Source organism: Pezoporus occidentalis, unplaced genomic scaffold (assembly GCF_034315485.1).
Source record: "Pezoporus occidentalis ecotype Australia unplaced genomic scaffold, CSIRO_AGI_Poc_V1 ctg4, whole genome shotgun sequence".
Taxonomy (NCBI): Eukaryota; Metazoa; Chordata; class Aves; order Psittaciformes; family Psittacidae; genus Pezoporus; species Pezoporus occidentalis.
In genome coordinates, this window is record NW_026915724.1 from 8,735,214 (window position 1) to 8,807,302 (window position 72,089).

General features: G+C 41.1%; 3 protein-coding genes and 1 long non-coding RNA gene across 5 annotated transcripts in view; 3 read left to right on the forward strand and 1 right to left on the reverse strand.

Moving 5' to 3' along the window:
• Window positions 1-4,440: 4,440 nt before the first annotated feature.
• Window positions 4,441-9,191, forward strand: PENK (proenkephalin). 2 transcript variants are annotated; one of them, XM_062633351.1, is made up of 3 exons: window positions 4,441-4,774; window positions 5,252-5,394; window positions 8,211-9,191. In XM_062633351.1, the coding sequence occupies exons 2-3, from the start codon at window positions 5,257-5,259 to the stop codon at window positions 8,874-8,876; spliced, it is 804 nt and encodes a 267-aa protein (XP_062489335.1). In that variant the 5' UTR covers window positions 4,441-4,774; window positions 5,252-5,256; the 3' UTR covers window positions 8,877-9,191. The 2 variants fall into 2 exon arrangements, with proteins under 2 accessions (XP_062489335.1, XP_062489336.1); XM_062633352.1 differs by lacking the exon at window positions 4,441-4,774 and adding an exon at window positions 5,051-5,183.
• Window positions 9,192-17,609: 8,418 nt separating this feature from the next.
• Window positions 17,610-25,984, forward strand: LOC134171285 (epidermal retinol dehydrogenase 2-like). The gene is given in 7 exon segments (XM_062633353.1): window positions 17,610-18,360; window positions 18,362-18,640; window positions 20,615-20,746; window positions 22,269-22,368; window positions 23,906-24,050; window positions 24,996-25,118; window positions 25,636-25,984. Coding segments are annotated over 7 exon segments (918 nt in total). The 5' UTR covers window positions 17,610-18,315; the 3' UTR covers window positions 25,730-25,984.
• Window positions 25,985-39,023: 13,039 nt separating this feature from the next.
• LOC134171143 (uncharacterized) lies at window positions 39,024-50,150 on the reverse strand. The gene is made up of 2 exons (XR_009967507.1): window positions 46,933-50,150; window positions 39,024-39,706 (listed from the first exon to the last, which is right to left on the reverse strand). It is a non-coding gene; the product is annotated as an uncharacterized LOC134171143 (long non-coding RNA).
• A 17,043-nt stretch (window positions 50,151-67,193) lies between these two features.
• Window positions 67,194-72,089, forward strand: part of LOC134171287 (epidermal retinol dehydrogenase 2-like) — an 11,493-nt gene continuing 6,597 nt past the window's right edge. Inside the window, exons 1-2 of the mRNA XM_062633354.1 lie at window positions 67,194-67,304; window positions 70,047-70,390. Of these exons, the coding sequence (XP_062489338.1) occupies window positions 70,070-70,390 (321 nt within the window). The 5' untranslated portion in view covers window positions 67,194-67,304; window positions 70,047-70,069. The remainder of the gene's footprint in view (window positions 67,305-70,046; window positions 70,391-72,089) is intronic.

A 72,089-nucleotide genomic window follows, 5' to 3' on the forward strand; every position in this document is an offset into this window, starting at 1 on the left:
GTTCAGGCCAGATCTTTGAGTGCACATAATCATCTGCCTGTGAGAAACAGAGAAGCATGTAATAAGGTGACTCTCCATGTATCTGGACAGAACAGTATAAACTTCTTTGCTTTGTTCTTGTCTGATACAGTCGCAGGTAAACAAATACATCCAAAACTATATTTGTTGCATGATTATACTAAATCACAGAATCACAGAACAGTTTGGGTTGGAAGGGACCTTAAAGCTCATCTAGTTCCAACCCTCCTGGCACAGGCAGGGACAACTTCCACTAGACCAAATTGTTCAAAGCCTCATCCAATCTGCCCTTGAACACCTCCAGGGTGCATTCCAAATGGGTATCACACCATTTCACTCACAGAAAGTAGTGTGAAACCTCTTTCCCCCTTTAGAAAGCTGCATAGCATCAGCTATGAGATGGGGACAGTAGCTGTCAGTGCTCTTCCAGTGAAATCATCTCCTTATCACCACTAAATCAGCACATGGTTATGCCTTCTAAAAAAGGTGTAATTTTTTTCAAGGGCAAAAATATTATTAAGCAGACCCAGCTTTGTCTAAGATGAAAAGTTCAGCATTCCAGTTCTTCGTACAAGCTTGTCTTCAGCAGCTGTGTGCAGAAAAGTGTGCATGACTGGTATCTTTCATATTTCTTCATATCTTAAATGATGCACCTGGATGCATATTAAGGGATATGTAGAGATATGGTAAGCAGTGGAACATCTCTGTCCTATAAAGGTACATTTTGGACAGTGCTATACCAACCATACATTGGATGCATATTACAATTTCCCTCTGCTTACATTATTAGACATAATTTAACAAAGGTATTTTAAAAGTAGCAATGCATACCCTGTTGTCTATAGCTTAACAACACAGGCCTATAAGCTACTTTGATGATAAGTTTGGTATAGGAGAGTTGACCGCCTTCCTTGTCCCAGTTATATAAGTTCCCATTAAAAATTAAGCTTCTTTAGACTAAGCCAAATGAAACCTGACTGTTTGGTCTTAAGAAATGCTGTGACCCTTTGCACTGAAATGAAGAAAATAACATGCTAGTTTACATTCCCTATTTCAATTCTATCAAAAACGCTCTGTGTTGCAAAAAGGGTTGCTTGGGGTGCTAACAGCATGTTTATTTCATATTTCTGTAAATCCATCATCCAGCAGAATGATCTTATAGCAGCTTAATTAGCATGATGAGTATAGTTTGGAAATGAAAGTTGGTCCTTGCAGTAAAAGGTCCTTGCAGTGAAATCTGAGAGAGATTTAGTTTCTAATTCAGCTCCCCCCTTCTGACAAGACTTTGTAAAGTCATTTGAATTGTGCTCTTGATCAGTAAAATGAAGATTTCACCTTGGTTTCACTTTGTTCTGGTTTGAGCCTGGGAGTCTGGACAAGCCATAGGACAACAGCCCTCGGGGATGCAAGCACTACAGTAATACAACCAGGTTTCTTTTGGCTGGTATATTTTGATGACGGATAAAAAGCAATTGGTGTCTGTGGTAACTTTGGATTATATAAATGTCAAAGTTTTTAGTAACACTGGGACATTTTTATTATAATGTTCATAGAGTACAAGTTATCTTTATTGCTGTGAAAAGTGATCTCTATCTTTTTATGCCTCCCTATTTCTTTGTTTCTCAGTCCTCTGTTACTGAGGAAATATTATCCTCCGCTCCTACAGTGAGAAATTTTCCTTATGTAGCTTTTGCTTTGTAGTATTTAATCCAAATTTCAAAAAATCTCTCCTGTTTTCATCTTCTCTCTGCAAACGATACTTGCCCAGTACAAAACTGAACTCAGGCTGGGAATTATAGCACTTTCATCTGCTGACACTGGGAAAAGTGAGCTCTTCAACAAAAAATTTCTTCATTACTCCTTCCTTGTATTGCTACTCATTCTCTGCGAATATTAGCATCTTGCAGGAGGAAGGAGAGGACTCTGAGTAGCAGGCACTGCTACATCTAGTGGGAAAAGCATAAAACAAGAGTCTGGCTGGGCCCTTCTTCCTGCTCCCTGCCCTGCCAGGCCCTGGCGACCTTCATACAAACTCTGTAAGGATGCAGGATGAGGACCAGTGAGAGGAACCAGCCAAGACTCAAATGACAGAGGATATACAGAAGCAACAAACTAGAGATTCAGGGATACCTGTAGCACTTCCAACAGCCTCAGCTGCATTTCCTCTGCCCAGTGGTGGCTGCGCTCATATACCTCTCCTCTCTTATGGTGTCCTTGCACCTCTGCATTTCACACCCAATCTCTTCCCATCTTTTCCTCTTCCCTGGTCCCCACCAACAGCTATAAGTCTTATCCACTATAAAACAGCCCTCCTCATTATTCCTTTTCTACACAGAATTTACATGCCTTTTATTTAGTCCTTTTATATGCTTTGCTCTTACTTCATCCTTCCTTTGTTCCTGTTATAGTTCTGTATCTTATCTGCAGAGATTATCTGCACCTCTGTGCACAGTGGGATTCTGACACTGACTGGGTTTTTGTCATGACCATATTAGACACAGTAAGTGACATTAAACAGAGTTCTGAAGAACACGGCAGACTGAGTAGCTGAGTGAGCAGGCTAAGCACGGACACTCGTGTGTAGAACGATGAAAGCAGGAGCCAGGCAGCCCAGGGACATGAGATGTATGCTGTGGGAGGAGAAATCAGGAGGGTACTGGGCTATCTATCTGTCCCATCACACCATGCTGACTAGTACAGTGCAAGCCAATAAATGATGGCAAAGCGGAGGGTCAGTAGCCAGAGGAGTAATGATGTCCATCACAAAAAGCTCTACTTTTAGAGAGCATCTTTATTACAAAGGAGGTACCGAATGTGTCACCTCTAGAGTTAGTCAGTGCTTCCCTAACCATCTTAGGAACAAACTTCACAGCATTCCTGCTGATTCAGTGGCATAACAATTTGCTCATTGCTACAAATACAGATCCCTCACATGCAAGCCTAAATATACCCACTGGGATGATTTTGAAAATGTCTACCTCTTCTCTTGAGGGTTCACTTACAAAGTTGGCTGATAGTACTACATAAACAGAGAGCCTAATTCTCTTCTCATTTACACTGAATATATAGGCAAGAGCTGTGTCTTTGGCTTGAATGGATGCATCTCTGAAAACACAGGCATTCATTTCAGCATCCGTAACCTGAGTGGGAAAGATGATGTGAAAACTAACAGGCGGCAGTAAACACAATTTTCAGACAATAGTGCTGACTTTGTGTTAGTTTTGAAGGATAAAGACCTGTCTTGTATCTCACGTAACAGACAAGTGTGTGATATTGATGTGCTGCAGCATTAGGAGAGGCTAATATGAGATCTGAGAAGGTATAAATTGCGATGTCTTCCTTTTCCAAGGGAGATAATTATGCATTAATGCCCTAATGAAATTTCAACTGACATACTACATACTGTTCCCATCACTCAGGTCCAGAAATGATGAACACCAAACATAGCAAAGGCAGAGCACATGAAAAGGGCCTATCTCAAGGCAGAAAGTTGAAGAGCACAGCTTGTTCACTTCAGCAAAATGAGGACTAGGGAGAATAATCCCACCTAGAAACAAACCAGGAGGGAGAAAAACACTATGTAAACTGAAAAACAATGCTGAAAGAAGATCAAATAGATACAAACCAGCTAGAAATAATTTGGGGCTGGAAACAGAAGGTGGCTTCTGACAGTTCTGGCATCTTAGCGTGGCTGAGGTAGAGCCCTCTGCAAACAAGAGATGTCAGGGATCAGCATCATTGCTCTACACCAGTTCCCCAGGATGTCAAAATGAGCATAGCAGTGACCTGCCCCAGCTGCTGGGGTTGATAACCTTGCAGAAGTGCTTGGGGTTTTGCCTGTATCTGGTTCCTTCCTGTTTGTGCATTCCTGGTCAGCAAAATTATGAAAAGATGGCAAATATATCCACACTTGTGAAATTCCAGTATTTTCAAACCAAAATGCTGGAACAAACCACCTGGTTTTGTTTTTTTAAAACCAAAACCCTTGGGTTTGTTTTTTTTCAAACCAAAAACCTTGTCTTCTCACTCGCTCTGGTGAAACCTGCTTCACACACACAGTGCTTTACACCCGAGGCAGAGGGAGAGAGGCAGCAGGGACCCTCAGCACCAGCGCTCGGTATTTTGGCAGGGTGAAACGATCAAATCCAAACCCCGCAAAGACAACACCGCGGCCCGACGCTGTGCAGCGCTCCGCAGGGAAACTGCGACCGCCGCCCCGGGGAGCGGGGCTCCGCCGACGGGCTGCCTCCCCACGCTGGGTGCCTCCCCCGTCCCCGGCGTGATTCACGCCGATTTCTCATCCCCGCCCGCCCCCGGGGAAAACTTCCCCGGTAACTTTGCCGGTGCCGGTCCCCCGCTCCCCCCGACGGCAGGGGCACACCCCCTCCATCCTCCATCCCAAGCGCCGTCGGAGGCTCTGACGGTGGGGCAGCAGCGAAGGGGGGGATGTCGTAGGTGCTGCGTCAGCGGGAGCCCGACGGCGATTGGGGGAGGCCGCGCTCTCCTCGCGGTCACTAATTATAAAGTGCCGGAGCCGCCGCCGCCGCCCGCACCTGCTCCCGCTCCGCTCGGCGACCCCCGAGCCGCTCCGCTGTCAGAAGCCGCGGGCTCCGAGTTCCTCGCACCGCGCACCCTCTGAGGTTTCTGCAGAGTCTGTTGGGCCTCGCTATAAATAACAGCGGCTTCGACGCCGAGGCTCCAGCAAGGCGCAGCTCACTCCTGACCAGCGCCCGGGAGCCCCGAGGGGAGCCTGTGTGTGAGTGAACCGCTCAGCCTGCGGGATGGGAGACGGGGAGGGCCGAGGCGGCTCTGCCAGGGCTGGTGCCCGCTGCCGGGGCGGCTACTCGGGGCGCTGCGGTGGGAATCCCTTCCCGGGAGGGGCTGCCTTCCTGTCCGTGGCGGGTCTCTCCCCTGGAGGGTTTACGGGAAGGGCGGGAAAAAGTCTTTCTGGTCGCTTCATCTTTGGGTCGGCTCCGGCTCCGGACATAGGGTCGTCGTCTGCTTACCTTAAGAGCCTGCTTGCCTTAAGCGCCTGCTTACCTCGCAAGCGGAAACCACGCCGGCTCCAAAGAGTGTGCGAGCCACCAGAGTTGCGTGCGAGCCAGGACTTGGGGTTTAAACCGCGGCGGCCGAACAGTTTTGTGCCTCCTTTTGCTGCCCCGAAGGTGGAGGATGCAGTGCCGGGGTGGGAGCGGGGGGAGGCCGCTGCCGGCTGACTTCTCTGTCCTTGCAGCCCCCATGGCGATGCTCCTGAGACTCGGCTGCTCGCTGCTGGCCCTCAGCGCTTGCCTGCTCCCGCGGGCAAGGGCGGACTGCGGCCGCGACTGCGCTGCCTGCGCCTACCGGCTGGGACCCCGCGCAGGCATACACCCCCTGGTAAGCAGGAGCGGGGCCGCGGGGGCCGCCTGCCCCTTCAGACATCTCGGCCGGGCCGGGCCCCGCTCCCCCTTGGGTTAACTTCGTGAGGGAGAAAAAGGGGAACCGGGAAAAGGAGGGAAAATAACAAAAAATAAATAGTGGGGAAGATGACAGGGTCGTTCGGAAGACCCAGGTTTGAAGGCGTGCGGCGGCACAGGGGTCCCTGGAGCGCTGGGGAGAGGGCGGCATAAACCCAGTGCGTCCCGAGGATACCGCATCCCCAGACTGCCCGCTGTCCGTCAGCGAGAGGCGGCTTTCGAGGGGATGGAGGGACACCCCGCGCCAGGCAGCTCGGGGGGAGCAAGGAAAAAGCCAAGTGAAAACGTGAAGGGGAAGGGAAATCCGGGCGAAGAGGGAAAGGAGAGGTCGCTGCCGGGCACTTCAGCACGAGAGGCAAGGACAGGGACCATTCCGAGCTGCCGGCTCCCCGTTAGGGTGAGCACTGTCCCCGCGGGATGGCTGAGGAGATGGAAAGCAGCGGATCTGCCTGAAATCTCACCGAAAGTGAGGTTCAAGTCTGGTTTGTCTAGCAATACCTCCCGCTGCTCTTTCTCTCTGTGCAGTGCTGCACAGCGTTAGGAATATGCCTGTAAAACATCCCTTTGATAATCTCCTACAACAAATCCTGCCAAGAAAACTCCAGAATGCAGAGGGAGGTTTACCTGTAACTTTAATGATACTGAAATTATTTAAAAGTATACTCACAGAGGCAACTCGTGAAAATCTGGGGTCCCTCAGCCCTCCATGAAGAAGGTAGGAACTCAGGCTACTGAGTCCTTTGCCAGCAGCACCTGTGGTTCCTGACCTCAGGTAGATGGATATTGAGGCATCATGCTCTCAACACATTTAAATAATCTGAAAAGTTTTGTTCCTATGATGTCGTAGATTACTTGGGAGCACATAAAAGGAAGGACTGGACCCTATTCTTCTGCAGGATTAGGAATCACTGAGTGCTTGCGCTTATTCCAAAAGCACAAGGATTCACTCTTGACCACAGCAGATTCATAAGGGCAATATTCTTAGGATGGATGGCAAAACAGTTCCCTGTACTTTTTTTGCTTGTATTAGCTTTCAATCAAACCTTAGCTTTAATGTCATCTAGGGGAAAAAAAGTGGTAGTTTGCTCTTTTGGAGGGAGAGGTATGTGATATACTTGTGGATGTCTATATTAATACTCTCTTTTATACACCTTCAGTGTATATTCAGGACAGAATCAAAGTCTCATTCAGTAACAACACTTATTAGCTGAATAGGAAAAGAAGCAATGTGCCATACCTTATGTTCGTTTTACATGTACAGATGATTTTTAGAAGAAAATGTTTCTAGATACTACCATCTAGTAACACAATGACTGAATTTATCACATCATATCTGTAAGATGCAAGATTTATCCCATTGTACCTGGTTATTCACACCTATAAGATAGCATATTCATGTTCATTTGCCAACAGGGATCTATTAAAAATAATTGAAAGGGGGAAAGACCTATTCTTGCTTTGACTGAGAGCAATTTCAAACTCAGGACTAAAGCTGAGATTCCATTCTCTTTATAGCGTAACTGTATCATATAGCAATAAGCATCTAGTGCCAGTTGAGTTACTATGTCACAAAATACATAAATCCCTTTTATTTTCTTATTATAAAAAAGTCATATATAAATTTCTCAGACTGAAATGGGGATGAAGAGACAGGTAAGGAGTTGGTCAGTTAGCTATTAGAGAGAACTGTGCTGGGATTTAATTTCACACTTTTAAAGCATATTGAGATCCTTAGAAAGCATTGTCCATAGGCAGAATAAATGTTTCTCTATTGAAAATATTGCTGATTTCTTCTTTAATTGTTGTGATATGAAAACCATAGCCAAGAAGAAACCCCCCCAGGTTCACCTTTTTTGAAACTGAAGAATGTGGTTTTGTAAGAAGTAACAAGAAGTGACAGAGACAGCAGTAGCTAATATGTGCATTATCATCATTACATGACAGGTTATGAGATATGCACACACATACTGAAAACTTTATGTCTTAGCCTGAAATGTTTTCACTATAGTCAGAAGCAGCACAGTTTAGGACTTTTTCCCCTCTTTCTGGTGGTCACTACTCTGTATGTCAAACTAGCAAAGCCACAATTTTGATCCTGCCTAAGAGAGCCTGTATTTCTGCATTTGTATTGGTACACATTTGAAAGACCTGCTCCATGAAGAGAAACTAATGATAAGACAGAAATTCAGCCTTTAGTGCCATGCAATGTAGTGGAGATAGTGAGCAGTACAGTACAGCTGGCTTCTTTGCAATGACAGTGCCACGTAGCTTCTTTCCTAAAATTTCTGAATGTTACTTTTAATTATTTAGATTTAATACACTTCTACACTTCAATTATGAAGAAAACCACAACTTGTTTTTAGCTTCCCAGTAGTAAATAAAAAGAATAAAGAATCATAACAATGCACCCAAGCATAAGGGAGGCGCAGGAGTTGTATGTGTGGCTTCCTTTGAAAAGGAAACATAGGGGCAGCCTTGACATATAGGACCCACGATCTATCTCATCCAGTGTCCTGTCTCTTAAAGTGGAGACTACCATATCCTTCAGAGAGGGATATGAAGAACTTGAGAACGCACAGGGAGTAAATCAGGTGCTCACAAAGAGCAGCCCTTCCAAGCCACTCACAGAGAGAGGCTTGCTTATGGTCTCGTAAAAACAAGTACCACTAACACAAGGTTGCAGTGAGGTGATTGCTGCTATCAAATCATTCTCAGTAAACCACATCCATTTTTCAGGCATGTACACTAGAATGTGAAGGAAAGTTGCCTTCTGCCAAAGCTTGGGAGACTTGCAAGGAGCTCCTGCAACTGGCAAAGCTGGATCTCTCTGAGGATGGCAACATAGCTCCAGGAGACAAGAAGGAGCTGGATGAGAACCATCTGCTTGCGAAGAAGTATGGAGGCTTCATGAAAAGATATGGGGGGTTCATGAAGAAGATGGATGAGCTCTACCGGGTAGAACCAGAGGATGAAGCTAATGGAGGAGAAATCCTAGCTAAAAGGTATGGAGGGTTTATGAAGAAAGACTCAGATGATGATGCCCTTGCTAATTCCTCCGATCTGCTGAAGGAGCTTCTAGGAACAGGGGATAACCCTGAAGCGGGGCATTACCGAGAGATAAATGAAAATGATGGGGATGTCAGCAAAAGATATGGAGGCTTCATGCGAAGCATAAAGCGCAGCCCTGAGTTGGAAGATGAAGCCAAAGAGCTGCAAAAGAGATACGGTGGCTTCATGAGAAGAGTGGGCAGGCCAGAATGGTGGCTGGATTACCAGAAACGATATGGTGGGTTTCTTAAGCGCTTCGCCGATTCCATTCTCCCTTCAGAAGAAGATGGGGAAACTTATTCCAAAGAGGTCCCAGAGATGGAAAAGAGATATGGTGGATTTATGAGATTTTAATACCTTTCCCTTTATCCTTTTTGTCCTAAATGAGAAAGACTGCCTTATTGGTCATAACTTATTGTAACGTGTTGCTTGTACTGTACAGTTTTTTACTGTCCTTGGTTAATGATGCAACCTGCGATTTGTTGTTTCATGTTTTGTGTTCTTCCAAGTCAAATAACTAATTTTAGTTTTAGTCAAGTTTCAGTCTGTATTGTACTTTCCATGCTAGAACTATTTTGATTACTGTATTCATTTCCTTTAGAGGAAGTACCTCTACAGTAGAGTTGCTTAACTGTATGTACAATAAATTCTTCATCCTAACTGCATAAATTCTGAGAAGTTTTTTGTTTTCTCTCAGTCATGTAATCAAATATCATCTCAAATTTTCTTCAAGCATCAGGGCAATGCCAACCTCTTTTCTGTAATTACAGAATTTGTATTACACACACAACAGCTGAAACACAATTTTGTTTTTAGTTTTCAGTTTCTTAGAGTACTAGAATAATAAACATGCTGTAAAGTGAATATGTGTATTTGCTCTAACTCCTCTAACCAGTTAACAGAATAAATGTTGAAAGCCTAAATATGTAACTCACAGCGTTCACCCAATTCACATGAAAAAAAAATCGTGTGTTTGACTTCAAGCACTAAAAACATTACTCCAATGCACAACACAATGTCACACTTGATTAGTTACATCTTTTCTATCCATCCAAGATAGGATTTCACAGTTGGCCTTAAAGTTGTAAGTGCTAATTCAAAAAGCAGTCAGTTTGTACAAAATAAACTTGACCCAAAACTGCATTAAACCCCCTTTGAAATCCTAATATTACAAAGCACCTGATAAAGAGTTTTCTGTGAAACAGCTTTGTGCTTTATTTCTCAGCTAGTATAAATCACGTTGGTGCTCCTGAAATACAGGAAACTGCTGGTCAGTCTTTTCTGGTTAAGATAAAATTAGTATAAGTAAATCTGAGAACAAAGAAAACCCAACACTATTACATAGTGTAGATCCTTTGGCATTTACATAGGTGTCACTTATATCAAAGGCCAGGCCAATCCCATTGTGCACTTCCTTCCTGCTGAAGGGTTGATAAACCACAAGATATTCCTTTTCCTTCATTAAAAAGCAGGGTGTCTATTTTCCTGCTCTACAGAGTTGATGATACCAGGTTCTGCCTGGTACCAGGCAGAAAATACAGCTGCCTGTAGCAGCTCCATGGCCTTTTCAGGATTCAGTTGTGTTCCCTATCACTTTTCTAGTGAGTGCTTCAGGATGCCACCAGCCACAAGTAACGTCTTCTTCCCATTTTTTCCCCCCATAGCACCTGCTCATCACATCGGCCTCGCTCCTGGAACACAGGACCTCAGTGGTTTTACCCGTAAGGACTTCAGGCTGTGCTCACTAAGCCTAGTCACACATGGGATGCAGGCAATAGTAACAGGTTTGCTTCAAACATACACTCCAGAAAGAACTAAAATGACAATGCAGTTGTATCTTTAATCTTTCAACATTTATTCTCTTCTTTTCCCTAAAACTTACTTCCTTCTAATTTAGTCAGAAAGGTGCCCTTGCCAGCCTTCTAACTAAAACAAGCATTGTTGCACGTGATGATGCAAAAGGTTTACCAGTTGTTGTTACCCATCCTTCACAGTTAATAAAAAAATTTGTGATTTAATGAGGAATAAAACTCCTAAAGTTCTAAAGACCTAGTGTGTATCTAAAGACCTAGTGCGTATCTTGCAGAATGGTTTGATTTACTACACCTCATTTACATCAATTCATGTAGTAATAAAGTACGTGATACAAACATCTAGTTGGGATATATATATGCAGCCCAAAACAGGAGTGAGGACAAGCAAAGTGGAGTCTCTTCCAAGATTGTACAGGCAGGTAGGTGTCAATGTACATGGAAGGGGGATGTGACTTTGATTCTCTAAAAGAAATAACAAAGCTGAATAGTCCTCGTTGCTTCCACTATAATTGAAAACCTCCCCAGACAGACGCTTTCTATCTTAATAATTATAATTCAAAATAAGTGAAATCAGAATAAGATCTAATTTTTTCTGTTGACATGGAATTTCTTATCTTACAACTTTCAGTTATGCCATCACTCACTAAAGTCTTCTAACATTCTCAGTAATTAACATTACTGAGGGGGCTCTCTAACACTAAAGTCTTCTAACGTTCTCAGTAATTAATATTTCAGATGAAATTAGCTCAAAATGTGCCAGTGAATCAAGCAAGGTTTTCTGAAGTCTATTAAATCACAAATCAAAACTAATGTTGAAGGTAGGGTCTACTGGGCTAGGAGATGAAAAAGGGCATCTCATTCTTGGTTCAAGCTGTGGAAGGGTCCTCTAATTTTCCCCTTATAATATATTCCCTAGAAGTGTCACGTCATTGGAAGATTACTGAAACAGCTGTATTGCTTTATATAAACAGAAGGGAGGAAAGCCCAATGTCTAGAAAGAAAATTAATTGCAGGAGTATCCTGAAAGAAGAAATGTAATCCTGAACCAAACCCCATATTCTACATTTCCTTTCCCTGGCTTTTTTAAATGGTAATCAATATTCCAGAGCATTAGCAAATATAGGATCACTGGTATGAATAGTAAGTATAACAAAAACTAAATATGAACAATGAATGCTAGAAGGATCTAGACCAAAAAGATTAATTCCTCTGCATTAGGAACAAAAGAAAGAAAAAGGCTAGTTAGGAACTAATTTGAGGAAGGAAGGGGAAAAAAAGGATTTCCTGAACCAAATGCAGTTCACATATAGGAGCAGATCATGAGAGAGAGAGAAACTGATGAATACAATAATTTCTGAATACCAAACTGCATGCAGCTGGAGCTCTGCCTGAAAACCTAAGTATAAATCTTGGGATAATGAGGAAAGGTCATAGAGCCATTCCCACATCTCAGATATAAACTGAAATATGCAGAGCAGAACTTTGAATTTCCTGGGAGTTTCCTGGTAAATTACTATGTAGTATGATATACAATATATATAAATAACTACAAAATTATTATTACAATAATCAGTATGTACTTATTTTTAAATAATTATAATAATTTACTTTATAGTTGTTTATAACCATATCATAAATACAAGTAATTACAACATTAATGCTGTTAACTGTTTCAGATAATGTTTCCCAAAATAGAATCTTTATAAGAACAGCAACATGTTCTAATTTAATATACTGAAATAAGTATTATTAAACTCTGTTCAACACAGACCCTAAATATGCACTGGCTCATTTTAATTCTGAAGGGAACTTAATTAACAAGAAGCAAAGTTTTCAATGTATTGTGTATAAGGGCCTCTCTGTCATGAAGGATAGTTTTGGAGGCCTACAGATAAGGCAAAGTGACAAATTCATAGCACAATTCTACAGTTTATGTATACATATCAGTGCCACAACCTTCTTCTTCAGCTGGGCTGAAACAAGTAGATTCCTTCCTATGCCAACAGGAGCACCCCAGAATTTGCAACTTAAAAGTCAAATGAATGGTTAAGGTCCCTGAGCCTAGGTTGCTTTGAGAATGAAGAAATTCTGGCCCTGAAACCCACAGTGATGTTCTGAGACAACCCTAAGGAGCATACTATATACTTTTAAAGCACTGAAGAGGGATCTAAAAAGTCACACAGGTAACAGTGTAACTTCCCTATCACAGTCTTTAAACTTTCATGCTTCTCTTCAGTTCTCACCAAGATGGGTAATTCAAGCATCACCAAAAAGATCCTTCTGCCTGACTAAGCTTTGCAGTCTGGTCTCTTTCTCCAAGAGCAGCCACTTTGGCAGTGTTCAGACTTCATCTCTTCTACTTCCTTTGCAGTCCTACCACCTCCCATAGAAATCCCTTCGTCAGCCTCCACTCACAGCCTTGGATGTAATTCATCACCCACAACACTGAGGTTTGCTTTCTGACTCAAATCATGAAAGACAACTGTATACATTTAATTGGGCAACAACTGAGACCTCTAGTTTCAAGTCCCAGCTGTGGAGATGAGGTGTCTGCTTTTAGATTTTCCGCTTTTAATATTTTGATCATAATCCTTTGCTGCCCACAGTATTAAAAATAGTCATACATACCAATGGGACTGCACTAATTACATTAAATCTGTCTCACAATTGTATTTCATAATATCATAACTATATTCTAAGTGTAGACCATCACTCCACCCACCTGATAAGCTATCATTAACATAGCTGTAAGCAATGAACAAGGGTAGCAAAGCCAGCTGTAAATCATTAATCTGAGCATTCAATTACTAATCCTATCAGCCTCATTTAGAGCATTTAAACTGACAGTTGCATATCCAATTAACTGTTGCTATAGAAAACGAAAATGCTTAGAGGTATTTGACAGACAAATCTTTACTGGCCCAGCAGGGATTTAGACTGCATTTGTTTAATTAGATTGTGACTTTACCTCAATTGAGCATTTACTGTAATCCTTGCTGAAACCATGGAATGAAATCTCTCAAGGTTAAACAGTCATCACAAAAGCACATTGCTCTGCTAAACGGTTTGTTAAAAGCACTGCACTGCTTCTTCAAGGAAAAGGCTGGCATATCCTTGCACACAGACTATGCGCAGTAAACCTTTCCATAGCTATCCACGTCTGTAAGTATACAGGGGCATACATGACCTTTCCCTCTTGCTTTTCTGCCGTTACTCCCTTTCTCAGTACAAGTGACTGCAAAAGATCCTACCAACCCTGTATTTCCCTACTAAATTTAAACGTATGCATTGACTTGCACTCCAACTGCAAATCTCTCATCAGACTTCATTTCAATTCCAGTCCATATAAAATTACAGGACACTGAGTTATGAAAACTATTCCTACACTCCTATGAGAATGTGCATCTTAACCCTTAGACTTAATGCCTCTGGAAAATATTCTAAATCACTTATACAGGTAATTGTTTTTCTTTCTCTCTTGAGCAGAAGACAATGGCAGCAGTGGTATAAATAATAGGTGAATTTCTCTCATAAAAGCACTTGAGGCAGATAAGCCACATAAGCCTTTCTTAGAACATGTACACCAGCATTTTTCAGTCATGACCTGCAGTATAAATAGGTTTTATAGTGGGACTTTCACAGTTCTTCGCACTTCCATCTTCATCACTGCAAACAACTGGCTGATAAGGGTAGGAAATGGGGCTGAACTTTCAACTGCACCACATTTCTCCATCCAGAAAAATATTACATAGAAAATATTATGATTATTTTGTGAACACGGCATAGCTGTCATGCTGTGACTGCTGGTGACACAGTCAATGTGACAAAGTCATTCTCAAAAAGTGATTAACTCATTCTTTGCCCATCAGCCAGAAAAATAAAGAAGCTGTCAGCTTCCATCTGAACAGAAGCAGTGGAAACTAGTCAAAGCAAAGACCTTCCATAGGAGTTCATGCATGCTTAAACTTCACTTACCCATCTGCAGATCAACAGGCTCAGGATATGGGAGGTGTTTTACTCCCAGGTATCCATTATACTGAGTTTCTCTGTAGTAACGGAGATAAAAATTACTTAAACAGGTTTCTCAGGCTAGATTAAGAGGTTCAGAAGTAATAGCTTCCCCTCTGAATTCCTCAGAGATCCCTTAGATTCAAGAAGTTTCACCATCACTGCATAAAATGAATCTGTTCACAGCGTCACTACTGTTCACAATGCATAGTGCCTTCAAATGCCTTTTAAACATACCAGTCTTCACTGTCCCAGCACCAGTCCTTGTGGGCCCTCAAAAGGCTAAAGTCACTGGTGAGGTCTGGCCAAGAAAGATGGCAGCATGCTGATGCGTCTAGTCTGCCTTTTTCTATGTAAATGTGAATACCATCATCATTCAGTTTTCTCAATATCTTAGTGAAAGGAGCAATTAAATCACTAACTAAGCTTAACCTGAGGTAAAATGAATGGGTGTAGCAGTAGGTAAAGAGAAATGCTTAGAGAAAATAATTTTCTGAATAATATTCTTCACTACTGAGGACACTTTCTCCTCCAAATCCTGCACAGCTTTGAGATCTTCTTAACGATCTCTGGTTCCCTTGCACTGTTAGGTCACTCCAGATGTTTTGGTCTCCTGGTTGCACCTGTTCCTGGCATTGTTCTTCTTTCTTTGGTGATTTTCAGGCTATTTGATTTCTCAAGCTCATTAGATGCATTGAGTCATGCCTTGAGAAAGCTCCAGCTACTATAAAACGTAGCAGTTTGTCTGCCTAAGTGCCCAGACACCCATCAGCACATCCCCTTCGCCTTCTGCCCTCTACTGTCACACTACTGTTGGAGTTCAGAGTCCCTGAATGCACCCCGGAGGCCCTGATCTCAGGAAGTGATCTCAGAAAAGAGATCCTTCCTGAGCAGGAGCACCATATTTCCTTCCCATTACCCATTACTATTAGGCTCCACAGTGGCACAGTGACACTGTGTACTGTTTAATAAGGCTCAAAAAGATCAGACAACCCACCTCTGTAGTCCTAAGCACCACTGTCACTAATGTAAGAACCAGTATCCAAGAAAAAAGGCAAATTATTTAAGAGTACTTTCAAGTGCCATTGTACACACATGCAGATAAACAACCCATCCGAGTGAAATAGCTGAACAGCCCAATTGCTTCTTATTCAAGCTGAAAAGGGCTGAAGAGAGAAAAGAATATACAGTTCCACAGTCATAAATAATTTTAGTATGTTCAAATAATTGGGAGACAGGGAATATCATCTGTCAGAAAGAACTGGTCAGAGTACAGAAGAAAAGACTTTCTGTCTGACTAAACTCACAGAAGACATCATTCTGCTCCCCATCTTCTTCTGGAGAATATAGACATTCCACCCTGGGCAGCAAAGCCAGATTATTTTGTTGGGGTTTTTTTCACCACCTTTTTCTAACATCTAAACAGAATACACAATGGTAAATTGTGCATGGAAGTACATCACTTCCATACAATTATTAACACTGACAGCATAGGCTTTCCCTCCATATTTCTTGATGTAAATTGCATCAATTTATGTGAACTACCATTTTATCTCAGCTGAAATGAAGAATGTCCCATGATTCCCCATAAATTGAACAATGTGGACCAGAGCACAATGTGACCTCAACCAAATTCTTTCCTTCTATGACTTGCTGATGAGCAAGAGAAGATATTTAGTATTGCTTATTCAAAATGCAAAGTACAACAAATTTGTACATTTGCCTTTCTAAGGAAAGTATGTGGAGGATGTCACAGTGATCGAGACAAGCTGAGAATATAACAGGAAAAGCACAGTCTTACAGGCCTAAGAGGGAACATGGCTTTCTGTTCAATCTTGGAAAGAAAAATACAGTACAGTGGTGTGGAACTGCAGTTTTAAGGCTGGATAATGTATGTATGAAAACTGAGGAACCACAACTGTTGTTTTAAACATGTGAAATAATGGTAATCAGGTGGTTTCACTGGGGAGACATCTATGATCAGCATCTCCCTTTTCATTCCCATTCCAGCAAACAGGCAAGCTGGAGAACAGTGATTTATGACATAAACTAAGAAGTGTTTAACTTCATAACTACAATCAAGTAGCAGCAGAGGAAGGGAAAAGCACTTGCTTTCCAAATCCATACCCAGGTCCTTCCTCAAGCAAGATGCTACCATCCTGGCTTGGGCAGTTAGGGCACAGGAGGGAAGGTTTAACTTTTAAATTGATCAATTTGTGCATTTGCCATGTTTCATATATTTAAAAGTTTTGTTATGATTAAAACTAATGCCAGCCATCAGAAAACTTGTTACTGGAAGCTCTCATAGATAGGTACATATAGTTGGTTTGGGGGGGGGGTGTTTGTTTGTGGGGTTTTATTTTATTTATTTTATACTTAACAAGTCCAGACGAGGTCCACAAAGTTGCTCAGAGGCTGGAGTACCTCTCCTATGAAGACAGGCTGAGAGACCTGGGTTTGTTCAGCCTGGAGAAGTGTCTGGGGAGAACTTAGAGCAGCTTCCAGTACCTAAAGGGGACCTACAAGAAAGCTGGAGAGGGACTTTTTACAAGGGCCTGTAGTGAGAGGACAAGGGGGAATGGCTTTAAACTGAAAGAGGGTAGAGTCAGATTAGATATTGGAAGAAATTCATCACTATGAGAGTGTCGAGGCCCTGGTACAGGTTGCCCAGAGAAGCTGTGGCTGCCTCATCCCTGGCAGTGTTCAAGACCAGGTCGGACGGGGCTTTGAGCAACCTGGTCTAGTGAAAGGTGTCCCTGCCCATGGCAGGTGGTTGAAACCAGATGATCTCTAAGGTCCCTTCCAACCCAAACCCTTCTGTGGTTCTGTGATTTTATACTGTTTTAAATAGCGCTGATTACTGCTCATTTAACCGAGCAGCACCGCAGGTTCCTAACGCGGTAGCAAGCGGCTCCTCCCGACACCCGACTCTGGGACGGCACCCAGGCTTGACGCCTCTTCCCTACAGCCGGGCCCTTCCGCACACGCCCGGCGACGAAGTGCCACCTGCCGCAAGCCGCAGCCCCAGCCTCTGCCCCGCTCCCCTCAGCTCCTCGGGCAGCCTCCACCCTCCCTATTGCCAATCCCCCTGGCCGGGCCAGCGGCTGTGGCACGGCGGGCAGGCCGGTGCGGGCGGCACGGCGCGGTGGTGAGGGCGGCGGCTGCGGGGCATGGGGGCAGGCGGGGGGGGCGGCGGCGGTGCCGGCCCGCGGAGGCAGGGACAGGGGGCTGTGGGGAGGGGGCCGCAGGCAGGCGGGAGGCACTTCCCCGGGCCGCAGCCCGGCTGCCTGAGGCCGGCGGGTCGGTGATGGCCGCCCTTTCTTATCCCTGCCGTTCTCCTCTATAAAGTGCTGTACAGGAAGTGGTGTGGTCTAAATGCGGGGTGAAAATCAAGGCTCATAACTCACGGGCCGTGCTTTGGTCTGTGGTTGGCAATTTGCTTTCAAACTGATACAGTTCGTGTAGTTTTGGCCGTACAGCATTGGAACATACACACGGTGTGGATATCTTCTTACTTGCCTTCTGAAACGGCGGATCATACTTTCTGCTAAGGAAGACACCCTCCTTCCTAAGGTTGATACCGTGGCACCGTTTTCAGTCCTTTTTCTGGTCAGCTTATACCACCTTGCTATGAAAACAAACCATTTAGAGCCATTGCCACAACATACCTGTATTGTGTGTTACTGAACCTTAAAAACAGAGATAGAAACAGAGTGCCCTGGGACAAAGCAGCAGGTGTGTAGGGTCTAACAGGAGGTATTTGCTTTAATCCTACTAGTACGAAGCTGGCAGCTTTCACAGAACCGTCTTTAGTAATGTATTTTGTACTTGCGCAAAAGAACAGCGTGAAAGAAGTTGCTGTTCGAAAGTCAATCTTTCTGTAGTTAGTGTGTCACTGTTTTGGAGGGCCAGTAACAAACTGTATTTCTGGGTTTCTGTGACAGAAGAGCAGTGTTTGTGCCTGAGAAATCATGTTCAGAAGCATCCTGAAGATACTGCAGTTCCTGAAATTACTGATTTTTTTCCTCTCTTGAGAAGTTAATCTTTCTCATATTTCCTCCATGCAAAAAAAGTTTTGCTGGGGAAATAGTGCTCATTACGGGCTCCACAAATGGGGATGGAAGACAGAGCGCCTTAAATTTTGCTCCTTTAGGAGCAACCTTGGTTCTTTGGGACACTGATGATGAAGGTAACAAAGAAACATGCAGATTAGCTCAGAAAAATGGAGCTAAATGAGTGTTTGCCTACTACTGTGACTGCAGCAACAGGGAGGAGGTCTATGAACAGGCAGACAAGGTAAGATACAGTTTCTTGCTTCTGATTTTTTGCTTCTTTTTACTAGTGTATGTTATTGATATTTTTTAGAATCTTTATATTTTTGTCTCTAGAATCTGTGCTGTTCACTAGGGGTCAGTAAACACACAGGGCAATGACTTTCATTTTTTTGACAAGTAGCTTCTAGATGGAACTTAAACTATTCTCACCATAAAGTGACTGTCTTTTAATTTGTTCTGTCTAGATGTATCCATTTCCAGTCTTTCTTGTGAGATTAGATTAAGGGTATAGTAAAAACATGCAGGAGAGGTTAGCTCCATGTATTAGCTTGTTTAGGCTTTAAAATTTCTTTAAGGTACCAATTTTTTAAACCCCAAACAGTGACAATTTTAAGGGGGAGGTCCTTTGTCCATTTGTTTAGAAAACTGTAGTTCTGTCAGGGTGATGCGGGGTGTCATGGCTTCAGAAATACCATCAGTACATGGCTAGTCTCCAGTCAAATTGATGAGTCAGCTTCAGTTTAATTTTTGGTCAGTCCAGCTGGAAGGTAAGGTAGAGAGAGAACCCATTTTAAATGAGACTCTTCTGCTGTGCTGACATAATGCTTTTTAAACTATTATTTTTATTATAAGAGTCCAGAAATGGGACATTAAATTAACATTATTAATTTTTACTGGTCTTTAAACTACATACTGCCTGAAAACATTTCCCAGTATAACCTCACCTGTAATCCAGTTAGCTACTCTGCTGTTTTAGCCAAGGATAAATTCTTCTTATGTTAAATTCTCAGTGTATGTACTTAATATACATGACTGTCAGGTCACATCTTCGACATTTTATGTCTGATGGCATACATCAGAGAAATTAGCTAAAATATTTCATGAGACGTGAAACTTGATAGATTGGTTTGGGATAACCTTGAAATGTAACATTAATTTCCCATGAGTTGTCAGGGGCCTCTTTGTTTTGTGGTTGTTGCTTTTAACTTTAACTAGAACAGATTACTTTTTTTCTGAACATGGCTATGAAAATTTGAAATAAATGGTTTTGCTCAAGAAATGTTCCCGATGAAAAGTAATTCTAAAGGGTAAGTTGGATTCAGGATCTAAGTTGTCTGGAACCACAGTTCTTATGTTTGCAGTCAGCAGTGTTATTTTACCTGTTCTTTACAGGCACAGCCAACTAACGGTGCACAGAAAAAATCTTCATTTGGAGCCATTAGTACTAGATGTTAAGAACCACAAGTGGTATTACAGCATTACCTGGGCAAGGATATATCATACCATAATAGTATTTCTGCAGAGATGAGCAATTTGTTGAGTGTTCTGGCCTGTTCTGACCCAAAACACAGTGTTCAAGGAGCCTGGGCAGTACGGAAGACTGTGTAAGACTATGATTATGACTCCTGCAGTTTTGTGGTCAGTACTTCAAATGTGACACTTGATCTTTACTTGAAGTGGTACTATAAATCAAACAGCAATTCTTTTATAATCCCCTTTTTGCAAGGAAAAAACTCACTTTCTAATTTACCAAGATCAAATCTCTTAAAAAAAAAAAAAAATAACATTTTCAGTTGGCATCAAATCCCTGTTCTCAGTTGGCATCAAATCCCCTTTCTGCTTCTTGCAAAGACATGCTCCAAAATTATTAGTTTAGGTAAGTAATTTCTCTGTTGGACTTCCCTGTCAATGATGAACATTTTGAAATGATTTGGTTTTTCTTCATTTAACAGTCTCAAAATGTTTGTTTTGTGCACTCAAGTTACTCTCAATCTCCAAACACGTTAACTGAATCAGCCACAGAGCTCCAGCCTGCAGAATTTGCTGTGCCCATATCAGCAAAGAGCTGAACCTTTGATCTGATGCCAAACAACAGTTTTTACATACTTACATTTCTGTTAGAGAAAAAGAATTGCAAATAGCACTAACATTTGGTAAGTGAAACACAAGAGGCAAGGATACCTTCTAAAGCTTTCTGCTTATCTTTTTTGTTCAGGTTAGAAGAGAAGTTGGGGATGTTACTGTTCTAATCAATAATGGTGGTATACTGCTTGGGAAAAAGTTCTGTGACATTCCAGATGCAGATTTTGAAAAGACCTTAAGAGTCAACTTCCTCTCTCAAGTCTGGGTAATGTATTTTTTTTCCACTCCTGTGTGACTGAAAGGTACAGGCAAGTGTTTTAGTGTGAACATCACCATGGTGGCACCTACCTGGGGAACGCAGTTTGGAACAGGGATGGGAAGGACCTTGAATGGGGGGAGACACATATTTTTATCATCCTGTAACTGGAGACACACCAAATTGGCAGTTTCCCCCGTGTGCCTCAGTGATGTTAACACAAGCCTGCCTGGGGGCTTTGGTAGATTAAAAATTTATGGCAGTGTTGTGGAACATGCTCTGTCTGTAAGAGCTGTGGCTAAAGTTAGTGCTGACATGGCAGCTCCTGGTGTTTGCTGGCATCAGACTTGTAGCATCTGGGGAGGCACATCCATGGTTTAGCCGTGGACTTGGCAATGTTAGGTTTACAGTTGAACTCAGTGATCTTAAAGGTCTTTTCCAACCTAGATGTTTCTATCTAGGTTGCATGTGTCAGTCTTCAGGTTGTATTTTCATTCCTAGTTACCGTCTGCTTAATCTACAGAGAAGACTAATCTGGACAGTATGTATTATCTTTGCTTTGTTTTCATAACTCTGAAGGAATTTGCTGTTATTTGGGATCTCAGTAGATCTTTAGGAGGGTTTTTGTGAGGGAGTGTTACTCTTGCCCCCTCTTGCATTTGTTGTTTATATGCCTGAGTGAGCAGCCTGCATCAGGGAAAAATGAAGCATTGCACTCCTTCCCTAAATGGCATTTCTCAAAGGAAAATCACTGCAGATAGAAGCTCTCTAATCATTTCGCAGCCCACAGTGCATCATTTATCCAAATACTAGAGGCAGAGAGACTGGGAGAGATGTTCCTCCTGACAGGTTTGAAGAGGTATAGGGCAGGAGGACAGTGACCGTGGGCCCTCCACCAAAAAAAAACATTTACTAGGCACACATATTTGGAGTCAAATAGACATTGCAGGACATCTCAGCTATTGAAAAAAAATTCTTACTGCTCTTGTCTTCTGCCTTATCTTCCCCTTCATAAAACATTAGAGTCCTCCTTATATAGTTAGCATCACCCACAGCAGTGATGTGAGGTTCCGGTGTTTCCAGGTAGTTTGGTTTGTAGTAGGGCCTAAAGACCACTGAACCATCCCCTTGATGTGTTGACTTCTAGCTCCCTCTTGTGTACCAAACCTTTGGTAGTAGTCTTGAATAGACAAACCATGAGGAAACAGGAAACAGAGAAAATACAAACTTTGCTGCTTTTAATACTATGATTTTAATGCCAGCAGATCTTCAGATAGAGATCAGTCAGTCAAGGAAATGCTGTCTCATTTATAATTCTAGGAATATTCTATGTATGTTTATATTATACCTACATTTATATCTATATGTATTTATGTTCTATTTGATGCATTCTATAAATAAAGAGATAGGAGGTTATTTAGGCTTCTTGTATATTGAAGCCCCAGAAAGCAAATCAGGTTGTAAAGCCTAATTTGTAATGCAACGTTTTTGGCATGTCCAGTTATAAAGGGTTTTTTTATATGTCTCCTAGACTTGCAAGACCTTTCTTCCAGCCATGATGACCTGTAACTGTGGACACCTGGTTAGCACAGCCAGTGCAGCAGGACTGTTGGGGGTCTATAAAATGTCAGGTTACTATCCTCAAGTGCTGCTATAAATTAGATGTACATACCAGTAACTTTTCTTGGAGATCCCAACTGCTTAAGTAGTTGTACTGACATACAAACACTCGGGAAGAGCCTGCAGATAAGAATGCTGGTGCTGTATTGAAGAGGATGGTGGTGGCATGTTGCCTGGGTAGTGCAGGGAGCTCACTTCAGGTGTTACTGTCTGACTGCAGCCTGCTTCCTCCACAGAGGAAGGACAATACTTGTACATGTGCATGAAATGGAACCTTGCCTATCGGTTGTCTAGTACTTCCTCATGCCAGGTTTTCTGAGTCCTGAGACATACATGGTTTATACCTGGAGCTATAGTTGGAAAACAGTTTTCAGTTCCAGAAGGATTTTGGGGAGAATTTCCATTAAAATTAATTTTTAAATCGACAGCAGTTTAAGCTATTTAACAGCTCCATATTTTTATCTGTTTCCCTCAGGAGAGCTGTCTGCTACAGTCCTGAGTATTTAATCAGCTGGGTCTGCTGCCCAGTGTATCCTCCAGCTTCTGTGCCATCCTGATCTCATTATCTCATTAGGTCACCTACCCTATGAGAATGTGAACTTAAGTGTAATATGTATCTCACCATGATTCATGGTGTTACTGTAGTGTTTATTTGCCTGTTATCATTGGGTCAGATTCAGTTTTGAAAAGAGGTCATGTCCAGTTTTCATTATTTAATTGTAAGGCTCATGAGAGTGGGCCTGCCTATCCATGCATTATAACTTTTACACCTTAGCTATGCGTTTTCAGGTTGTATGAAATTACTCTCTTAGGAAAATCAGATTTTGTTCTGTCTACATTTGAAAAAGCTTTAGGAAACCACATGTACATTCCTGTATTAAAATAAGGTTCTTAATGGCTGCAAAACAGTGGAATAATTTGGGTTGAAAGGAATCTCTGGAGGTCATTTGGTCTGTATCTCCAAATAAAAGCAGACCCAACTTAGATCAGATTGCACAGGGCCTTCTGAGGGCAAATTTTGATTATCTCCAAGGATGTTCCATATGTTCATCAAACAATAAAAGACAAGATTCAGTCTTCCTGGGAAACAAAATGTCATTGTAGTTGCAGGGCAAATCAGAAGAAGTAATAGATTGGAGCAGCATTTATAAGGAGGGTATTTAGATTTTACCATCAGAATTAGTTCTTACTGAAATGTGACCTCTGATATTAAAGGGTGAAGATGTTGTGAACTGAAACAATATCTGAGTATCTGGAAATAACATGTTGAATAAGCTCATCTTCTGTATCTCTCTATAGTGCACTGAAAAAAGTCCTCTGGAAAGGATTAATCTTACCTTTACACAACTGTAGAACAGTCATAGGAAGAGCCATTAATATTCAGAGCATCACAAAGATGCACAGCATTCTTAAAATACCAATTACAAGCTATATAACTAAGTAATATCAGGGCTTAAATAATATTCGAATACATTAAATCCTGTATATGACACTTAAGAGTTTTGCTTTTGACATATTTTGGATAATTCCTCTTTCTTCACTTTTCAGATTACACTGGAAGTAAGTATGCACTCATTGGAATGATGGAAGCCTTAGCTTCGGAACTGTATCATGCCGGAAAACAAGGCATTAAAACCACAATTATTTGCACTTCTTTTATCAATACTGAATTAGCTGAAGATTTTCAAAGCCAGTAAGTAAAATTTAGATGCGTACTATTTCATTGTGAAAAATAATCAGTATCCATATTCAGTCCCTAACTATTATAAGCTTGATTTGCTTTTCAGGTCAGTATTTTTGCCCTACTGGCACGTACAACAATGTCTCTTGACGTAAGAAATCCAAAACTTGCGTACAGTTAATAACTGATGTGCTATGATCTTGCAGTTAAGGAATGGTTAGGGATGCACAGCAGTATTTAAGGCAGCGTTGTCAGTAGAATGGGAAATGTTGCGGTTCTCTGCCCCCAAGTAATTCTGGCACAGTGATTACAGTTATGGCTGTCAGGAAACCATGATCTGTCATTAACAACTATGCCTTCTATCTATATTAGCAGGTACTATACTGCTCTGAATGAGAATAGCTGTTGTGGTAGTATCTGGTATGTGGCTCTATGGTTATAGCAATGGGAGGTACCAAATTTGCCATTGCAGTAGCGATCTTGTTTTTTCAGCTCTCTGCTCCTCCTTTCAACACTCATCATCCTGTAGTAGCAATATTATGTAGAGCACAACCTTCCTCCTCACTGGAAGCAAGCCTGGTTCTGGCCTATTTAGCTGTCACCTCAGTAGCTCCAGTAGAGTCAGAGAAAGTGTTTGGAGGGCAGAATTATTATGCATAGAACAGCACATAGTATAGCTAGGCTTGGAAGTTTACAATGCTGCAGTCACTGTGGGCATCACCTATGTTGGGGTCAGAGCAGGGCTTGCACAGAAGTCATTAAAAGTCACACAAATCAAAGTGTTTTCAATTTATTTTAGTGATAGCAGGAACAAAGAGATTGGAGACTCCTTTTCAAGACTACTTACAGGGAAGAGGGAATACTCTTAAATAATTTAATTAAATTATTTCTGTGTTAGAATGCATTTCAAAAGTAAAGTTTTAGAATTTCATAATGCTTTTTTTCTTTTTTCACCAGAAACCACCCTTTTCTTCCTGTTTGTGATGCAGAGTATGTAGCCAGCAAGATCATAGATGCAATTCAAAAAGAAAAGTTTTATCTAATCATGCCTCTGAGTTTACGCTTTCTTGCTTTTAAAATGTAAGAATGTGACTTAACTTCTAGCATTGCCTTCCTTCCCTTGCCATATGCTAACATATATGCCAGGAAAGTTTAGATTAAACAGTCCTTTAGTTAGTATTCCTGCAGTCAATCCAGTTATATCCAGTCAATCCAGTTATATATATATCCAGTCAACACAATTATGAAGAAAGAGAGGGTTTAACTTTTAATAATCTAGGTGAGTGCCATTCCTATGGACACTTCTATCTGTAATATACATCTTAAGCTATAGTTGGGTATAGAAATATTGCTGGGATGGTGCACTGGGAGCAATGCCTAGGCTAGAGCTGTCTGCTTCCAGCAACTACTTCCACTGCTGGTTGGGCTTCCACAAAATGGCTTGGTTTGTCATTCATTTCTCCCATTTATAAGACTGAAGTGCCAAATGTGTTATTGCCAGACTTAGAAGGATTGAGCACGTAGAATAAATTTATCATTTCTTTATTAAAACATTTTTCTAAAAACCATAAAGCTAACTTGTTATTTGTCTCAACAGTCTCATTCCTAGAATAATGGTACTACTCATTCAATCTTTCCTTAAGATTGCCAACAGCTTGGATAAAGCTTTCAGTTGGAAGAAAAAGGATTGAAACTAAAATACTCTGAAGACCTCAAGTGCCATCTAATTGAAAAAAAAAATCAGTAAAAATTAATTTTTAATCATGTTTATTCTTTGACAGAAAATGTGCTTCTTGTATGGTTTTTGGCATTGGTCAGCATCCAATTTAATTCTTCATAACTGTCTTTTAGTCAAAAATATTTCGCTACAATCAGCTCTCCCATTTCATGACCACACACTGCTTTTACCTGAAGTCTCAATAAAGGTCAGTAAGACCAGGCAGGGATGTTTGCTTCATTTCATACTTTGAATTCTCAATTTCTGTGCAAAATCTCAAAGCACAGGAAAAACACACCACTTTTCATGTAGAAAGAAAAGAAGACAAAGCATTTACTATATTTCCCTTTCAGGGTCAGAATAGCGCTGCAGTTCACACAAAACCAACATGTAAGAAGAGTGCTGTGTGTAGGATGATGCACTCTGGCTAGTAGCCTGTGTCCTCAAGAGGAGTGAGCTGCACTGAGCACTGATACGGTGTGTGCAGTGCTGGTGTTTACCATGCTCCTCATTAGTCACAGCACACTTTTCTAAACACAGCTCTATGGGATATGTGTACCTCCATTTTAATCCACAGCTAAAGGCTGATGCAGGATCATTTATCAAAGGCTGTGGCTTAGAAAGAGCATTTATAAGACTAACGTGGCAAAAAATCGTGTGCCTACTCGGGAAGGAAAGGTGATGAAGCTCCACAACCAGAGGGAGCAGACAGGAAAAAATCCATTACAGAAATTACTTATGTGGTAATTAATTGCCTCTATAAATTTCATAAAACAGTCCTGCATCAGAAGAGTCAGTTTGTAAACGCAGGCTCTGCAGTGAGCATCTGCTGTATGCAGCTGCATGTTGAACACTGGTGAAGCCCTGAGGCACCTGACTCCCTTCTCTAACCCTGTAGGCTCCTATGCAAATTTGAAGCACCCTGCTGAGGCCAGATAACTGGGTTCAAGCTGTTGTGTCCCAGTTTGGGTCCCTAAATCAGGAGCTGAATCTGGACCTGCAAGATGGTCCACACTTCTTTTTCGTTTCAGTGACCTTAAATTAGTAAAATTACTTAGAAGATTATTTTCTTAAGAGCACTGTGAGGAATCTGTGCAAGAAATCTTTGGCAATTTTCTGAGTAACTTCTGGAAAACCATTAAAATTTAAAATCACATAATTTGTGTGTAAAGTGACTTATCAGCTTTGCAGGGACTCCATTACTTTCAGACACTGAAACTTCAATCAGGTGGCCTGTTAGTGAGAAGCGTAGCTCTGCTGTAAACCATGGAAAAGGCATACAGACAAGAGGAATACCTCATGTATTCTTGGACAATTATGGCCTGGTTTATAGGCAAAATATCTTCTTACATTTGAAGAGAAGTCACACACGTGTCCTTCAGCTGTCTTTAAATGTAATTGCAATCTAAAGGGCCTAACGGAAAAAACTCCCCAAGGACAGGAGATCAAAGATTAGTTAAGCAAAAGTATGTGCTTGTTCTTAATTGATAAAAATCAATCTTCATGCAAATTTCCAGAAAATCCTAACATAAAACATTAATAATTTCCTTAATTTAAAAATAAATACATTTCAGACCAGTATAGAGAATCTACAAAGCATAGTTTATAAAACTCTACTGTAAGGAATTAGAGAACCTTGAACAGTCTTCTATTGCCCACATTTGTCACTGTATTTTTATTGTACTTAACTAACCCCATACTTACAAGCTCCCTTCCAGCTATAAATGCCCATAAGAGTGCATGTTCCAATTCAAAACCTATTTTTTTAAATCCCAGTGTTTTCAAAGTACACATACACTCAGTAAATTCTTTCATGTGCGCTGTAGATACTACAGGGGGGAAAATGTTGGCTGAGAGAAGAAAACTATCTGAAGTTTGGCTTTTTGGAAAGCAAGGTTTATTGATCTGTATTTTGAAAAACTACCTAGATGATCTGAAATTGAAATCTGCTTTTCTTCTCTAGACTGAGACAGGAACAAAGTCTAAGTTTACCATCAATATATACAGGGGATGAGAAAATCAACAGTAACGTAAAGGAAACAATGCTTTGTTTTCTAAGCCATATTTCACTTACTCCGCAGAGTCACATTGCAGAGCCTTATTCTGTATTGCTGCAATCTCATCCCAGAGCACTCTTCGGATCTATTTCTTCTGGCTAATCTGCTTGCCTCAAGAAGGAATTTGTAACGCTTATACTTTCTAAGTCTCACAGCGATCTGCTAGAGCTTCGTAATCAGCCCTAGAAATCAATAAATCATTCTTTTAAAATACCAGGAAAATTTCAACTTTTGTTTGTGCAGAAAAGAAGTGTGATGGATCCTGTACCACAATTCTAAAACTGCAAGATAAAAACTTCCTGTTAAAGTTCAGGAGATGCAATTAGATGCTGTTCATGGTTTTTAATATAAAATTATCTTTTGTGTTTTGAAATATAATGTGCCATATAAGAAGTATTTCAGAGTTACTGACAACTCCTGAGAAATGTGTGCTTTCCTTTTTTGAGGCTTTCAGCTATTTGTGAATTCCTCCACACAAAACCAGTGTTGCAGGAGAAATTGTTACCACTAAAGCTGCAGATGGGACTGGAAGGCAGTCTTATTTTCATTTTTTCTCCTGTTTCTGTTTGGCTATGCAGTGTCATAGCCAAAGCAGGATAACCATCTGAAGTACACAGCTCTAGTGAAGACAGCCACTGCATGGGGATGGAGATGTTACATATATTCTCCTATGTTTTTTGGTTCTTCTTTTACTTGAGAGAGAAATTTTTCCCAACCCAATCAAATTCATTTTGTATTCCTGTAAGTCATCATTGCAGTTTCTCATATTCATATATGCATGAATATGTACCTATATTCATGCATATATGCATGTAACAACAGCTTAGAGACACTGAGATGTAACTTGTAGCAGATCATAGAAACAACTGGATTTTCCCATACATTCTGACAGCTTGTTTAATCACCTGAATTGTCATTATCCCATTAAATTATAAAACATTTCCAGAACAATCTCAGCCTTTCCAAAAACACAATCACCCCCCATAAATGTCAGCCCAGAAAACTCGGTAGTTTAATGGGTTTGTTTGGATCCCAGTTTTGAAGAGTGAAAAAAATCTGAGAGAGTAAATGATTAGTACAGTCAAAAGGAAGACCAATGGAAACAGATGGGGAAAGACAGCCTTACACTGAAGACCTCTGTGTGCAAGGTTCAAGATGCCAGTGTTTGCAGAAAACCCAGCCAAAAGTATCAGGATACCAGGTAAGGACAGTTCATTTCCATCAGATATTCCCAGCCTGCACAAAGGTTGCAGATGCATTTGCACACTAACCTCTGAGTAGCATACATAAGTACTGGAACATGTTACTCACTGTCAGGAAGATCCCTATTAAATTAGTGTTAAAGCATGTGCTACAGGCATGTTGCTTATTAGATACTAGGAGTTCTCAGTGTCACCTTCTCCTATTTATTGAGTGTTAATAGTGAAACTGGGAAATCTGCAAGATTGCCTAGAGTGTGAGGAACAAAAGAAATTATTTTAGTAGGACAGCTTTTATGAAAAGAGACTTCCAAGATGATAACTCTGAGCTAATTTGAGGCTAGTTTTGTATACTAACAGTGAAAAATGTATTTTTAAGTCATGCAATATCTGAAGTCTTGTTCATGAGTAACTTGTGTCTTTGTCTTAGCCTCTGTGTGGAAAGATGTTATTCACAGTTCCCATGGGTAATGGGACAGTTGTGGAGAAACAAAATTGGACATGGAAAGCAGGAAATTCTCTGTTCTTCTGTCACTACCTTTGTCATTGACCAAAAGGTTTAATCCCACTCTTTTAATATCCCTATTTGTACCCTGGGAAACACAAAGAATTGTGAAAGTGACATAAAGTATGTATAATTTTTCACTATTTTTCACTATTACAAACTATGGAAAAAGAGGCTTCATGCTTATGCAATTTTTCAAGCTAACTCGAAATAGAATCCTGATCTCTACTTTTACACCTAGAAAAATGTTATTACTTTCTGTATTATCTCATGTTTTTTCAATATACAACTACCTAATCTTACGAGGTCGAAAGGCCTGAATCAATACAAAGAGCTCAGCATTGATTAATATTATGGATTTTTTGAGTCTGTTTCTTCAATCAATACAATGTCTTTGTTCAATATTTCAGGATGCCACAGACTGGTAATAAAGAATGACTAGTTTAATTTAAAAAATAATACAGATCTAATTGCCATTTACCATTGCACAGAACCATTGCTGAAGCTAAATAAATGACCAGGTGGCCATCCATTTCATTAACTAACATCAGCTGACAGCACTGCTTGAGGCAACAGTGATTTAAATAGTCATGAGGCATTGCTCAATGCTTTCATAAACTCCATGCTTCCCTGGTGTGCATTGATCAAATGTATTCTGTTGGTGGAAGTAGCGTTCTAGCAGTTGGTCTGTCAATTCCTCCATTTCTTCCTTCTCACAAATGTTATTAACAAATTAACACATTAATATTTCTAATATGCATTTTGGGTGCTGTTTAAGTCAGCAATCGCCTGATTTCTTATTGCTGTCTGGTTTAGATGATTCATACCCTTGAATGCTTTCTCTGTTGCACTGTCTAAGGTTGTCTAAGTGCCTTGTGTCTACAGGTGGTCTACTTTGGGTCAACTTAATTCCTCAGATAGTAGGGCAGCCCTCCTGTCTAATAGAGAGAAGACTCAGAAATCTCAAATTCAATTTTTTTCACTGCACCACTGTAGCAGTACTTCACTTGAAGCTTTGCTTGCCATCCCACCAAGCCGTGGGCTTCATGAGAGACAGAAAGATGTAAGGATGGAAACTGCTGTTTTATTACTCCATTTCTCAATTGCTTAGTCAAAAATCCCACAAACCTTCAAAATTCATTATTGACAGTTATCTTTTCACTGTTAGCATTTTTAATTACATATTTATGGGCTCACAAATAAAATCTTTGATGTACAGGCAAATCATCAGTTCCGTATGAAGAAATTACTCAGTAAATGTCTTACATTGTTAAATGATTTAACTTTTATCAAACTCAGCTCCTTCAAGAAGAAACATTTGTAAAGTAGCTGCAATGATGACCCCAGTTACAAACAACAGAGATGTTGATACACAAAAGACAAATCATCCAGGAATAAAATTCAAATCTTTTCCTTTATCTAACCCATCATACCTGGTAATTAAGAACTAAGCAAGTCTTGTGAAATACTTAGATGTTCTAAGACCCTAAGAGCTCTGGGGCTCTTCAGATGCTGTCAGTTTTGCCCATGGCTTAATTCTAGGCATCTCCATATATTGCAATTTATTTTTTGTTTTAATTTTACTCTTGCTTTTGACTGTACAGTCAGACAAGTTGCATGTGCCTTGCTAAGTATCTAAAAAAAATGTTATGAACATGGTTTTAAATCCCTATGTTTTTCATTTTAGCAGGAAAGACCTAATATAATTTGCAGCAGAATCATAACACACTCTAATGTGCTTCTTGAGTTTTAGATATTACATAATGTACACAGGATTCAACTGTCCTATAAGGAATGATACAAGGGATTTTAGTCTAGTATTGAAGGAAAGTGCATATATAATTAAAGCAAATCACTGTCGATGAAAGAGGGGGATAAATATGAATTATATGGTTGTAGCTGCTAGGCTGTGTATATCAGAAAAAGAGTTTCCCCAAACAACTTAAATTCCTTGAAATTTCTCTAGCTAAGTCACACATACTAACCTTTAAGAAGTTAATGATTATTTTCTCGCCTTTTTTCCCCTATAGTTAGATGAAATACAAATTTCATGCAGATACAAGCATATATAGTCTTCTCTTACGCTTGCACACATAAAGATACTTTCTTTTCTGCAATAGAATGGGCTGAGTAGAACTGGGTCAAGTGTCAGGAGCCTGTCTGACTGGGGTGATATGCTAGGAGGTTAAAGGAAATCAGGAATTAGATACTGCTTCAGAACAGGAAAGAGTTTGAAAGAAGCCAGGGAGTGTGATAGTCCTGAGAAAGGTCTTTGAAAGCGACTTAAAGCCTGACAGCAAATAAGCTTAAAAGTAAGAAATCAGGCTAGACCTGATGTCTGCTCTGTTATCTGAAGTCTTTCCTTATCTATAGCTTACATTTCCCTGGAAGCTGTAGGAATAGCAGTGCCTTCACTGCTAAAGTGGTATATCTAAGAGTCCCATATAAATTAAGAGAAAAGCCATGCCTTTGAAATACAGATATGTTTACCACCTGATAAACTGGTGGTGTTTCTCCTATATATACAATTCTTTAATATATATAGTTTCATGACAGCTGATTGCTTCCTGTGCTGACTTTACAGTGACTGTCGACTAATTATTTCCTTCAATGTGCATTTTTTAGAATCTCCTTTCCAAAGAAGGCACATATGTTTACATGAGAGTCAGAAGGCACTGCAATAACTAAAGTAAGAATCAGGAAAATATATGTAATTTATATAAGAAACAAGTTTGATATATATCAGTAGAAGCAAGAGACCGAATTCCTATATAAGGGACAACCTCCATAATTAAGGAAGTGTGGTACACTTCTCACAGTGTAAATCTTAGGTTACTTCAGCCATACATAACAGCAATTGATGCATTGCTGGGATAAATTCTTGTTGCACGCACTTTGTAAAAGGCTTGTTTCCAACTTGGAGATAGCATCATATCTAATGATGTTAATTGATTAGTCTTAGTGGTTGTACTCCACCAAATGCAAAATACCTTTAAAATAGCCCCTTTCTTATTATTGCAACATAGATGCATTAAGATGCTTATTAACATAACCTGTTAAAATATCTAAAAGGAAAGTGCAGGAGATTAATATTAGGGGAATCTGATAACACTACACGTGCAACATGTTTCTTTTTACATGTCATCTTTTGGGGAAATACAAGAAAGAAGCACCCAGCATTAACTAACATCACATGCAAAACAGAGGGGTGGTACTTATTTAGCTCTTCAATGTATGAGCCCTCTTTTTGTCCTGGTATTTTTTACATTTCAATGAAATATTTTTTGCTTCTGGTTTGTTTGCTTTCTTATTAGAGAATTACCCTCTGTGTTTTTCATGTGCAACTTACAAACTATTTCTGAGACTCTTCAACCCCTGGGAATCTTCTCTAAGGCTTTTATATCATCTATGTTTCTTCCAGACAGAAAAAGTGCTGCTGAAGAAGCAGAACTTCAGATGGGATTGAAAGGCAGCTTGCCTTCAACTGTGATAAAGATGGAGATACCCTAGTGCTCTACGTCACTGACAAAGAGAATAAAAAGAGGAATTTAGGTTAGCTTGAGAAAATGCAGCTTAAGGAATGTTTGCCTACCAGCATGACTGCAGGAGTAGGGAGGAAGGCCACACAGAAGAGTAGGATTTCTTGCTTATGTGTTGTTATTCCTTAGAAGAGTAAATCTTCCAAGTTATGTGTCATTAAAAATTGTGACATTTGGAAAAGGGGATTAAGCAAACAGGAGTGTGACCTTCTTCTAATTCAACAAAGAAGTTGTAAACACTTAAACTGTGTCTGTAATAAGTCATAGAATCATAGAATAGTTAGGGTTGGAAAAGACCTTAAGATCATCTAGTTCCAACCCCCCTGCCATGGGCAGGGACATCTCACACTAAACCATATCACCCAAGTTTACATGTCTTGGAAACTGCTTCACTTTAAAATTTCACATAAACCAGATTAGCTGCTTTAGACAAAGATCAGAAAATTGAAGTTTCCCCCTTTGTCTGTCTGAGATGCAAAGTTTTCAAAGGGTACCAAGACAGAGTAAAAAGCAGGAAAGTTACTTCTGTTTTGTCCTTTATGTTTAGTCAGATGGGTATCAGCAGCAGTGCCTGGTAATACTGTGGTTTGAGGTGGGAGGAAAGAGGTATAAACTCTTGGGTGTGTTTTTGTATCTTGTCATGCCTTTCCTTCTTTAGATACCTATCTGTAATCCAGAGCTAATAATTTATTCTGTCAACATCCACTGACAATGCTCATTTAAATTCAAGTATATTACATAGAATTGCAGCACACTTTGACTGAAGATCTCTGAAACACTTCCTTAGTTATACTAAAATCTGTTTGCCCACCTGAATGATCCCACAGCAGTATGTGATCTGTCTCAGTTAATTTTGGTTGTTTGGAAGCAAGGTGGCAGACCCATTTCATTGCCTGACTGGTTTCTGATAGCATGAATCACTTCACAGCAATTTATTTCTACCAGCAGATGAAGAAATCTGAATGGACTTCCTATCCTGAGATGTCAATTTAAATGTTTAAAAATGGGGCAAAGGAATTCCACCCTATATTCTTAGGAATATTAGTCTAAATATTTGGACTTTTACAAAACAGACAAGAAGGATATAGCTTATTGATATCCAAGTTTAAACTGTTATTAAAAACCCACACATACATTATAATCAAATACCATGCCAAAACATCACAATGCTGTTGATATGTTGGATTATTCCTTCTTTCTTCACGTCATAGATTAGCAATTATTTTTAACTAATAAATTCAAACTAACTAGGCAAGCTGGAAACAATGGAAGCTGAGTTGAATGCAGCAGGCTATTAAAACACCAGGTGTCTTTCCTATGATGACTGAATTAACTACAGGTGTTTGAATCAGTATTTTAGGTAAATGGCCTTTCTCTGGTAAAATATGCTTCACATCATTCATTGTCTGTGGAGAACAATGTCATGTGAAAGATTTTTATGCTTTACAGGATATTATCCTCAGAAATGCTATTGAAGATTAGGAATGAGCAGTTCCTACTTCTAAATAGCCTTAGCAAGTGGGGTCTTGGCTAGAAGAATTGCTTCCCTTTTCTTATTCACAGTTTCAGAAAGGCAAACGTAATGAAAAATACTGATGAAGTGGTGAAGTTTGGGTTCAAATTCTGTATTTTTTATATTTTTTTTTTATCATACAGATTCCTAGGGTACCTTACACCATTCTATGTTAATTAAAAATGCTGCTTTTCACTTACGAAAACTAAGCTGCTATGGAGCAGAAAATGAAGGTCCTTGTATAGATAACTACCTAAAAGGTAGGGACAGCAAGTAAGAGTGAAGAGCTGATCTCCAGAGTGGAGGGGGTGCTGCTTGGGTTACCCCAACAGATCTGTCCTGGGGGCCATCCTCATTTCATACATTTGTTACTCGTCTGGAATAAAGGGTGAAGTAACAAAATCATCTGACAATATTATGGACACTTTAATAATTGATTTCACTCCCTCCTCCACTTGGTACCTTTGTGCCTCAGGCATCCACAGTGCAGAGTTAGCTATCAGTTAAACTAAGGCAAACCAACTGTTCTGGGGGCTTTTCCCTAGATGAAAACTGGTCAACATTTTCAGGTTAGTTCACTGAAGGCATGGCTCCCCAGGGGTGGTGTAGACAGCGCTATGGCCAGAATATAGGAGAAACGAGGAACTCAGTGACCCACTGAAAGTCTGAAAGTAATTTAAAGGTGATTAATCTGGCAGGGAAAGCTTCAGAGACCCTAGCTATGGCCTGCCTCCATTTACAGTGCAATGCCACAGCGCTGAACAGCAGAGGGCTCAGATTTGGTGGTGGATGATTGCTATCCCTGCATTGCTCAGACTTCATTGCTGCAGTGATGGCCAAGCTGTACCCATTCTGAGTTTTTTATCTGAAGCACAAAGATCCTAAACTCTGTACTCACTGTTTCCACCTACCTACACACTGGAGAGGTTCAAATTAGAAATGTGCAGTTTATTGCCAGTGATCAATATGTCATCATGCATTTCGATGACTGAAATTCTTTCCTGTTAGGGTGGTGAGGCACTGGTATGGGTTGCCCAGGGAGGCTGTGAATGCTCCATCCCTGGCAGTGTTCAAGGCCAGGTTGGACAGAGCCTTGGGTGACATGGTTTAGTGTGAGGTGTCCCTGCCCATGGCAGGGGGGTTGGAACTTGATGATCTTAAGGTCCTTTCCAACTCTAACTATTCTATGATTCTGTGATTCTAAGTACATGGGCAAAAAGGAGGAACCATATTATTTCCCCTTTGAACCTAGTACCTGGACGTAGGCCTAATTCGCTCAGCTTTACACAGGTATAGGTCGGTGCCTGTATACCGAACTGCAGAGCATGCTCTGATACAAAGGCATTGGCTGTAACCCTGCATCACACACATCTGTACACCAAGGGCATCCTCTCACCTGCTTGCAGCCTGGTACCCTGGTTTCTGCCCCACATACTGTCCCATCTTCCAACAGAAGGCAGGAGAAGCCACAGCCCTAGCCTAAACCTAAACCCGCACTAGTTCCCCTGGTACCTGGGGTAACTGCCCCCCCGAGCCATACATCCCAACACCAGCTCAGCAAGGGGTCTGGCCTGTGCCCAACACCTGCTGTGACATGCGGCCACTGTTCCCTGCTAGGCCAGCTGTGCCATGTGGGCAGCAGAAGGCATGGCCAACCCTCCCTCATCCCCTGCCACCACTGCTGCAGTGTTCTCCTCAGCTGCCGTGTTAGCCCGGCATTCATCAATAGTGGCCACTTTGTATTCCTTACAAACACACTATATTCATAACTATTTAATTCTATTAAATCAGCATCGTCTACTCAAGGAATTTCATCTACTAATGTAACACCATACAAATGCTTGTATTTTTGTGTTTTCCCCTTGTTCTGGGTTCAGCAGTAGCAGTCATTTTTCTCCTTCCTAGTAGCTGGTGCAGTGCTGTGTTTTTGACTTCAGTCTGAGAACAACACTGATAACACCAATGTTATAGTTATTGCTGAGTAAGGTTTACCCCGATCAAGGACTTTCTCAGTCTCATGCTCTGCCTGTGAGGAGAGGCACAAGAAGCTGGGTGGAAGCAGAGACAGGACACCTGACCCAAACTAGCCAAAGGGGTATTCCATACCACAGCACATCATGCCCAGTATATAAACTGGGGGGAGCTAGCCAGGACAGGCTGATCAGTGCTCAGGTCAGAGTGGGTATCAGTCAGTGAGTGGTGAGCAATTGTATTGTGCATCACTTGTGTTTATTGTTGGTGTGTTTTTTTTTCTTTTCCCCTTTTAATTTCATATTCTCTCCTTGTTATTTCCCTTATCATCATTATTATTGGTGGTAGCAGTAGTGGTTTTATGTTATACCTTAGTTACTGGACTATTCTTATCTCAATCCATGGTGTTTACATTCTTTCCATTCTCCTCCCCATCCTGCCAGGAGGGGAGAGGGAAGGGAGGAGTGAGCGAACAACTGTGCGGTTCTGAGTTACTGGCTGGGCTTAAACCACAACAACCCCTAGCATATAATTCCTAGGACACATCAATTACTTGGAAAGGAGAAAATCCTTAGCGACTGGCCAAAACAAACATACATAGTCTTAGGTTGCAGTACTCATTCCCCGAAGGAAGAAGAAGGATTAGCCCAGGAAGGCACTGTAAACGAGGGAGTGCCTTCTAGTGAATAACAACATTTGTATACTGAAAGCAATACCTTTTCATGACTATTTCAAAGTCTACATGAAGTTTTCATGATTTTGAGCTGAAAATATTTTTTTTTTTGTATATCAGAAAAATCAGGTGCACCTTATAAAGCATCTTGGAGTCATTCATATGCTTGGGACACTTTTTGTATTCCTTCTTTAAGGTTTTTGACAACAGCCTTAATAATACCTTAATTAATTGCAAGCCTGTCAATAAGAAATGACTGTGCACACAAGTGAAATTGAGAGGGCAAATTGTTACAAAAGCACAGCAAGATATTTAAAAAGAGATGTCCAGAAGACTGCTGGATCCAGAAGATTAGACAGGGGACAGAGTCAAATTTGGAAACCTTCAGTAACACAAAATAACAGAAGTCAGTGAGCTTGCCCAATGTTTACAGGGGTAAAGAAAGATGAACATAGAAAAATGCAAAAGTTAGGGATCACGTTCGCTGCACATCAGCAATACTAGCAGTGATGAAGATAGTTAAGAGCACATAATAGAAATAATGTTCTCCAGGGCATGTGAAAGAGGCAAATAAATCACTGATCTAATTTACATTGAAAAGTCATGTATTTAGGGTCTACTGCAGGAGACCATAACTATTGTGCTCATTGCAATGCAGGTTTCCTTTGGCATTACATACAGAGCTGAGATGTTCTGAATGGAGGTTTTTACCTGCTGTAAACATGAGGATATCCAGGATGTACAGCAGTGTCAAAATATAGTGATGCCCCTGTAGTCCAGGTCTAACGCTCAAGAAGGCTTAGTTCTTCCTCCTCATGAAGCAGACAATGCTCCCTGTGGAGAACAGCTACTTAGCAAATATCCTGAGAAACAAAGGGGAAAAGTATGTCCTTGTACAGACATGCAGTGTAAAAACCATAGGTGCTTTCATGCACTCGCTTGAGAGAGGCAGATATTGTGAGGCAGATGCAGACATCCACAGGCCCTGTCACTCACTGGCTCTGCAAAGCCTGCACAGCATATGGGTATATTTTACTGGCATATCCAAACCAGAGTGACCATGTGAATAACCTGGAATTAATGTGTAGCGCTCTCAGGCTGAGATATCCACTGCACGGCTACATATGTTTGTGATAAAATCTTTGTACGCTTCCTATAGTCTTCAGTCCTGAAGAACAAATGCTTCCTCCTAATCAAGTTTAGATTCAGTTTGAACACCCCATCAAATGACACTGAAATCCTTCAAGCTTTTACTTCAGACTCCGTTGGAAGGCATAAGTATTTCACAGCATGTTACAGTTCCTGATGTGTAACACAGCAGAAGAAAGAAAAAGGGCTTTCCCAGGAACTCCAGCATCCTTTTTAGTTACCTAGACAGGCAGTATCCCAGGTAATGTTGAAATGATCATGTCAGGCTGTTCCAGCAGAACTGCTCATCAGCCACAAGCTTCATCTTTAACACATTGTGTTTAATGAATGTGCTGAGAACTGTTGATCATAATTGCTGGCATGTATTCCCCACACAGCTAGGGAAAAGACGAAAGAAAAGGAAACTGAAGGCAGATAATCTGAAGTACTGCTGAGATCTTGAGCCCTCCTTGTGTATATGAGCGTGCAAATTAAGTCTGCCTTCCTAGAAAAGTGTCCATATCACTGCCGGAAAAACTGAGCACAGAGAGTTGCCTTCAGCTGGCCCAGATTAGGCATGCGTTTACAGAAGGAGAACCCTGAATATTTATACATAGCACGAGTTAGTAAACATTTGAACAAGTCAGTTACTGTGGGAAAAAGTCCTATAAATTTCACCAGGCTCTGGAATAAGTGCTATTTATTCATTGTTAAAAGCTCACACTGTCTGCAGCTGTTCTGACAGATTTTATTAGGGGACAGCTCTGTGAGACTGGAGAATCGATACCGAAATCATTTGCTCTAAAATAAGGAAACTTGAATGTGAAAGTTCACACTTTTTTAATGCCCGTTCCTTATTTTATCAGGTGCACTTTTTCATTTTCTACTTCAGACGTACAGTATGCCGTCAGAAAGATCACGCTTGAAGTTCAAGTGGAAAAACACAAGCACGCTCTTACTTAAGCACTTAAGAATGTGTCTTTCCTCTTCATGGTCTCTTTCCTTTCTCTGCCAAATATCGATTAGCAAATATCGATTGCTAAAAACCTGGTAAAAATGTACAGCCTGATAGACTATCAAGCTTATGGTCATTTCCAATCTGAGTTACCAAGAAAAAGTGTTTTCAAATCTTGTTATGCTTTAGCTGAATAGGATTCCTATAGAAACACATGCTTCGTATATATTTTTCCAGTCCCATGCACACATATATTTAGTTCAAGAATTTCCATGCGTCTCAAGCAGAATTCTCTGGCAAAATGCCCTCCGAGGGAGGAATCAACAATTCCTGGTTTCCAAAGCCTCTGTTACTGACTGTTCTCTCAACTACAGGGTTCAACTGAAGTGAGGATTCTTCTTCATCTGCAACCTGAGAAGGTCAGATAGATCATGGAGAATGGTGTCAGAAATGTAAATGCAAGATTGTCAAATTTATTACCAAAGAAGATAGTATTACAGTAATAGCTAAATAGCTATTTCAATAACTATTTTAATATGGGGGGAATTTAGATATAAGTAAGGGCTAATCAGATACTTCTAGTGACAGGAACATATAATATTTTCAGGGCTAACTAAAAATGTCTCCTGTTTGGCATCTTCAAAAGTGATGCTAGTTTCTTTCATTCACCTTGCAATCTTTCATTGAGTGAAATTATTCAGTTCATTAACGAGTCACTCAATGGAAGAGAAATGACTGAAAACAAATGGCTCTGAAGATCTTAAATGCCAGTAATTTAGCAATCTCTATGATTGCATCTAACCTCATTTTCTTGGTCATCTATTATTGGTGTCTCCTGTGTAACATTACAAACATAAAATGAAAATGAAAGCTGGAGACCTAAAGAAATACCGTGAAGTGTGACTTAACCATTCTGAGTTTAGATCGGCTTACTGAGGATGAGGAAGGAGAAGGTGATTTCTACAATTTCATGGACTGACAGAAATTCTGTACTTGACATCTCAATTTTGCACCAAGGAAAGAAACAATGCTCATTTTTAATTACTTTGGGATTTTCAATCACCTAGATAACGTCATTGTTCAGAAAAGGAAGGACTAGGACTAGACAGCTTTAAAATATTGGTACTAGCAACTTAAACTTCTTCTCTTATTATTAGCAGAATTAATGAGTTATTTAGGTTTAGTCCTTGTTTAGGTAACATTTTCTGTATGATGCTGAAGATTTTTCAGGATGTTGTTCTTAAGGTCTGCTAAAAAAAATAATGCTGTGAATATTGCTCTTTATTCTTTTGCTATTACATTATTTGTGAAACAATATATATAATATATAAATAATATTTACACAAATATGTAGAAAATTTATTTACTTTTTAAATAAAGCAAATAACTCATGCTAAATCTAGCTGAACTTGCAGATCTTCCCTATTAAATGCTAAAAGAAAGTTATTTTAGTATATATTTACACATTGCATGTAAAACAGTAAAGTAAGTACTTTCAAACAAGGTTATTTTTAACTAATCTCTCTGTAAACTCTGGAAACTGTGTAAATAGTTGAGAATCTCTCCTGTCTGTAATTTCTTGCCTTCTGTTTTGATGATGCATGGGGCTGTGGTGGGTGTATAGGCCATGAAAACATTTGAATGCAAAAAAGCAAAAAGCATATAATCAAATAAAGAATCAAATAAGAAAGAGGAAATATGCTATTGTGGAGCAGGCATGATTTCCCTCTTCTCTAGAAACTAGTTTTCTCAACGGATATAAACAAGTATTAAACAAATAAACCCCCATGTTCTCAAAAAAAAAACTATTGCCTTGAAGTTTCTCCTCTTTAACCATAGTTACGTATTTTTTAATGAGTATTCTAAAAAAATTCCTTGTTTTTCTACCTACTTGTGATTTCTCAAATTAGAGTGTGATAGAAAGAAACTGCAAAAGGAATTCCTCATGCTATGGCATTCAGCTGCAAATTCCACACCAGTGTGTGCAGATATGCACACAGTTATGCACAAGGTTAAATAACACACACAGTAATTTCACATTGAAATACAGAGAATGTTAGTTCCTGTCACAGAGTATTCTAGATGCATAAAAGTAACTGAAGGCAATTCCAACGCAATTCAGTGTCTTGGTCTTTTATTGATCTCTAAAAACTGTACCAGAGAGTACCTGGGGAAAATTCTCATTGCCAAAGCAAGCTCTTGCCTCTGTGAAGGGCAATGGACATCTATCAGCTGTACCTGTCTTCTGCTAACTTACCTTTCAGCTCATCAATCCCAAATGCAGTCCTGCCCCTGAAGAAGCTGGAAAGCCAAGATGGCACACAAACAGAGCGGATTTTTGTAGTATGGGATAGCGGCTCCTAGCACACCAGGCAACTGCAGGCTCCGTAATGGGACTCACTGGGAATGGGTAAGAACATACAAGGAATAAGAAAAGTGCCAGGGAAAGATTCTGTGGTGACTCTGGAATTTGCTTGGACTCTTAAAATAAAATAAGCTTCAATCAACAGTGGCTAGCCTTGATACTTTCTTTATTACCTAAGGTTCCAGAAATGTAATCTCCAGCCTGGCCTTTAGTATTATGAGTTAGGTTGTTTGAATTAAGCTGTGGACCTACCAGTGAAACTCCAAATGTTTCTGGGCAGGAGTGCTACAAAATTGTATGTACTTTTTTTCTTAGAGAAAATGTGGTAAGTATCAATTAGAACTTGTGTCTCCATGGCACTGTCTGCAATGGTCAAAATGACATATGACCAGTAGAAAAAGTGTCCCTCTACAGAGTCCATATTTATTTATATCTGATGGAGAATGAGACATGGAAATGACTGTCCCAGGTCCTTCATGAAACTTTGACAGGAATCTCTGTCACAAGATGCACTGCACACACTTCTGTTAAGTGCACACAATTCTGTTTATCACTAAAATGCCTTGCAACTTACATGTTAAGTATATTTAGGTTTCTGCTGAATTGTCAAGACGTAGAAGAGGGAGGAAGATGAACTCTTATGAAAGGCAGAAGAGAAAAATAAGGGCACTACCTTCATTTAATTTTATTCCTTTATTAATATTTGTCTTTGCACTTTCCTATCTGTATTACAATCACTTTCATTTGTGTTCATTCATGTTTTAGTCAAGAAGTCTGCCTAAGAGCTCTTGTCATGGATAAAGGAAGCTGTAAGCTTTACAAAAATTCTGGCATCTGATAGAGGGAGTGGAGACTGGAATTCGGTGGTTAAGGAGTTTGGGGCTAAGCACAGAGGATAACTAGGGGTTGGTTTGTGGTTTTGCAGGGTTTGGGCCTCAATCATAAAGACTTCAACAAGAGAAAAATGTTGAGTATTCACCATTTGCATCTGAATGCATGAATGCAAATGACCTAAGACAATGTTGCCAACTTCAAATGGAAGAACCAAGTGTGTTTGAAGGAAAGGGTGCATTTACTTTCTCAACCCCATTTACACATTGCTTAATGGAGCAGGTATCAAAGTTGCATCAGGACCAGCTTATAGCATGGGAACCAGGCTCTGAGCAATCTTCTGCTCAGCTTTGCAGGAGTTCACTACACCTCACTCACTAGCGTGGCATCAGAGAGTCATTCCAAAATACGTTAAGCAGCATGACTACTTCTTGATTGTTGCAGCTGTTTGTTCTTTCATCTTCTTCCCAAGGGAACATGATAGGGCAGTGAAGTGTCATCTTTTGATAGAGTTGGTTTGATTATAAAGATTTATGTTGCCTCAGTGTTTTTGATAGAGAAGATCAAATAAATGTGTCTCACACTTTGAATGAAAGGTCAGGTTTGTAACTGCCCTTATATCCAAGGAAATTAATTTCACAGTCTCAAAGTGGTCTCCGAGAACATTCTGTCTCCTGAACAGACTTTTGTGACAGCATTTACCCCTACTGAGGTGGAGATAGACAGCAAAGGGAATGGTCTGCAGTAACAGATGAGTACAGCTGTCAACACTAAGCTCTGGATGCTTTTTGGCCATCATAGAAAAAACCCTGCTGAGACGAGAAGGACCAAATCTTGCTTTTGAGTTTTCTGTGGGAAGAGATTGTAGACTGCTGAGGACAGGTCTGATGATACACTCAAAATAAACAGCATGGCTGAGGGCTTTTATTGGAGGTGAATTGTTCTAAGTGGTGAAAAGCCTGGTGACCAAATACAACAGACTCTTGTAGACCAGCCAGGAAGCAAGTGAAGCATGAACAACTGAGTAACATGTCACTGTCTGCCAGCATGGGATGGGGTCTTCTAGCCAATCAAAGCTCATAGAAAGCATTACTTATGGGTAATGCTATGTCCAAACTTAGCACAATCAAGGAATGTAAAAGGACTTCTAAATTATAGATTCAGTTGATCAATTACAGATGTGACTCAACTAGCTCCAAAGTAGACTGCATTTTGTGCTCCTCAGAAAGCCTTTCCTCACATCATGATTCTTTGCATGGGTTCTGTTTCACACAGCTGTTTTTCATCCTTGGGCTAACTTTGTCCAAGTACAGAGCCAACAAGACAGAAACAGCGGCACAGTTGTATGGAGTAAGTAAGACAGAACAGTGTATCATTTACCTCTTTCTAGTACTTGAGTTTATGCCACCTGATCAGTTTAGCTTGATGATAAAAAAGATCCCAGAGAGATTGTATTGAAATCCACACGTGAAAAGTCCAGTAGTATCTAGCAAGTACTCATCACTGCAAGCCTGCAAGAGAGGACTCCAAGCAACTTAGTACATTCTCCAGCATCCTTCCCTTTCAGAGGAAACAACTTGTTTTCACAGCTGACTATCTCAAGTGTTGTGGGAAGATATGGGAGAATGTGAACATACTAGTAAGGAGTCATTTCTATTTATGTAAGTGACATTTAGCCACACAAGCTAAACTTCTCTGTAGGTCAATGGCCAGGCCTGAGATCAAGTAATACTATTTCTTCTATAGAGTAAGTTCTTGCCTGTTGGAACCCAGAGGGGGCTGACATATCATCCGCACCTGAGCTCTGCAATGTCTGCCATTTCATTTTCTTAAGTTACTTGATCCTAATGAAGACTGAAGATTTAGTGACAGGAACAGTTAAATATAATGAGCCTGTCAGGATATTTTTTCCAATTCTTTTTCATTCTTTACTTTCTTATTCACAGCACGGACAAACTACTGTCTGGTCAAAACAGATTCTGTAGCTTTGCTTTATATTTTGCACATCTTCATTGCAATGGAATAGCAAAAAGTAATTGTATCTATGTGTTTACTAGTGGGTAGTCGCCTCTGCATAACTACTCAGGAATTTTTTCATGGGAAAATATAACTTTCATCAGTAATAAATTATATATTCCAGAAATACTTTTTCTGCACTGTTTCAGGTGTCCATCTCCATTCATGTCATTCAATATATCTCTACCTATACTAAACAGAGGCAATACCTGTTTTCTGCAGATGCCTGACACCAGCAATACAGAATAAGAACAGAATTTCATACACTTCAGAGAAGTTACTATATTGCCTCACAGATTTATTGTTCTTTGAAGAATCAAGAAGCCTACAGACAATGGAGAAAACGTCTCCAAGAGGACATCTGACAAGATTAAAAAAATACACTGACAAGGGCTAGCAGGAAAAGCCCTTGTGTCATTACCATTGTACAAACAAAACAGGAGACACAGGAGTAAATGCCAACTGTCACAGACTACATGGAGCATCTCTAGGAACTGTGCTGAGATCCAAAGTGTTCACCCTATCCAAAATGACCACAAAAAGAGGTGTGACTGACAAAGAAACACAGTGTGCCGCTGATGAAGCTATAATTCATCATAAGGGATGAAAATGAACTACAGAAGAGCCTCAGGAAATTGAGTGACTAAGTACACAAATATTTCACAGAGGAAATTACATTTATGTAAACAAATGTAAAATAATAAGTGAAAATACAATCCTAACTTTGCATACAAATTTAATGATGGCACCAAATTAGCTATTACTAGTAGGGAGTAAGATTTTAAAGATATAATAGGGCAAACATCAAATATCTGTGTTGAATAACAATTAAAAAAAGGGGAAATGCTATGAATTATTAGGAAATAAACACTGAACATGACAAAAAATGTCGTTATGCCACTGAGTAAAATCAACTGTGTTCATTACGAATACCAAGAGCATGAGTGAAAGTGCATAGCAGAAATCAAAAAGGTAGAGAGAAACCTAGTATGGATAATTCTGAACCAGAAAGTGGTATTCCTATAAAGAAGAGGTAGAATAAATAAGGATTTATAAACCCAGTGTGGAGAGAGATAGGAATATCAAGGGTAGTATGAAGAAGGTGAATAAAGAATCTGTTCTAAAACATCTGGGAGACATCAAGTGACACTCGCAACAAAATGCACTGTAGGTACAAATGTGTATATCGTTACAGCTTCTTATTTATCAGAAGGACAGCTGCAAACTCTTAAATAATCTTAGACACCAGATGAGCAGTCTTTATGGTACTTGAACCTACTAGCAATACTTTGATGTTTACCACTGACTGAATATTCTTTATGTCTAATGAGACACCTGAGAACCCACACTGTGTTTCTTGACTCTTTGTAGGTGCATACAACTTTGGACTATTTTGTGTTGCAAAAAGCATGTGAATGATAAATAGAATATCATGTTGCTGAGGTCTGCAAACTTAAATTCTCTTCCTCAAAAAACTGGAGTGGCCTCAGGGAACCACCCCTGGCCTGGACTGTCCTCAAAACCATGGCCATGCATTGTTTGGGAGAGTGCTGACTGGTAAAGGACAAGCCCCACTAATAATGCCACAGTATAGATGACCTTTGAAGAGTTGTCAGTCTCTGATGCTGTTTTCTTTCCCAGTACAGATGCAGACACTGATAGATGAAAACCAAGGGTATGATGCATCTTTGCACAGTCCTGGGGGAGCCAGGGAAGGCTGTGGTGACTGATCACTTCCTTCTTGTGATTCATGGGCCACTTGCTGTTGAACTATTTCAAAAACTCACAGTGCAGAGGTATTTTCTATTCTTGTTTATGCAGCATGTATCTGCAAGTAACCTGGGACAACAACTGCAGGGGCTCCATAGATATTTCTGCTTTAAATTAGCGCCATATAGACATCTATCGACAGCCAAAGAATGACAGCAGTGATTCTTTGTAAGCACTGTACAGTCCGGAGCTGTGTGAATGATGTCACTGTGTTTGGAATAATGCCTAAATCACATGAAAAATACTCATGGGCTGTAGTTAAGTGCAGCTGAACTTTGCCAGCTTTCATTTCAAGCAGAAGAATCATCTTTTTTGTTTTTCACGGGACTTATCACAGAATCATAGATACATTCACTGGAAGGTATCTCTGGAGGTTTCTAACCCTACTTCCCACTCAACACAACACGGTCAGCCAGGGCTTTGACTATCTGAGCCTTGAAAATTGGAATGGGATTATTTTATCTCCCTGGACTCACTCTCCTGTGCTGCACTATCAGTCTAATAAAGAAGTTTTTCCCCATGTCCATCCTGAATATCTCAGGATATAGGATATTGGGTATTTTCCTAATATCCAATCTAAACCTCCCCGGCACCACTGAAGGCCATTTTGTCTTGTCCTATCACTTGCTACTTGGGAGAAGAGACCAACAGCCACCTTCTTGCTCCATCCTCCTTTAAGATAGTTGTAGAGAGTGATAGGGCTCCCCCAAGCCTCCTTTTCTCAAGGCTAAATCACCCCCATTCCCTCAGCCACTCCCCATGAGACTTTTTCTCTGGACCTTTCAGAAGCTTCTCTGGACCCACTCCAGCACCCCTCCTTCTTTGCCCATCCCATATAGGCTTATAAACAGAAACTAAACAGCACACAAATGCCCACAAATAAATTTGGAAATTAAGTTAACAGAAGATGAGAGAAACAGGACTAGCAAAGCTCTACCAAAAACATGACGTAACCATACATCGTATATCTTACGGTCTTCCACAGTGTCATCAAAATCAGAATCTATGAATTTTCTTGGGAAGGTATGATCCGTCACACACTATTTTAGGCCACATACATACATATCCAGAATGTATGGCAAGAGAAAGTAACATCATACATATTTAACAGTATTATTTCTACTCTAGTATTCCAGTAAGTATTTTATGATGGCTAATCCAAAGATGCACACCTATTATAACTGAGTAAGAATTTAGTTTTGCATAGAATTCTTCTTTTAACAACAAAGATACTTCAATCTCAAAACTCATATTTTAAATACATAACCTGTTTATGAAGAAGTTTCTGTGGTTTATGTATAAAAGTTGGCCTAATACCAGTTTATGAAATAATATTAATTATGGCATGAGGAATAGTGGTTATTGTAATTAAGTAAAAGTTTATTTTATTAAGTATATTCAGGAAAGTTCACGTAAGAGAAAGGCTTTTGATTCCATCAACGTTTTACTTTTTTGTAAAACTAACTGTATAGCAGAGCCAACACATTACAGTGAGATCAAAATCTATTAAAGATTTTTTGTCCCCAAAATATTTTAGATTTGAAATGCAAATACTACTTTTCAGTGCTGAAAACTACCTCTCAGCTAAAACATTAATAATTTTATATCCGTTGAATCAAATAAAAACACTGAAAGTAGAATAAAGTTGCCATGACTGTAACTGTTCTTATAATAGTGAATTTAAATATTTTAGATGGTAGAGACCTCTGCATAACTGTCTGCATTACTTTCATTCAATACTACTTGCAGTTTCAAGGTATAGCTCCTAAGTTTCTTAATATTTTCCATCAAATATATTCAGACCATCATTCTAAACAAAGAATGTGTGGAGTATTCTCCAAGCATTGTACAAATTGCCAGTCTCTTGACAAGATACCTGATAGCTCTTCAGTGCCAGTACAGTCTGTTCTTACCTGATTCAGAATGACAAATGCCTCTCATTGAGCTTTGAGTATATTTGGTTATACTCTATGAGGCTGTGACTACATAATCACTTTGATAGTTTCAGTACATACCAAGTAGCACATGTGTTGAAAGCTAGATTTGCTCTTGCAAACTAGTCAAAGACCAGCATATTGCTTTCATCAGGGCAAAAAAATAGGACTTAAATCTACAATCCATTCACTAGGAACTGGAATTTTTTCTGAAGAAAAAAAATTGTACACAGAAAATAAGCAACATACTGAAGCCAGAAAAAAAACATTGAATACATCCCTATAATTCAGAAGCCAAGTTTACCGACTATAAATCTGCAGTGAAATGCCTGGAAAACCACACAGCAGTCTTTCAGCCTTGACAGTGCTTTTCCCCCCTTCTGATGCTTCAGCATCAGCAAGCACAGGGCACTGCACAGCTGCTTTGAGTAAAAAATGATGTAATTTGTTCACATAATATGTGTTTCACTCAGATTTCTCCCCATCACTGTAGCCATGTCTGTATCATGCCTGCATTGTTCTTTTTTAATAGTTCTTGAGCTCTATATTCTCCACTTCTGTTTAGCTACAAAATGGCCAGAAGCAGAAATCATGACAACTGAGGCCAAAACTGTCCAAGTTTTTGCTGGATAACCCAGAAGACTCTTGCCCTGCCCTACTGGATGAAAAGCTCTTCTGGTTAATTGAGTTTTCCAGAGTCTGATTGAGCTGTGGATATAGGCAAAAACGTTGTGCTCCCTCCAATGCCATTACCTGGGACAATTACACCAGTAGGCCTTGGCCACCCCTCTGACACACCAAAGCCCATCTCTCATGCATTTACAGCAGAGCACCACATTTTTCCTATACCATGATCTCCCCGGACATGCAAAGGTCTTGTCCTGCCAAGAAGCTGCACTAGAGTTCAAGAGGCAGGACTGGGGCCACAGCACTGCTCTTGCCACCAGTGGGGGATCATCAGTAGGACCTTGTGTGGAGCTTATCACAATATCCACAACACATTAGTGTCTAAATTAACCTAATGCCACCTTCCACACTGAAATGAAGGAGGATATTCCTCTGCCAAATCCTTCATATTTTGCTCCTGATCCTTTTAAAATCAAGTGCAATCATAAGACATTTCTGCTAATTCATTGCTACAGATTGTATTGATACAGGTGGTGGAATAAGAGTTTTCTGTGTAGATTATGTTTTGCTGTGAATTTTGCACTGAAATCAGTGCAAATTTCTATACATTCTTTAGTTAGTCATACTTATCTACACCAACAGAGGGAAGGGCTGTGGAAAGGAAAAGGAATGGAGAAGTGCCTAAAAGGCAGGCATCTTCTGGTGATGGAATTCCACCTTTCCCAAATACTCCGCTTCTTAGACAGGATTTTGCTAGTCAAGTGGCAGAAAAGATCAGACATCAAAAGTCTCCAGCACTTGTAAATCTTGCAGTTTTACCATCAGGCTACACCCATACAAAGTTCTCATAAAGATAGTGCTGAATGTGTGTTACAGTCACTCATATTCCCCTGACTCTGCTCAGACATTTATATGGCTCAAAAGACTTTCCTGAACTCATGAATTTGTCCAGGAAAACCTGTCTCTTAAAGCTGAAGAATAAGTACTAAATTTAAAAAAGCAATCTGAATTTTAACAGAACTAGATAAGACCAATGCCTTTTTCTAAAGAAGCACTAGCATACCAATTTTACTGCTATGTTCTTCTTGGAGCAACTTTGCCTTACCTTGACATTAGCAAATCCAGATACTAACTTCATTTTAATCATTAAGTTGAAAGGAATCGTTCAGGGATATGATAATCAGTCATTTCTACTCTCTTGACCACACTTCAAGAGATAAAAATGCACTTTTCCTACCATATCACAGAATCATAGAATAGTTAGGACTGGAAAGGACCTTAAGATCATCTAGTTCCAACCCCCCTGCCATGGGCAGGGACACCTCACACACTAAACCATGTCACCCAAGGCTCTGTCCAACCTGGCCTTGAACACTGCCAGGCATAGAGCATTCACAACCTCCCTGGGCAACCCATTCCAGTCCCTTACCACCCTAACAGGAAAGAATTTCCTCCTTATATCCAATCTAAACTTCCCCTGTTTAAGTTTTAACCCATTACCCTTTGTCCTATCACTACAGTCCCTAATGAAGAGTCCATCTCCAGCATCCCTATAGGCCCCCTTCAGATACTGGAAGGCTGCTATGAGGTCTCCATGCAGCCTTCTCTTCTCCAGGCTGAACAGCCCCAACTTTCTCAGCCTGTCTTCATAAGGGAGGTGCTCCAGTTCCCTGATCATCCTCGTGGCCCTCCTCTGGACTTGTTCCAACAGTTCCACGTCCTTTTTATGTTGAGGACATCATCATAGAACTGCACTGTTCGGTTTGAATAGGACTAGTTTAAAGCACTGGAATTAACTGTTTTATAAGTCTTCTTTGAGATTCCTTTAGATTAACCTACTGTGATTTTACAAAGGAGAAAGTTGAAGACATGCTTTCCAGCCTGCATAGCCAAACCCAGATCCAAAGGGTTGCATTAGCCTGAGCACCAGCTCAGCCATTACACTTTCATTAGAGCAAAAGGGACAATATTATCATTGGAAAAAATTATAACATCCCTTTGGAGGACTGATAGCTGCAATAACAATTAAGTTCAGTTTCTTTTTCTGAAACTTCTTAGAAAAAAAAAAAAAAAATCTCAGTTTCCAGAACCTAAATTTGCTATCTCTTTTTTCCCAGGTTTGTGGGTTGGGTTTTTGTTTGTTTGTTTGTTTGTTTGGGATTTTTTAGGAGGAGTAGTTTTTTCTCTTTTTATTTTTAAGAGCAAGATAATTCTCTTACTTGCTTTGGACTCTTGCCATCTCACTCAATTTGCTCTGCTAATTCAACAATACCCAGTAGGTGGCCTCAGTGTATAATGTATTTCTTTACTCTTTTTTTAGTATTTCTGCCTCACTTTTTTCATTGCAACAATTTTATTTTAGCTGGAATCTCCTGGGTTTTATCACTTTTTCAATGTTTCAGCAAAATGTGCATTTTTAATACCAATTCTTTTAACTATTACTCTTTTTGTTGGCGAAAAAAAAAGAAAATTACATTCTAGAGTGCAACTAACAATTTGGAAAAAGAGCATTCAAAATTCATACAGTTCTGCTCTGATTTAGAGATACCACCCGTATACTTCTGGATTCTCTCTTTACCTGCCATTTTACATTCTTCAGGGCTTAGAGAAACATTGTTTTAGAGAATGTGACATTATCCAGGTCCACACAAACACACTCAAATGGGCTGACAAACACAGCAGATCGTGAGTCTTCAGCTCTGAATCTTCCAAAGAGCTATTGCTGAGTCTTGTGGTTCTCTCACATCTCCATCTTCAGAATTCACCTAACTTTTGAGATACAGTCAGCACCCCCTATGAACAAGGTTGTTTCCTACCTTTTTTTAACCTGTGGGAATGCACTTTCAGATAAAAATTCAAAGTGACAGCAAAAGTGTGAAAAGCATTCTTAACTGATTGAAGATCTTAATCATCTTATTTCTTCTTGTCAGAAATGCTTTTTAGTTTCTGGGTAAGCAAGACTACCTGTAGCTAGAATCATTGATACAATGTTCTGGCAGCTTTTTATACTTTCAAAGACCAGAATAAATTAAATGCAAGTGTTCAAGACATTCAAAGTCACGTGTCTGCCCGTTATCACAAAATAGAAAATTCTGAGCTCTGCCAGTTAGTGGAGTCACTTCTGTGACATTCGGTCTTGATTAGCCTCCGTATTCACTGTACCTTGTCAAACATCATCCAATAAATCCTGTAACGTTAAGATCAATTGTAATTTCCACTGTGACCTTCTACACTGAAAGAAGTGCCTGTGTATTTGTGACATGTATTTGCCAATGAAGTATATCTGCCTATCACGGATCTCCCCAAACTTCCTGACCCTATTTTTTTAGATAATTGATATGTAATAGTCTTTGGCAATTGTCAGTAAGCTAGTAAGACAGACAGTCTTATAGTTTCCCTACCATAATGAGGCCTGAAACCAATCTGGCTGGGATCTAGGAAATACGAAGCCTCCAAATATTTCTAGAATTGCCTCACTCACTATAAACTTTTTCAAAAAGGCAGATTGAAATGTCCTATAATAGATGTGACTGTTTGAATCAAGAAGCAGATATTTTTAGATTTGTGTTAACAAGGGCTTCCTAAGGAGAAGTTGGTGCCTAGTCCTATCATACCCTAACACCACTCTCAGCTAAGCTTGGGAATCTTCACTGCCAACAATGTGGCCCCAGTCCTGTCTTCACTGAAGGTTTCATTTACATGGGGCACTAAGAAAAATCTCTAGACAAGACAAATTAACTAGTCAATGTAAATAAGTGAGGCTTTATTGCATTTTCATTCAGAAGAAAGGCAGTTTTATTTTACAGTAGGCTAAGATATGGTGACCTACGTTACAATGACTGAGAGCATCAATGTAGAGGTTTAGTGCAACTTAGCATATGTGCATCAGCTTATTTCAAGACTCCTGAGTGTCCCGGTGAAGGCAAGTCCTAAGAAAACAGCGTTAGCCAAAACAAAAACTTGGGTTTGCACTTGTCCCCTCCATAGCCTGCTCTGCTACCATGGAGACAGACAGGTCTGTCAGAATCCAGTAATCTCATCTTCAAAGAAACAAAAACATTCTTGGTGAAAGAGCCCGCAAAGCTATACTGGCCCTTAATGTGATCTTGTGCCCGTCACTGAAAACCCACTTCATCACAAAAAGAAACAGAACTATTTCGTGCCACCCTTCTTTTCCTCTCATCTGTTTCTCTAAATGGTAATCAGAGCTTCTAAATTATAAACTGTTCCAGGGGCAGCACAATTAATCGTTCCTGGACAATGCCCTGCATCTCCTCAGCAGCACTGTCACAGCACTCCGTCTCCTCTCTTGCATCGCTCCTGCTCCGCAGTACAACTCTTTCAACTCTTCTCCACCAAGGCAGGACCCAGAAATACCTTCAGTTCACCCTTGCTCAGGATACTCAGTTCACACCCTTCTTGTCTCCTCTCAATACCTCCTGCCAGTTTGGCTGGGGACTGACAGCACCCTCTCCAGATAGCACTGGAGGACTGGCCAAGCATTGGCTGCCTCTCAGAGCACACAGTGACTCAATTCTTCCTGCATTCTGCATTTCCCTCAGTTCAACTCTCTTCACTCCTACAACTCTTCTCAAAAAAAAAAGTATGGAAATGTAACTTCTATGTCCTTCTGCCAAATATTCCTGATGGGATTACCAGCAGGGCAGCCAGAAGACATCCTGGTTAGTATGTCTTCTTGTGGCCAGAAATCAGGCTTCTGAGATGTGAATCCTGGGGTCTCAACCCATGCTAAAACACAGCTTTCCCTAACCCTAACCCTAACCCTAATGAAGAGACTTCACATCACTTGTTTCTTTGCCTGTGTAACACAAACATGAAAACACTTATCAAAAATAATGTTCAGAAAGGTGTTGGGAGTTTAAGACACTGGTTGTATGTTCGGAGACTGCTGTTCTTTATCACTGAAGAAGAAAGAAGAGAGTAGATCTTCTAACTCAGGAACACACTGAAATGAAGAAATTAAAACTGTATTCAAGTACTTGGGGATATTTGTATTTTGGGGATATACACTGAATACTGAACATAATTTAGAGGGAATTCCAACTATTTTTAAAGAGAGAAAAAGTGACACATGGAAGTTATTTTCATCTTAGCTGCAGAGACACTGAAGGCAATGCAAATTTAACCCTCAGACTGGGAAGGACAAAACTGCAGTACAGTCCACTTTCATGAGATTTAAATAAGTCTCCTCGACACCACAGATGAGTAGACAAAGCTCTAACAAGCAATCTCAGATCTCAGCTCTTTTCCTTCCAGAAGCTGCTGCCAGAAAATCTCTTATTTCTTACATCCCTGGAGCATTTTATACCTATATGGTTATACATGATTTGGACAGCAATCACGATCACAAGCTCTTTGTTAACATACCTGTGCATAAATTACTGAGCAGTCACTGGTCTGGGCTCATTTTCCACCCAACGCACTGATTTATCCCCATCAATATAGTGATTTAGCTACTGCCATGCATTCTCTGTTTCTGTCAGATCTTGCTACAAATTCACTAGGCTGAACTCTAGAAGAGTCTCACTCTTTCATTCTCAAAGAAAAATAATCAAGCTAATCCCCTCACTACAAAGAGGCATCTCCACATGGAGCATATCAGGTACATCAATTAACCCAGAACTACTGAATCCCAAACTAAACTGGTGTCTATGGTGCATTCAGCAACAGAAAACGTAAGAGGAAAAGCACCAGCTTCTTATACACAACTTTGCCACTTGCAACAGTTCAATAGCAATTAAAGAAGGTGAGCTGGGAAAGTTGCCCTGGGCAAAGACAAGATTATCTGGGGGAAAGGTGAGCAGGGAAGTGGAAAGGAGAGGGATGTCCCCAGTATGCTGGCAGGATCTGGCAGAGTTAGACTGAATTTTTGTTTCCCTCACTGGCCCTAACATATTTTAGCTATTTCAAAGTATGACCACCATCCATGTTCTACTATAGAGAGCTGTGCTATAGGGAGGAGGGATTAGACTAGAATCACACAGGAACCATGCACTGCATTCAGTGTCACTAAAACTTCTGAAGTCAGGCAATAGTGAGTTAAGTTACTCACACCTAAGCTCTGCTTTCTTTGAGCAACTGTAGTTTAATTCACATAAATATATTTTGCATATGCAAAGAGTATAGATATTTTTCTAGAATTGAGGCTCTGACACTGAATCTATCTCATTGCTAAATCTAAGCACATGTTTGCATGAGACATATTAAACCAAAGCCTCCCACACAGTTGTGCACTCAAATTTAATCTGGTACCCAGAATTAACCCTGTTAAATTTTACAACCATTTCTTTTATTCTCAGCCACATAACTATTACACAAGGTTGTACTTTCACAGGCCTACCAATGGACACCCACAACCCCCTCTTCCCTCGTACATCAGCAGCCCTAACAAGACTATGGGAGTCCACCACTTAAACATGGTATAAAACTTTGGCGTTGGCCATTCTGTATCCCTTAAGAGAATCTTGATTTCTTTTGATTATATAATTGGGGTGGATCATCTCATCCCTCAATAACAGCTCTCTCAAGCTCCTCCAGCTAATCCCCATAACCCTTAATTCAGCATCATCTAAAGATGGGGACACAGATGGATACCAGCAGACAACTCCTTACTGCCCATGCCAGGTGGCAAAATTAAGGTTGCATTAGCATGTACCTTGATTCTTCACTCTGGTTTTCATAGATGAGAAAGTTACAGAACTGCAGATCCTGAAAGAGCATGAGAGACATTACTGAGCAAGTCTGACAATGTGTTAACAGATTCTTCTACAGTGGAACTGGAAGGATTACTGAGCTAATGGCCAAGCTTTGCAAATCACAAACTCACCCACTTCCCTCTCACTCTTCCACATGGAATCCTCTCTCCCCTTGTGTGACTACCCCATTCAAAAAAATTAGGACAGTTTATCTCTCATGAGCCTTTAATGCACTGTTGGCCCTGTTTTATTGGTTTAAGAGCTTATGCATGGTGTTCTTGTAAACTTAGTCATAAGCCTAACAAGCTTGGGTTTTACCTATTCAAGCTATTCTGTAGAGTACAAAATGTGTACATTTTTTTTCCATATAAAGAAATATGTTTGCATTTGAAACTGATACGGAATATGGGAAAAATTCTGCATCCTGCAAATACAGTAGCCACTTTCAGTTTTGACCTTCAGCTTGTGTTTCTGTGTTGTAAAACTGACAATATAAAACCTGGACACAGAGAAATGGGATAAGTTTTAATGGATACCTTTAACATTCAGCTTGTGAAACTGTAATGTGCTTGTGCTCAGGACTTGTAAAAGTGTGTCTAATTTTCACATGAAACACCTAGTACTGTGCTCTTGTCTTTATAGGAGAAAGCCCTCAAAAGCTGCATTTACACAATCCGTAAGCAAAGAACAATGCTCTACAGAAAAGATGTAAGGAGTTCAAAAATTACAGTAATATGGAGCATACGACATGTCTGACTATGTGGATAACAAACAAGGAAAATAAATGTAAAAGAAAAGGAACACATTTAAATTGAAAATTATTACAATCTTATTACAAGCACCAACAGAAAGATAACCCCATAAGGGAAGCAAATCTTACCTTTCTAGCACATGTAAGTCTCGGAGGTGTGCAACTCTGGTAGATGTGAACACAAACTTAGGACTAGAGGAACACTGGCTTGGAAAAGAGCCCGTCTTTTCTCTTGGAACCCTTACGATTCTCCTGTGATTCTCCTTTTAACAACAGTATAAAGTTATTTTACAGGTGTATCTGTACAAGGTGATTGGATATGTTTTATTACTAAACTACATTGATCTGTATGAGGTAGATACACATACTCACACTGCTGATACATAGTTATCTTAGCCTGTATGAGGCAACAAATACATACTGCTTCAAATCTAACGTGCCCTTTTGACTTCTGCTCATAGCAACAGGGAGCCCAGAGAAAAGATGGAGAGGAACTTTTTACAAGGAGATGTAGTGACAGAACAAGGGGAAATGGCTTTAAACCAAAAAAGGTTAGATACAGAATCATAGAATGGTTAGGGTTGGAAAAGACCTTAAGATCATCTAATTCCAACCCCCTTGCCATGGGCAGGGATGCCTCACCCTAGACCATGTTGCCCAAGGCTCTGTCCAACTTGGACAGGAAGAAGAATATAAGGAAGAAGTTCTTTACTATGAGAGTGGTGAGGCACTGGCACAGGGTGCCCAGAGAAGCTGTGGCTGCTCTATCCCTGGTAGTGTTCAGGGACAGGTTGGATGGGCTTTGAGCAACCTGGTTTAGTGGAAGGTGTCCCTGCTCGGGGGGGGGGGGCTGGAACTAGATGATCTGTAAGGTCCCTTCTAACCCAAACCATTCTCTGATTCTATAATACTTTACTCCTGAGCCTTCTCATCTCTGATGTCTTACATTCATACCCAGTTCTATCAGGCCTTAAGAGATGGTCTCCAGCAAATGGAACTGTAGTGAGGTTAGGTAAGGCTGAAAACATTCTGACAATCTTGCCTGCTGTATTTTACATGTGTTTAATTGCACAAATATGAAAGCACATGACTTCCTTATTACATTTGTCCCATTTTTCTTGGTAATAAATCAAATTAAGGTGTCATTTCATTAGGCAGTAAATATGTTGGTGTGTACTTCTCACTGTGGTTGCTGCAAGTCCTAAACAAATGAAGGAATGCATGATTACATCTATGCAGGAGGTGGAAGAACACACCAGATGAAGTTCACAGGCTACACTGATAAAGAAGAAACAGGAGAAACCATATGAAAGTGCAAATTCGGTGGAGGGACCTTCTGCAAAGGGACACCAGAGATAAGATGCTGAGAACAGACAGACCAGTAATGGCTCTGCTGGAAGGACTGATTAGTCTGGGCATTACATCTGAAAACCAGACAACACTGGCTCAGCTGTTCAGGACAGACAACTGCTGGCTCAACTACTCAAGGAGCCACATGTCCTTCACTTAAGATTTCACACTTGTAGGAGGTTTAGCCATAATATTAAAATTACACACAGAGTAAATTCCTCTATGCCAGTACAAACACATCTTCTTTAGAATTAGATTCTTTTGTGAATCATATTAACCTATCAAATCTGAAATCTATGTACTGCACTGACCTTCATACATTCAATGGTCCCGAGGTGTAGATATTTTACAGGCAGTTAATGTGACCAGTATGTAAGTCCAAATATACAGACATGAGATGAAAACTACACTTCCCAACATAATTTTTTATTCTCCAACTTTCAACATTAGAGAAGAATAAAATAATAATAATTAAATAAGAATAAGGATAAGAATAAGAATGATAGGACAGGATAGGATGTATCAGTTGAAAGGACCTACAGTGACCACGCAGTCTAACTGCTTGACCTCTTCAGGGCTGATGAAAAGTTAAAACATGTTATTAAGGGCACTGTCCAAATGCCTGCTAAACGCTGACAGGCTTGGGCTGCCTCTCTAGGAAGCCTGTTCCAGTGTTTGACCACCTTCTCAGTCATGAAACACTGAAATGTTGTTCTCTTGCATGTTTTTTTGTGTGGCTTTCTCTGGCTCCACTCAGTGTATCTTGTTACAAGATGGGCATGTGTAAATTCCAGCAACACCTAATGACTATCACCTCTTCAGTCACTATATCCAAGCTACAGCACTCAGAAAACTTTTAAATTTTTATTCTGTTTTATTATAGGGCCATCAGCAAATAATGTTCTAGGGAATAATTTGCTAGGGAACATGATAAATGCTTCAGAGGAAAACTTAAAAAGACAAGCTAGTTTCAAAGTGTTTATAGTTCACTTTTCCTCGTGGCAAAGCAAGTTTGCCAAACATGAAGGAGGTTTAGAGGGAAGTACATGAAATAAACCCCGGTGGGTTTTCTTTCCTATCATACCTGAACAACGGGATGTAGTATAAATATTTGGCAGATGAAGAAACATCTCTTCATTTCTTTGTTTCTCTAAAACAGAGAAAGAAAAAATAAACCAACAACAAAGCAAGCCAGTAAGCCCCTGGGTGAATTGTTCTTGAGCACTTTGCCTCTCAGCCGAATTTCATTCATGCTTATTACACATCATTCAAGCCTTAAACATCACAGATGTGGAAAACGAGATACAAGCCGCGGCAACATGGAGCAGCAAGTCTGTTTGCAACACAGCCTGTAACACTGAGCCCTCCTGGCACCGTGGATGTGAGCGCTGCAAACCTGCTCACACGGAAGTGCCCACGTGCTTTCCCCACTCATGGAGGTGTCATCACAGGGGCACACCTAAGCCCTATCCTCAGAGAAAACATTTTGTGACCCGCGTTACTATGTTGGATGCCTGTCACGTTATCAGCTGTCATTGCTCAATCGCCACCCTTGGTGCATAGCCGTTCCCCCGCCCTCAGGTATGTGAGGGAGCTTTGCACCCAGATCCGACGGCCGCTGCCAACGTGCAACCCGCAGGTGCCATTTTGTGGGACACGGGTCCCGACCACCTCACACAGCCTCCGCTCACCCGAGGGGGCTGCGAGCGGGCTGCGGCGGAGGCCGCCATCCTCATGCCCATAACCATGCCCATAAGCAGGCCTAAACCCTCTGCCCGCAGGCCCCGGCTGCGCCGCGCTGCCGCCTCGCCGTGGCAGCACTACGTTTCCCAGCAGCCCCGGGCGGGGGAACGGCGCCGTGGAGGCCGCGGGGGCTGCTGGGAGAGCCGTTAGCGGGGCCCATGAGGGGATGGGGCTTGGTTGGCGTTCACCGGGGCCGCTCGGCACCTGCGGCGGCCGGTAGCGCGCTTTGCTGCAGGATGCGGCGGTGGCTCAGTCTCGTTCCCCATTCCCCCCGTGGTTTTCCGGAGCATCAACGGCTCGATGCACCATGGAAGGAAGAAGGAAGGAACGGGGGGGGCGGCTGGTGTAGGTGCAAACCTAAAGGGGGAAAGCCCAACAGCCTAAAAAAAAGCAAGACCGCTTACTCAGCCCCCATTGCTGCTGGGGCCGGTGGCGGTAGGGCCAGTCAGCACGGAACTTTTCAGCTGGCTCCGGTGGTTTCGTGGGGGAAGCAGCCTCTTCCTTTTGAGGGCTGCGGCATTTGAGAGGTTGATTTTTAAGAATCATTTGTTAATTTATGATCTCTGTAATCACTTCACAGACATCCTGGAGAGTAACAGTTGTTAGAGGATTGCAGTGCCTATGGGCTGTGACTGTTTATGGGCACTGTTCCTCGTACAAAGTTGAGACTGAAGGAGGCAGACACCATGGCTGTGTACCACTCCACAGGGACCCTTGCCCAGTTCTTCCTAACCTGAGATGAGCAGATGTATCATGCGTCTTTTAGTTTCTCTTGGCTCTTTGGTTGTTTCTAGGAAAGACCAAGAACATGAGGTTGGTAGCTGGGCCATCTCTTTGGCAATACCTTCCCAGCCAGTGTTTTCTCACCCAGTGTTTTGCCAAACATGAAAAGGCAGTCTATCAAATCACCATAAACAAGCAAAACAGGACTGTACCCACAAGTATTTGGGAGTATAAATAAGCAGATACAGACTATATAAAAATAGCTGAATCTGCAACGCTTAGTTTTGGTTTTGGTTGCTTCTAACTGAAAACCTGTGGGACAATAGTGCAGAAGCTGGCCTTTGCTCAGGAAGTTAGTACAAATATTGTTCAAGAAGTTTGAGTGGTCTGTTGATTAAAAAGAAAAAAAAAAAAAAGGATGTAGTCCTTTGTTGAACATGATGGGAAGATCTTTCCCAGCTTCCTTACTGATCTTTCCTTCTTAATGTGTTTTTCCAGCTCCTCCTGGACAGGTTTCCTTTCTTCACAAAATTCACTGAGATTTATCATACCACTTCATGTTGCTGTGGTATCACTTTGCCACCTAACAGCATGATGCTCAGTTTCAGGCCTCAAAAGCCTGATACAGGCATTAAAATCAGACCTGAAGGGTGACAACAGTGACTTTTAAGAATATGAATCTAATATGTAATACACAAAGATACAACAATTTATTGTAGGAAAAAATGTATTAACAAGCGCAAATCAAATAAATATGGGCAAATTGATGTAACAAAGCCATCAAATTGTAAATATAGTAATTAATGTACTTGAAAATGTAGCAGAACTTACATAAAGGTTGGGAAATATGTCTAAAAGAGCTGGACACGATTTTTTTTCTTCCTTTTATATCTGAAATGTCATTTTCCTTAGACTCTCTAACTTTCTAACCCACAGAGCACTACAGAGGCAAATAGCCATGTTAGTACTCAAGACCTCAAAAGTCCTGAATACAAATCATTTCCCTGGTTTGGATCAGAATTTTACATCATTGACTTGCACTGTATGTAGTATTGTGTGTACCATGCCACATAAATGAGTATCATTGAGGCATATCTAAAACCACCTGCTAGAAATCAGGCCTGTACACCCTTATCTGCTTTTGGGGAGTGGTTTAGCTTATTCCTGTATTACAACACAGTCTCCCACCCACCGCTATCATGTACACTCAATTAATTAAAATGTTGCTGATTCTTCTTTCTGTTAGCTGACTATCAGCCTTGCTGCCTCATTTCCCAAACATTACTATGGACCTCAGATCTCTTTTGCTAGTTTTGCTCCCCTGCTGTGTCTGTTAATTTTTCCATGTCAGAAACCCTGCAATACTCTTTTCTTAGGAAGAAGTTTTTGCAAGTCCTAAATGGCAGGAAGCTGTCTCACCGTTTACTATTCAGTGAGGATTATAAATTACCTTTTTTATTTTTCCCACCTTCTCCCTTTAAATCCGTCCTGACAGCCTGCAGACGTCTGTATTGTGAATGATGTTTTAGCCCAAACTCCCCAAGTAACCACTCACGAATGTATTTTCTTCACAGAGAAAGGAGATAAATCTTGTGGGCCACTTCCTCACGCAGTACAGGCAGGTTCTCTTACAAGTAAAACTACTATGAGAAATATATACCATGTGCACATAGGGCAGCATGCAAAAAACAGTGAGCAAAAAGACTAGCAGCAGTCTTTGCAGCTTACTGTGGCAGGGTACTGACCGTGTTCCTTGTGCATCAACGTTAAAGCTTGTGCATTTGCGCATAAAATCCCAGTGACAGATCAGAACACCCAGTGCTGCCAGACAAGGCCCTGATTTATAACACCATGCATACTTAATATGTGAGCATATGCTTTAACACTTCTGTATCACATTAGAATTACTTGCACGTTTTCTTTCGTCTTGCTGTTCTGAGTAAAGTGGCTCAGCTCTGGAAACAGATGAAAGCTCAGCCAATGCTGCCTGCCTGCCTACCTGAGCAAGCACTCAGCTGCCACTCCCAGCTACTTTGTGCCAAAGCGTATTTGGGATCAACACACTGAACACTTCTGCACCCAGAGGTGAGCAGAGCATGCCAATTCCATTCCTACTGCAGGGAGTTCAATAAAGTTCCACACTTTGTGACTTCAAAAAGGTGATGCTGCTGCTGCCATCCACTTCTGTACTGCTCCTTGAGGGTAGGTATCAGCAAGGCTAGGTACCTGTGCTGTACCCACGTGCCCAGCGTGACTCAAAGCTCTGCAGCTCTGATAAAGAAATTATAACCAGGCATTTGACATGTCCTCCTGGGAGGTGGAAAATGCATGTTTAGGTCCTTCACCTCGTAACCCTGCTGTAACAGAAACTGGCAGGTTTTCGTGACTGAAGGGCATACACCCCTTTTACCATTAGCAAACACCGGTTAGTCACAAGAGGTGATGTAGTCACTTACATACACAAGGAACAATTGGACTTTGGCATTAGAGGACTAACATTAACAGGCATTCCTGTCTGAGGAAAGAAGATGATTTCAGACACACCCCTGTCTATAATGCTACGTACTGCCAGGGTTAGTAACTTCTGCCCATGCAGAAGCTCTGATTAAGTTAGCCTCACTTTGCAGGCTTTCACTCCTCTTCCCACACAATCCTCTGTACTGTGTAGGCATACGGTAAATCTGATTACAGAGCTGGCCCAGATGGAAAAACGAACCCCAATTATTTTCTTGCAGGGTTTTACTTATCAGTTCTGATGAGAGTCACCACACTGCAGTGAAATGCTCAGCAAATGAAAGAGTGTCATGACCCGACACTGACCATCATACTGTAAACACAGCTAAACAGGCTGTGAACTGTGGGGTCTGAGCATTTAATGACTAACTCGTGATGATACTTAGTGGTGGTGTGTTCCTCTTCTGTTGAGGATTTGTCCCTTTCTGAATTTGATTTGCAAGGGATAGAAGCACGCTGTTCAGTACACCACTGGTGATATTTGCTGTGTTGTTAGTAAATACCTTGGACAGATGTTAGCACAGTACATTTTACCCCTCACCCTCACTGAACAGGACTCGACACTCTTTCCAGATGCAGTGAATAGGGCACCAGTGGGTTGTTTGTCACTTGTAGATTTCCTGTGTTTTCAATCTGCTGATAGGGGGAACTAGAATTCAATCAACTCCTGTTAGAGGGTAAATATGAATCAAACAAAATGTGTATAATGAATGAAACCTCAGAATGCAACTCAAGTTTTCTGTGTTCAGGATGCTGATCTGGAATCGTTTGACTGGAATCTCCTTTGCCCCAGTTGTTTTTCTTCTTCTAGAATAAGGAGAAAAAGTAGATTTTGGAGAATTCTGGCTAAGTGGTGTTTGCCCTACTTCCTTCATAGGCAACATGGAAGACATCTGACTTGTATTAGCAAAGCAGTAGTTTTCAAACTAAGACCCACTTCTCCCTGGGCAGTTGCAATGTGACTAAAGACAAATTTGTGTAGGCTGCAACTGAAATGATGTACCTGCAATTGCTAAAGCAGCTGACATTGCCGCTGGAAACTTCTTGGAATTCTACAGGTTTCACAGTAGATGCCTAGAATAAACCAGTATATAGGCACCAGTGGTATCACCTGTACTTCCTTTTGTACTTCTTGCCAGTTAAAAGAAAGCAGAAAGATCAGACTATTTACAAGCATGTTACATTATTTTCCTTTGACAGCTAGGGTATGTGGAGGATAAATAATGCTTTGATATCAAAATATTTATCACATTTTGAGTGTTCCAATAATAAAGAAAAAAAAAAGCTTTTAAGAGAATATGGCTCCAACAGCACCAGGGTGGTGGTGGTGTTTATTATTATAGTGAGGATGAGTATCCTAGTCACCATGCATTTGCATTTATCCAGCTTAGAGCAACCATTACTCTCTATTTGCTTTATCATCTTCATTTGTTGTGACACATTCATAATCATGCCGAAATGGTATGGAAGTCAGGTCAATGTAACAAAGAATCTATCACAGATCTACATGAAGCATAAATAGCACTTCAGTGTGCTACTGGTTGCGTTGTTCCACTACAGGTGCCAATATCTACCCAACAACAAATGTCAAAGGCGTTCTGGAAATTAAAGTAGACCAAAATACAGTACAGCCCTAGGTAAAAAACAGTTACAGACTAGCAGTACACTTGGGCAGCACAAGTACTGCAGGCAAGCAAAAATGAGAGCACTTACAAAGTTGTTCTTATGACTGAACGACTTTGGCTTCCTTTGAAAATATCCAGCTTAATGTTACTCAAAGCACACAAACAACACCAGTCCCAGTTCTGCACTCCTGGAATTTTGCCAGCACTCACAAACTGGTCCAAAATAATGTGTGGCAAAATGGAGACATCCTCATATGAATTAGGGTAGTTCCATTTCTGGACTTGAATCAAGAGTAACGATTCCACCTGGGTCTTCTCTGACCCAGGACTGTGGAAGACACTAATGTGACTCTTTAAAAAGGGCTTCTTTGCCTGAAGGCTAATTTTAGCCTTTCATCATACAGACGAGTAAACTGAAGATATTTGGCGAGTTTCATTTTGTCAAGTTTTAGTCTGTTAGTTTATTACTTGCAGCAAACCTCTGTACAAGCTGGAGAAAGGAGCCAGGTCTCCTACCTTCCAAGCTTCAACTCTGATCATAAGGTCAGCTTCAGTGTTAAATGTTATTAATTTCCAAGTATTACTACAAAGCACATTCTGTTTACACCTTTTTGCAAATTACATGAATGGCTGGTTGGTTTGTTTGGGTTGTGGTTTTTTTTTTTACACTTCCTTGTTTTAAGCGAGTCACTGTAAACAATACAACCCACAAAAAGAAAGCAGCAGCCAACACTGTATTTCATCACTGTCACTGGGTATCATTAGGCTCCTGAATTTACTGCTTTACTACAGTAACATAGTAACTCCCACTATTCTAATCCAGCAGTTAATTTTTCTTCTCTGAAGAGCTCTTGAGGGTGCAGCAGTTTTTAGTCAAGCACCTAGACTCTGACCCAAAACTGTGTACCTGAAAGAAAAGACCTTTTGACCTCTTTCAACAATAGAATGCGCAGGGGAAGCAAGAAAAGTATTTATTTAAACAGCACTGCGCCTTTCAAGCCCCTGCTCTTCTTGACTGTAGGGAGCTATATGTTCCAAGACAAGCGAGTAAAGCAACATACTCCTTTGCCAGTATGTATCGCCCAGGATGCTCTCCATCCTTTCTCCTTGGAAGTGTTTGTGCACATGAAAGTCTTAAAATTTCTTTGGAATTACTAGATCAAGAGTCAGATTTTTGAAGCTGCCTAAGGAAGCTTACATTACGAACTGCTGTTTCATATGCATTAATTTATTATGCAGTATACTAAATCTGGTGTTTCATAAGCAAGTGTTTGCTTAATTCATCAGATGACAATAACACTCAAAAAGCTGTGTTCCCATACTTCTACAGAAGTATACCAGCCACACAAACATGCCAATCTTCAAAGGATGCATATTAATCCATGCCAAGAAAACACCTGCAGTCATTTTTTTTTTTGTGGTGTGTTTTGAGGTTGCTGAAGGTTGGAGAACATGCTCCATCCTTGGCAGTGTTCAACGCCAGGTTGGACAGCCTTGGGCGACATGAAAGCCACGCGATGCACTGCTGCCCATGGCAGTGGGGTTGGAACTAGATGATCTTAAGGTTCTTTCCAACCCTAACTATTCTATGTGCTGATCACTATCAGTGGTGCACCGACGGCAATATCACACCAACCGGACTCCCTGATTCCCATCCATAAGTTGATCCATAGACTGGAGAGTCAAGGAGTGATCAGCAGGAACCACTCACCCTTTAACAGCCCCATATGGTCAGCATAAGTCTAATAGAGAGTGAAGACTAACAGTTGACTATCGTGGCCTGAATGAAGTCACACCACCGTTGGGTGCTGCCGTACCAGACATGCTAGAACTTCAGTATGAACTAGAGTCAAAGGCAGCCAAGTGGTATGCCACGATTGATACTGCCAATGCATTTTTCTCAATTCCTTTGGCAGCAGAGTGCAGGCCACAGTTTGCTTTTACTTGGAGGGGTGTCCAGTTCACTTGGAACCGACTGCCCCAGGGGTGGAAACACAGCCCTGCCATCTGCCATGGACTGATCCAGACTGCACTGGAATAGGGGCAAGCTCCAGAACACCTGCAATACACTGATGCTGCCATGGTGTAGGCAGTACCGCTGCAGCTGAACTCAAGACCTTTGACTATACTAGTATTCTTGACTATAGGTAGAACACATTTTACAAGCCCAAGTCTCCTTCACACCCTGGAAAGGGTACCACCCTGGAAGGGCCACGTTCACCCCAGTGAAACCCTTTCCGTGCAGCATGGCTTCACATGGCCAGGTTATCTCATCATACCCAAAGCATACCCTCGGGTGCAGATCTTACACAGAACAAGCACGCAAAGCATAGCGGCTTGTTTACACGGGCTTCCCTAAATCCCATGCTTCCCAAAGCTCAGTACTGCCAAACCGGTTCCTCCAGATTTCCTCCGAGGCCGCCGCGTGCCCTATCCTCACTCTGGCACCGTTCCAGCTGCCACACACGTCTTTCTGAGCTCCTCGCCGCACAGTAAGGATCGTTCCTGCACCAGCCCCGCAATACCCATCTAGCCCAGCCACACGAAACCCGCCTGCTCCCAGCGATCATCTCTCCAACAGAGACTCTTCTCTTCAAGATCGAAAGCACGTTAAAAATGGTGCTATCTTTAAAGTGGAGAGAGCTGCCCGATAACCCCCGCCCAACACGCTGCTTCGTCCTTGAGCCCTGAGCCCTTCCCCCGGCCTTAGCCTCAGCGAGGAGCCAAGGGGCCCCGTAAGCCCCGAGCGCCGCCCCAGACAGCAGCTCCCCTTCCCAACGCCGGCCCGAACAGCGGCAGCGGAGCTCCAGCTCGGCTTCCCGGCGCCGGCAGCGCATCGCCCTTTCTCTCCGCCCCGCCCCCGGGCTTCCGGTCAGCCCCACGCCGGGGCGGGCAGGCGGCATAAAGGCCGGCCCGTCCTCCCCGCCCGGTATCCGTGGTGGTGCTTGCTTCCTCCTGCTGCAGCCTCTCGGTCGCCGCGGGGCTGCTAGCGCCGCGCCGGGCAGGTGGGGTGCCCTCTGTGTCCTTCAGCTCCACAGGCAGAGGTACCCGCGGCTGTCCCGGTGCTGGGAAGGTGGGGAGCGTGGGTCCCGGGGGTGAGAGAAGGTGGTGAGCGGGTCACCGCTGCTCAGAGCTGCCCGTGCGGTTTGGGGCTTGGTGGTGTCAGTGCGGTTAGCAGAGGAGAGTAGGGCTGCCCTGTGGCTTGCGGGTGGTCAGGAGGGTATCGTGGCACAGGACCAGTATGGTTCTGGGGAGACCCAGCCCTAGAGACGCAATGAGTAAATTCATGCTTGCCAAACTCCACTCAGATGACTGGGTGAGCAACCTTTAATCCCTTTGGGTAGTAGAAGTGTTTTGTGGTTCAGGTGCCAGCCCTAATGCTGCCCTTGTGTTTCCTGAGCACTTGGGAGTCTGCAAGAGCCTCTCGGCTGTAAACATTAGCACACCTACCAGCAAGTCTGTGCTGGCAAAGTTATTTGTGCTTGGAAAGAAATCTGTGTGATAAGCTATTGTAAATCCTCTGATGCTTCACTACAATATAAAAACGCTCCATACTTATGTCTGTTTGGGTGTAGCATATTAAAAAACAATACATGGTATCAGAAGGGATCTGAGATCTTTATTTGTGCTGATGGTACCCTTGGTTAATTCACCTGTAAACAGATCCCCGCTTGCTCCAGTTGAGGAGCCAAAATCAGCCTTGGCTAATGTAATTGCCTATGGATATGCTTGGTTACAGTAGCTGTGTAATTAGCAGTGCTAATGCAGTGAGAATGGAGGACACTTGGCCCAGTCAAAGCTGGGCTGGCAAGAGATGTGTCAGTGGGAATTAAGCATCTCATTGAAGGATGCGGAGTTGGTGATCTAACAGAAAGTCCCCTGTGGTCTGTATGCCTAAACCAATTCTATTTCTCTAAAAGAAAGTCGGTACTTCCCTAAGATTTAATCAGCCTCTGCCCTGTGCAAACCTAATTCATTATTATTTTGCTTAATAAATTGCTAACCCAAGTTCTAAACTGGGTTTAGGTCAAATTGTGTATTATGCTTTGAAGGTAATTGCTGCCCTTAGTTTTCCGTAGGGATTAACTACAACATTCTTATCTATTTCAGAGATACCAGTCTGCTTTCAGAGTGTGTTGAGTCAGTGTAATCAAGTTAAATTCAGCAACTACTTATTTATTGCTTCTGTTTTAGGTCCAGCAAAGAACTCTATTTCCAAAGACTTGCAGGTTTCTTGATGCACATGAAATTTAGTAACACTTTTCCTGTACAGCTCTGGTTTTGTTTATATCTGTAGCAGCTCTATGTGAGCTTACTGCAGGAAATGTCAATGTTGGCTCTAGAAAAATATTCCTGTGCTGATTTGATGTTTCTTCCATTTCTTACTGGTGTTACTGCCTCTGCACGCATTTTGTCCCTTTTAAAAAGGGAACAAAAAAAAACCCTTATCCTGTGGCTTCTCTTCAGAAAGAACTTGTTTCCCTACCCGCTAAGGTTTGATGAATGCTTTTCTGTTATTGGAATGTTTTTGTTATGTCCTAATGCTTCTGACAAGAAAACTCTCTGAAGTAATTTGCTGTGTTTCAGCAGAAGCCTGTCCCTTTTCAGGTCTTTCCTTGCTTCCTATGTATAAAGCCAGAGACTCATGATAACACCTGTATGTCCACATGCTGAATTTCATGAACTTTGCTCAGAATAGCAGAGATCTAAGTAACTTATCTCTTTGGTACCTGTCAAACATGATTACCTATACACATAGATAGTGTTAACTAAGAGATGTGTTCAACCTGGGAATGAAGTGCTAAAGGTTGAAGTCTACGTCCCAGTGTGCTCTACATTTAGCTGAGAAGGAAGATATTAATCCATAGTTAAACCACAGTTAGTCAACAATTAAAACATGCTTTAACCATAGCATTCATATACTGGGAAATAAATAGCATTCTTTCAAGGACTTAAATTCCTGCTTTGTGTAAGCATTACTGACGAGTACAGATTTTGAAGTTAACGCATACCTGAGATTCAAGCCCATGACATTTGCTTAATGCAGGAAGGTGAAGAGAAGAAACTCTATAGGTTTGCAGTGTGTCCCTAAACAAAAAACTATTCAGTTTTAAAAGTAGGCTCTCCTTCATAATAGTAGTACTGGTAGTTTGTAAGCAAATAGTGACAGCTAGGTGTGGTTTGGAGGTTTTTAAGCATATTGTATTCTGAAGCTTCCTATGCTGGTAGTTTGTCAGCAGGGTTGAGGCTGTGACTTGGTCTGCATATGATTTCTTAATTACAAGGAGTGCCTACAAAGTAAAAATGTCATAGTTCTAAAAGGAGAAATTTTTCCTGACCTGAAGAACTAGCCTGTGAGCTCTAAAGTTGTTTGATCAAGCTGTAAGGTTTGATTTGTAATTGCCATGAATTTCTGCTTAAGATGTTCAGGGTGTAGCCATCGCTTTTTTGAGTTCACATTCTGACAGAGCAGAGATGTAAACCCATGACATTAGGAGTAGGGAATTGCTGAAGCAGATGAGGACAGGTGTCTTCTGCCTCTGCCAAATGTTAAATCAACTGTATGCTGTGTTCTGGAGGGCAGCTGAAGCAACCTGGTGATGATACAGGAAGGACAAATGTGTCTGATGTGCAGATACAAACCTATATAGCTTTTTGAAGCAACGCTCAGAAGCAGGCTACAGGAAAATATGTAGAATGGATCTGAAAATGCATTTTGAAATACTGATGTTTCTTTTTTTTCTCATTAAGGCTTAACCTGTCTGAAAAACATTTTCTTTTACCAGGTATCTGAAGAAATATTCTCAAGATGAACTTCTTCCTGGAAACACTCAAAGTCACTGGACTACTTGTCTATTACTTGCTGGAGTCACTAGTGTTCTCGATTGTGCCTAAACGGAAGAAGAGTGTTAGTGGTGAAATAGTATTAATAACAGGAGCAGGAAGTGGCATTGGGAGACTCTTATCCTTAAAGTTTGCCAACCTTGGAGCCACAGTGGTTCTCTGGGACATTAATCAAGAGGGGCTTAAGGAGACAAGTAAACTGGTCAAAGAAAATGGAGTGGTGAGAGTGCACTCCTATGTCTGTGATTGTAGCAACAGGCAGGATGTCTACAGGGTAGCTGATCAGGTAAGCATCATTTGTGGCTTTGACGCTATTGTAAGGTGAGTGCATGCACATATGTATGGTAAGTTTTGGTGACTTCAAAGCAAGAGATTAAAGTGGATTGATTCAGAATGTACTTCACATGCTACTTTTTTCAATAATACTGGTTTTTAGAGTTGACTTGTGTACGTCTGCTCCTTTAAAAAGGGCTGGTTCTCTTTTTCAGTAGCTCATTTCAACTGAGCAGCTTCTCATTCATTCAATTACTGAGCAAGATCTTACTGGTGAAGTGCAGAAAATCGGTTTATTGAAGCTAAAGCAGTGTTTAAAGTGCTGGCAGGCTTTTTACCAAAAGTAAACCCTAAAGACCATACATTGTAAAAAGGATTAACTGCTTTGGCAGTTTTCAGATAGCTCCATGGCTGTGAATAGATGCTTGCAGGCCCACTTTATCAGCATTAATAAATGTATCCAGAAGTCTTACGTATTTCATACTTTCCTTTCTGAAGAGCTTTGTAAATATAGCACGTGGTTAAATATTTTGGGCAGACAAGTAGAACTGCCAGAAGCTAAAATTGCTTAACGGTTTCCATTATAACAACCTGTCTTCATTTGCTTAACATGTTGCTAATCTTAACTGCTGGACTGGGAGACTTCCACAGTGAGTGTTTGCCTGAGGATGAATTCTTAAAAAAACAATAAAGATTCAGCTGTCTTCAGGAACATCTGTTGGCTGCGGTGGTGTTCCTCTTTTGGTGCTGCATAAGAAGCTTTAGCCTTCTGCATTTTTATATCTGCAAAAATGACTAGAACAAACTTCCTGATAAGAGGAGCTTGTGCATGACTTAAAGCTTGTTCGAGGGTGATGCTGTTGGTTTTGTAATGCTGGTCACCCTTGGTCCCCTGTGCAGCCTCATTATGCTGCCTGAGTTGCACAGCTGCTGTCCCTGTGGAGCAGTTGCACATGTCTCACCACAGCCCTGCAACTGTGCTTCCTGCTCAGCTGGAAGCAGTGGAGGAGGAGGGAGTATTCCAGTGTGAAGGACACTGGAATGAAGAAGGTAGAAAATAACCTTCAGTTTTCAGGACTCAAGGGCTAGCCATTCTGTCCCATGGAGGAAAGTAACAGCAGAGCCATTCTAGCCAAACAGAAGAGGGTGTAGCAGAGTATGTAATACAGATTTGGGATGACAAAACCAGAGGTAGACAGGAGCCTAGCACAAGAAGTGGTAAGAGGGTCTCAGTGCATGATTCCTCACTTAAAATCTTCTGTCAGCAGTTCATTAACAGCTAATCTGCTAATAATCCTCCTGCTGAGCCACATAGAAGAAAAGACCCTACTATGGTTATTTCAGAAATGTCATGCCCTACTGACAACTGATGTAGAATCATACTGACAACTTTCCTATCTCAGTTGACAACAAGACTCTAGTATTGGTGCTTGGTGCCACTGTTCACTTAATGCAGTGCAGTAGACTTTGGATCATAGTGTTCAGTGTTGGGCTTTGCAAGATGAGGCAGCATGGTTCCAGGTTTTGTTCCCCCCGCCCTGTGATTCAGCTTCACACAAAGATTTGGAGTTTTGCAAGACTATAGTGAACTAAATTCATGCACACAGGGCAGGATATGGTTGAAAACTTTGTGCCTATTAAAACAATCTCAAAGCCAATACAAAATGTATGTATACCTTAAATACCTGCTTCTGGTACTTTGTGAGCCACAC

Excerpts from the sequence above, each read along its gene's own strand:
- PENK (XM_062633351.1), top strand. The coding sequence starts at position 5,257 with ATGGCGATGCTCCTGAGACTCGGCTGCTCGCTGCTGGCCCTCAGCGCT. Across the intron at positions 5,395-8,210 it reads GCGCAGGCATACACCCCCTG|GCATGTACACTAGAATGTGA; the intron begins GTAAGCAGGAGC and ends TCCATTTTTCAG.